The following is a 70514-nucleotide window of genomic DNA, read 5'->3' as shown; positions in this document are numbered from 1 at the left end:
CTGGTCATGTTCTCTGGTCATGTTATCTGGACATGTTCTCTAGTCATGTTCTCTAGTCAAGTTCTCTAGTCAAGTTCTCTGGTCATGTTCTCTGGTCAAGTTCTCTGGTCATGTTCTCTAGTCAAGTTCTCTGGTCATGTTCTCTGGTCAAGTTCTCTGGTCATGTTCTCTAGTCATGTTCTCTAGTCAAGTTCTCTAGTCAAGTTCTCTGGTCATGTTCTCTGGTCATGTTCTCTGGTCAAGTTCTCTGGTCATGTTATCTAGCCATGTTCTCTGGTCATGTTCTCTAGTCAAGTTCTCTAGTCAAGTTCTCTGGTCATGTTCTCTGGTCATGTTCTCTGGTCAAGTTCTCTGGTCATGTTATCTAGCCATGTTCTCTTGTCATGTTCTCTGGTCATGTTATCTAGCCATGTTCTCTGGTCATGTTCTCTGGTCATGTTCTCTGGTCATGTTATCTGGACATGTTCTCTAGTCATGTTCTCTAGTCAAGTTCTCTAGTCAAGTTCTCTGGTCATGTTCTCTGGTCAAGTTCTCTGGTCATGTTCTCTAGTCAAGTTCTCTGGTCATGTTCTCTGGTCAAGTTCTCTGGTCATGTTCTCTAGTCATGTTCTCTAGTCAAGTTCTCTAGTCAAGTTCTCTGGTCATGTTCTCTGGTCATGTTCTCTGGTCAAGTTCTCTGGTCATGTTATCTAGCCATGTTCTCTGGTCATGTTCTCTAGTCAAGTTCTCTGGTCACGTTATCTAGCCATGTTCTCTGGTCATGTTCTCTAGTCAAGTTCTCTGGTCATGTTATCTAGCCATGTTCTCTGGTCATGTTCTCTAGTCAAGTTCTCTGGTCATGTTCTCTAGTCATGTTCTCTAGTCATGTTCTCTAGCCATGTTCTCTAGTCATGTTCTCTGGTCATGTTCTCTAGCCATGTTCTCTAGTCATGTTCTCTGGTCATGTTCTCTAGCCATGTTCTCTAGTCATGTTCTCTAGCCATGTTCTCTGGTCATGTTCTCTAGTCATATGTAAATATATGGAGATAGATGGATAAAGACAGAGATGTAAACATGTTATTTATCTTTTGTAACTCTGCTCTCCTCGCTTTGACACATTTAACCATCTGACTGTAAATGATTGTTTATGATTGTAAAATATAGAACTTAACATCGTTCTGTGTTATTTGATAAACATGAGATCTTATGAGGTCCATGAGGAGAACATAAAACAAAAAGAAAGACACACTACCAATTCAACTGAAGAAAAAAAAAATTTGGAGGCTAAAGAAATACAACAACCTTCGTGGCTTCAGAAAAAGTCAAGATCTTTTTTTTCACGGAGAGACGTCTGTCCGTCCCTCATCGTCTGTCCGTCCCTCATCGTCTGTCCGTCCCTCATCATTTGCCCGTAGATGTGAATTCAAATTAAATCACTTAATTCTGACAATATCGGGTTGCTTACTGCTTATGGTGATTTTACACAGGATTAATAAGAACATTTAAATAAGAAGCCCGGATCCGTGTCTTTGTCCTTCGTACTTGACGAACTTCCGCGACGGAACCAGGCAGCAGCTGCTCTGTCTCTTCTGGTCCTGATACTGATGATAACTGTGTTCCTCTACAGAACCAGGCAGCAGGCTGCTCTGTCTCTTCTGGTCCTGATACTGATGATAACTGTGTTCCTCTACAGAACCAGGCAGCAGGCTGCTCTGTCTCTTCTGGTCCTGATACTGATGATAACTGTGTTCCTCTACAGAACCAGGCAGCAGCTGCTCCGTCTCTTCTGGTCCTGATACTGATGATAACTGACCGCGTTTATGAGCTCCATTCTGTCCTGAAGCATCTTTTCATTACTTCATTAAACCTCCTGATATACATTTTGAGGAAACAGTCACACCGCTGGCATGTGGACTTTTTTTTCCACCTTAAAAAATAAAAATCTCGACTTTGATTTTCGACTTTTTCTGAGGCTACGAAGGTTGTTGTTTTTTTGTAGCCTCCAAATTTTTTTTTTTCTTCAGTGGCCCTAAAACGCTTCCGTAAATAAGTTATTAACACATGTATGATTAAAATATATACATGTAATAATTCAAGCATCAAAAACAATCCTCACTCCTCATCTGGAGGAGTTCCTCTTCTCCACTGGACCAGGCTTCAGGTTCCTCAGTAGTCCTGGATTCAAATAGTGCATGGTGTTAGTTTGAATCCACTGCATCCTCCAGTCGAACCAGTAGAACCTCCAGTAGAACCTCCAGTAGAACCAGTAGAAGACATTTGTACAATTGAGACAAAACAATATGGCCAGTAGAACCTTCACCTCTCAGTCAAGTTAAATAGTTTTAAACATGATGTTTCCCCTCAGCAACAAATATAAATGTACATGAACACTGTTAGATTTACACTAGAACATTTAGATCTCATGTTTAACCACAGTAGAGAACCACAGCCAGCCTCGTTTCAGTCTGGATCCACAATCTCTGAACACCTCAGAACAAATGTTCTAGTCAGCGTGATCTGGAAATATCAACCTCATAACAACATTTTAAACTATATTCTGGAATAAAACACTCTTAGAACTACACTCTGTTAAACAATGACACTAATATAATATAATATTTCAGATTTTTTACACACCGTTGTGTGTTTCTCCTCCAGGATCTCCTCCGGCTTCTCCTGCCAAATGCATTATGGGTAAATTGGCTTCCCAAGACTGCACAGGTCCATGTCGATGCATCCTCGAGAAAGTGGGCGGAGCTAGGATACATCCGGGTATTCCATGTGTACTCGGTGAGAAACGGTGTAGGTACCTGGGGCCTCATTTATAAAACCTTGCGTAGGATTCCTACTAGAAATGTTCATGCGCCCAAAAACTGAAAATGGCGTGCGCCCCAAAAATATGAATCAACAAAACCGTGCGTAAGCACATCTGCACGCACTTTCCTTTTCTAGATCCAGTCCACCTGGAAGGTGACCGTTCAGGCCCCGCCCTCAACACGCCCACTTTCTACCATAAATGGTCCATGCTACGGGCCTCGTCAATATTTTTGGATCGCATTCAGCCTGTTGATCGCCGGCATTTGATGCTAAATCCTGGAAGAAAAGACAAAGAAAAATACTTTTACGGAGAGAGAAAGAGTGATGGAGGAGGTGGAGGTCAGGAGATGATATTATTTGGTGTCACAGTAGCGGAATCACTAATAAAAGGAAAAAAAAACGATCGGCAGCTCGTCATCACTGCTGGGAATAATGTGAGTCTGAGAGAGATCAGAGACTGCAGAGGTGGAGAAGAAGCATTTGATCTGAAGGTGGAGGACAGAGGAGATTGACATCATGGAGGAGAGTGACATCATGCAGGAGAGTGACATCATGGAGGAGAGTGACATCATGAAGGAGAGTGACATCATGTAGGTGAGTGACATCATGGAGGAGAGTGACATCAGGGAGGAGAGTGACATCATGCAGGTGAGTGACATCAGGGAGGAGAGTGACATCATGGGGGAGAGTGACATCATGCAGGAGAGTGACATCATGGGGGAGAGTGACATCATGGAGGAGAGTGACATCACGCAGGAGAGTGACATCATGGGGGAGAGTGACATCATGCAGGAGAGTGACATCATGCAGGAGAGTGACATCATGGAGGAATGTGACATCATGCAGGATGGTGACATCATGCAGGAGAGTGACATCAGGGAGGAGAGTGACATCATGTAGGTGAGTGACATCATGGAGGAGAGTGACATCATGCAGGAGAGTGACATCATGGGGGAGAGTGACATCATGCAGGAGAGTGACATCATGGAGGAGAGTGACATCATGGGGAGAGTGACATCATGGGGAGAGTGACATCATGGAGGAGAGTGACATCATGGGGAGAGTGACATCATGGAGGAGAGTGACATCATGGAGGAGAGTGACATCATGCAGGAGAGTGACATCATGGGGGGCAGCACCAGAGCTCCCTGCTGGACCCCAAATCAACCCCCATGGTTGTGACGCCACCGCGTGTCAGAGTGTCGGAGAGATCACGTGGACCTGTAAGTCTGATATTTAAAGATATTAATTGTGTGAGATGAATCTCACTTCAATTCTCCACCTCACCCTCAGCACCACCAGGTTCCCCGTCTCCAAAATGTACTGCTCCAGGTTCAAAGTTTGCGTACCGGTACGCACATTCTCCCGCAAAGTTTATTTTTTTAAATCACAAACTTTGCGTATCTTTCAGGACCAATTTTGTGCGTAAGCGAGCTTTATAAATGAGGCCCCTGGTACTACCTACAACGGCCCAAGAATTGGAACAGTACTTGGTCTCCGACTGATGACGTTTCACGGGTACACCAGAGCACAAGTATGGACAGTATGGGTACTGGAAAACGGCCTCTGCCTCCACTATTAATACTTCATCTTCGTATGGTTACCGTACTTTCTGGACGATAAGCCACTACTTTTTTTTTCTTTTTTTTTACATGTTTTGAACCCTGCGGAGGACGACTCTGCTTTTTAAGGGTTAACGAGCTTCATGCTGATACTGGGTGATGCGTTCAGGTGCATCACGTAACTCCTACTTTTCTTTTTCTTTTTTTCCTTTTTAAATTTGGTGGGTGCAGCTTATATTCCGGTGCCTCAATAGTCCGGAAATCTCGGTAGAATTTTATGAAAAGGTCAGTGATGATCCAGATGGGAAAAATCATACCTTTTATATAAACTTTGCCCGCCGGGTTTCAAGAAGCAACTCTGTAAAACTAACCTGAGAGGCTCATTGAACCCGGCGGGCCTTTCAAGGTATGTGCCGGTAACTAAAACATTTCTTGAGGGTTTTTCTATTTTAAGTTGTAATTTGTTAGTAGAACCTGCCTGGTATATTTTCCTTTGCACCTTTAGAACTACTGTCCGTTTTGTTTTTTGTTTTAATAATTCCTCATTCATAAAGAACATTGAAGCAGCAGGTTTTTCCTCATGGTTCTGAGACTATCCTGTCGGGGGGGGGGGGGGGGGGGGGGGGCTGCAACTGCTACTAGTGAGGACTGACTGGGTGGTAACAATGGGGAAATACCAGTATTCTGAGGGTAAAAGCTCACAGCAACATAGTGAAAAGAAAAAGAACTATGAACTAGTTCATTTTTGGAACTGTGAATTTAGAACTATGAACTGAACAAGTTCATTTTCAAATTTGTGAACTGAACTTTGAACTAGTTCGTGTAGAAACTGAACTTTCCCAACACTGCCTGCCAGGTCTGTGGATTGTCACCAATCCTGTTTGCCATTAGTGTTGAACCTTTGGCTGAAATTATTAGGGACAACCCATTAATATTAGGTATATCAGACAAAATCAGGACTCACAAGATATCATTGTACGCAGACGACGTCATCCTGTACATTAGAGAGCCGGCTACCTCCATACCTGAATCTTGAGATGTTTGAAAGCCTCCAGCGACGTTTTGGGTTATAAAGTAAATGAATCTAAATCTGAAGCGATGATGATGAAGCTGCTGGCCTTCAGAGCTATCCAACAAAGTTCACTTTAACTGGTCACAGGGGTTTTGATATTTGGGTATAGTGATCATATCTGACATCTCTCAGCTGTATAAAGCAAATTTTTAAAAATGAATTACCCAGATTCGTAAGGACGAATAGATGGGAGATACTGCCGCTCTCACTTTTTGGAAGGGTCGACACTGTTAGAGTGAATACTCTCCCCGGGTTGTTATATTGGTTTTTGTCACTTCCCTTCTGGATCCAAGCAACTATTTTTTAAAAAACTGGCAACAAAAAAACCCCAAGAATTAAGTTTACACAGTTGATCGGAGGCCTCAACCTGCCTAATCTAAAATGATATTATTGGGCAGCACAGCTTCGCGGGGCAGCCGAGTGGCAAAGACAAAACCAAGAAACAACATGGTCGTCGCTAGAGCAGAGTTCATGCCCTGAAATTCCTCTCCAGGCGCTGCTGTGGTACTCCAAGGAGTACAAGAATAAACTCTCAAATGTCTGGATGAAATGTACGCTTAAGATCCTGACTGCCATACGGAAAAAAGTCAGGGCTCCTCGTTCCACATCCCGGGCAATGAAGATTACGGAAATTACAGATTTTAAACCAGGAAAACTCGATTCTAGATTCAGTGAATGGGCAAATAAAGGGCTGTTATTGATAAATGATCTGTTTGAGGGGGGGATTCTATTATCCTTTCACCAGTTACAAGAAAAATCTGGGCTGAATTCAACTGATTTTCATAGTTTCCTGCAGCTGAGAAGTTATTTGACATCACATAAAGAGTGAGTCTTTCCTTAAAATGCAGCCTTCTGAACTGGAAGGTTTTCTAATTAATCTTCATAAGAAACAAGAATTCCAAAGAGTGGTGTCAAACCTATATAAATGTCTGCAGGCAAGTGTGGGGGGGGGGGGGGGGGGGGGGGGGGGCTCTCTGGAGACCAAGGGAAAGTGGGACTGGAGATGAACATTGTGATTGAAGACCACCTTTGGGAACAAGTGTGTGCAAACGAGCACAAATTGACCAGCAGTCCAACCTGGAAGGAATTTGCATGGAAAGTAAATACTAGATATTTTAAAACTCCTTTTATAATTATCAAAATTTGATACAAACACAAGAAGCCAATGCTGGAGACTCTGTGGTCAAGTTGGAGACAAACACACATTTCTGAGGTTGTCCTGAATTAAAAGAAATTCTGGGAGGAAAATTGGGTTGAAATTTCAAAAATCTTACAGCCCGACATTGAAAGTGACCTGCTGCTGAGCAAACCTGTACTTCTTTAGAATCCTGGTGTTGGTGGCTAAGAAGATGATTACAGTGTCTTGGTTGAATCTGCTGCCCCCTACAGTTGGTCAATGGAAGGAGAGACTCATAGAAGTGTACACAATGGAACAAATAACAGCAAGCCTCAATTTCACTAAGGACTTATTCAAGAAAAGGTGGAACCCGGATATTTCCTATTTTGGACTGACATGAATGTTTTGGACCGATAATACCGCTGCGTGATTTTTGTCTAAGTGTTCAGACCATGCTTCATCACTACAAGTATGATTACTTTCTTTTTTTTCTATTACCACAGATTTTGCCGTTGCTTAGATGATACTGCACTACAGCTTTATAAATGTTGTAATATGAGTGATGATCAATTGTAAAGCTTGAAATATGAATAAACACCTTTGTTCCAAAAAAAACAAAAAACTCTGCTCTCTCAGGTCTGCTCTACACCCCGTCCATTGAACCTCTGCTCTCTCAGGTCTGCTCTCTCAGGTATGCTCTCTCGGGTATGCTCTACAGTCTGTCCATTGAACCTCTGCTCTCTCAGGTCTGCTCTCTCAGGTATGCTCTACAGTCTGTCCATTGAACCTCTGCTCTCTCAGGTCTGCTCTCTCAGGTATGCTCTACAGTCTGTCCATTGAACCTCTGCTCTCTCAGGTCTGCTCTCTCAGGTATGCTCTACACCCTGTCCATTGAACCTCTGCTCTCTCAGGTCTGCTCTCTCAGGTCTGCTCTACAGTCTGTCCATTGAACCTCTGCTCTCTCAGGTCTGCTCTCTCGGGTCTGCTACAGTCTGTCCATTGAACCTCTGCTCTCTCAGGTCTGCTCTCTCAGGTCTGCTTTCTCAGGTATGCTCTACCCCTGTCCATTGAACCTCTGCTCTCTCAGGTCTGCTCTCTCAGGTATGCTCTACACCCTGTCCATTGAACCTCTGCTCTCTCAGGTCTGCTCTCTCAGGTCTGCTCTACAGTCTGTCCATTGAACCTCTGCTCTCTCAGGTCTGCTCTCTCGGGTCTGCTACAGTCTGTCCATTGAACCTCTGCTCTCTCAGGTCTGCTTTCTCAGGTATGCTCTACCCCTGTCCATTGAACCTCTGCTCTCTCAGGTCTGCTCTCTCAGGTATGCTCTACACCCTGTCCATTGAACCTCTGCTCTCTCAGGTCTGCTCTCTCAGGTCTGCTCTACAGTCTGTCCATTGAACCTCTGCTCTCTCAGGTCTGCTCTCTCAGGTATGCTCTACACCCTGTCCATTGAACCTCTGCTCCACAATATCCGGTCCACTGTCAGCAGCTTCAGTCCTCCGGGGGTGTACGTGGGAGCGGAAGCTTTGATGGGGACAAACTGGGAGGGACTGAGTGACAAACTCAAAGGAAAACTCAATAAGTAGAGGGGGCTGCTGCCACAGATGTCTTTTAGGGGAGAGCATTGGTAATCAATAACCTGGTGACCTCCACTCTGTGGCACCGTGTCGCCTGTATCGAGCCCGCTCTGCTTTAACGAAAGAGGCACAGAAGATTTTAGTGGACTTTTTGGGGACAAACTGCAGTGGGTGCCACAGTCCATTGTCTTCCTATGAAAAGAGGAAGGAGGACACGGCCTGGTGCAGCTTGAAAGCAGAGTTGCTGCTTTCCGGCTACAACATGTCCAGAAATATTTCTTGACAGGAAGCAGATCCCTGGTGTGGAAGGAGGTGATGAGCACCATTTTAAAAAGAGTCAATGGTTTTGGTCTTGATGCCTCCTTGTTTTTAATGGATTTTAATTTCTTAAACCTGACGAACATGTCTGGTTTTTATAAAAGTGTTTTTAAAGCCTGGGCCCGTTTTAAAAAGACTGTGCTGCACCCTGGTGTGTCTCTATACTGGCTGCTGGAGGAGCCTCTGGTGGGGGGGTCCAGACTGGACCTCCAGGTGAACAAGATGAACCCTGCTGTGTCTGCTTCCTGTCTGTTGTGTGGAGCAGAGAAGACCCTCACTTCCTGTCTGTTGTGTGGAGCAGAGGAGACCCTCACTTCCTGTCTGTTGTGTGGAGCAGAGGAGACCCTCGCTCACTGGTTTCTGAAATGTGTGTTTGGTGTTTTAAAAGTTTTATTCTCTCATTTGAACCCAACCTGGTCAGAGGAAGGTTTTATCTTTGGGGCTGGTTCCAGGAGGAGGGAGGTTTCTCCATCTGAGTCTAGTTCAGCAGGTTTCTCCACCTCTGAGTCTGGTTCTGCAGCTTTCTCTTCCTCTTAGTTTGGTTCCGCAGATTTCTCCTCCTCTTAGTCTGGTTCAACAGGTTTCTCTTCCTGAGTCTGGTTCTTCAGGTTCCTCCTCTGAGTCTGGTTCTACAGGTTTCTCTTCCACATAGTCTGGTTCTGCAGGTTTCTCCACATCCGAGTCTGGTTCTGCAGGTCTGTCTTCCTCTGAATCTGGTTCTGCAGGTTTCTCCACCTCTGAGTCTGGTTCTGCAGGTTTCGCTTCCTCTGAGTCTAGTTCTGCAGGTTTCTCATCCTTTGAGTATGGTTCTACAGGTTTCTCTTCCAGCTAGTCTGGTTCTGCAGGTTTCTCCTCCTCTGAGTCTGGTTCTGCAGGTCTGTCTTCCTCTGAGTCTGGTTCTGCAGGTTTCTCTACCTGAGTCTGGTTCTGCAGGTTTCCTCACCTCTGAGTCTGGTTCTGCAGGTTTCTCATCCTTTGAGTATGGTTTTACAGGTTTCTCTTCCTCTTAGTCTGGTTCTGCAGGTTTCTCTTCCTCTGAGTCTGGTTCTGCAGGTTTCTCCTCATCTTAGTCTGGTTCTGCAGGTTTCTCCTTATCTGAGTCTGGTTCTGCAGATTTCTCCTCCTCTGAGTGTCGTTCTGCAGGTTTCTATTCCTCCGAGTCTGGTTCTGCAGATTTCTCCTCCTCTGAGTCTCATTCTGCCGGTTTCTAGTTCTCCGAGTCTGGTTCTGCAGGTTTATCTTCCTCTGAGTCTGGTTCTACAGATTTCTCCTCCTCTGAGTGTCGTTCTGCAGGTTTCTCCTCATCTGAGTCTGGTTCTGCAGATTTCTCTTCCTCTGAGTCTGGTTCTGCAGATTTCTCCTCCTCTGAGTGTCGTTCTGCAGGTTTCTATTCCTCCGAGTCTGGTTCTGCAGATTTCTCCTCCTCTGAGTCTGGTTCTGTGGGATTTTCCTCCCCTGACTCTGGTTCTGCAAATTTCTCCTCCTCTTTGTCTGGTTCTGCAGGTCTCTCTTCCTCTGAGTCTGGTTCTGCAGATTTCTCCTCCTCTTAGTCTGGTTCAACAGGTTTCTCTCCCTGAGTCTGGTTCTTCAGGTTCCTCCTCTGAGTCTGGTTCTACAGGTTTATCTTCCTTTTAGTCTGGCTCTGCAGGTTTATCCACCTCTGAGTCTGGTTCTGCAGGTTTCTCTTCCTCTGAGTCTGGTTCTACAGGTTTCTCTTCCTGAGTCTGGTTCTTCAGGTTCCTCCTCTGAGTCTGGTTCTACAGGTTTATCTTCCTTTCAGTCTGGCTCTGCAGGTTTCTCCACCTCTGAGTCTGGTTCTGCAGGTTTCTCTTCCTCTGAGTCTGGTTCTACAGGTTTCTCTTCCTCTTAGTCTGGTTCTGCAGGTTTCTCTTCCTGAGTCTGGTTCTTCAGGTTCCTCCTCTGAGTCTGGTTCTGCAGGTTTCTCCTCCTGAGTCTAGTTCTATGGGTTTCTCTTCCTGAGCCTGGTTCTTCAGGTTCCTTCTCTTAGCCTGGTTCTGCAGGTTTCTCCTCCTGAGTCTAGTTCTGCAGGTTTCTCTTCCTGGGCCTGGTTCTTCAGGTTCCTCCTCTAGCCTGGTTCTGCAGGTTTCTTCATATAAAAGTGGACGTTTTTCTGAAATGACTGTGTTTGGTGCTAAATCCATCCATCCATCCATCCATCCATCCATCCATCCATCCATCCATCCATCCTCTATCCTGCTTATCCAGTTCAGGGTCACGGGGTGCTGGAGCCGATGCTGTGCTGTGGGTGAGAGCAGGTTCACCAGGACAGTCTGTCACACGGTGCTATATAAATAAAGTTAATTTGAATTGATTTGGATTGATTTGAATTGAATCGAATTCAATTGGATTGGATTGGATTGAAACGTGCGGTCCAGTTACCTCGGTGTCGGTAAACCAACTCAGTGTTTGTCTTAATGTACTAAATAAAGGCATTTCAGTGGTTGAGTTGGTAAAAGCAGGAGAGGAGCCCGTTACCTCGGTGTATGTAAACCAAGTCATTGTTTCTTTGGCCCATTGGAGTTAACATGGCTCTCCTTCCAGACACAGACAACAACACACCTACCGACCAATCACCACCCTCTGGATCTGCGCCGCGGAAACTAACCACCAATCAGCGGCTCGTCTGCGTCTGCTTTGGAAACGCAACAGCCAATCACTGGCCTGTCTGGACTGCACGGAGGCAGCGTCAGACCAATCAGCGCTCAGTCTGGCTTTTCGGGGGGGGCGACCGTCTGCCGAGGCCCAATCAGCGGTTCAGTGCCGCCTGCCGGTGCCGGGGACTGGTGGTGGAAGCAGGCTGCTGCAGCGCGTCAGGACCGGACCGTGAACCCGGAGACGGTGCACACTGAGGCGAAAGGAGACACAGGTGAGTCCGAGGATGTGCGCCAGGCCCGGCCCCGGGCTGAGGAGTTTCGAGTCGGCGGAGGCTCGACTCGGCTCGGGGCCGGAGTGAGTGTTTGCTCCGCTGGTTTGTGTGCCGATATGCTGTCAGACAATAGAGCTTTGCTTCGCCGCGTCTTGATGCTGGCCGCCGTCCCGACGACCACCACCGCCGCCCTCCGCGCCTCATTTAAAGGTCTGTGGCGGCCGGAGCCCTCCCGGGGATCGGCTCCCGGAGTCCCCGCGATCCGTTCCGGGCTGTCAGGGACTTTTTGTCAAATCTCTGTGAAGTGTTGGCGGAGATGTTGTGATTCGAGCTGGATGAAAAGCTCCGCTCGGAACGGCTTCGGTCCGCCTCGTTGTTCGGTCCGCAGCCTCCGGTTCGGGGGAGCAGCGGGACCGGGGGGACGGTGCTCCGGGCTCCGGGACACGTAGCGCTGGTTCTGGGGAGCATCGGAATGAGACAAAGCCTCAGATGGAAGCGAGACTGCGTGAAGTGGCGGATTAAAATGCGCCAGGAGGCCGGAGCGGAGGAGGGAGGGGGTGATGGCTCTCAGCAATTAGGAAGAAAAATTTCGAAATGCATCAGCCATTTACGTAGAGCCTCAACCAGCTCCATATGCACCTAAATGGCTGCCTGGCCGCCGACAGCAGGCCGGGCCGGGCCGGGCCGCCGAGCCGCTCCGGAGCCCGGGATTAACGGAGGGAGATATGTAGATGACGTTAGACACCAAACTGGAATCAATATTTGATGTGTACCGCTATTATTCTGCGGCACACACACACACACACACACACACACACACACACACACACACACACACACACACACACACACACACACACACACACACACACACACACACACACACACACACACACACACACACGAGCAGAAATGAAGCGGAACCATCTGATAATACACTTTATGTGTTTCCCTTTGTTTTATACAGTCAATGTAAAAAGCTTAACATTTTATTTAACATATTTTTTCATGAAACCAAACGGTGTGAGTCTCGAATCTACACTCATTGTTTTCAGGTGCTCAGTGGAACACATTGCTTTATCAGCCTTTACCAGCAGTCATTATCTATTGATATGACATAGAACAGAATGGAAATGACAATTTTCCTCTTAAGACTTATATCAAGTCATAATGTCATTCTAATGACGTGTCCTGCTGCAAATACAACAAAATGTCTAACAGAATCCCCTATTTGGATGATTTTTGAGCTTTCAGCCTGTTTTTACAAGCTCGTGCTCAGAGTGTGGCTCTGAACTTTATGCTGTTGGCTTATATCTACTACTCATCATCAGTATGTAACTCCAGAAATCAAATGTCTTTTTCCTAACCTTTCCCACTCTTCACAGCCGGTTTTAGAATGCTGGTCCTGTATTTGACAGTTCAATAGCTCACCTGTAGTCCTGATGGTTTCTTATTTTTACCTGTTACAGTTACATAAGGTACTGTCAGGAAAGTGTCGCTTTTAGTTGTCCTGCTTGTAGGAAACCTGCTACAGTGAAATCTGACATTGAAGGAAAAGTTGTCCGCTGTAATGTGGTTCTGGTTCTGTAGCTGTTAAACCTGTAAGACCTGATCCCTGTCCTCTTCAGGACCATGTCCTCTTCAGGACGGTGTCGTCTGTCTTTGGGACGGTGTCATCCCTTGGGGATTGTTTGGTCTCACTTGGGGACTGTGTGGTCTGTCTTGGGGGCGGTGTGGTCTGTCTTGGGGACGGTTTGGTCTCTTGGGGATGATGTCGTCTCTTTGGGACGGTGTGGTCTCTCTTTGAGATGGTGCGGTGTCTCTTGGGGTCTTTGTGGTCTCTTGGGAACTTTGTGGTCTCTCTAGGGGACAGTGTGGTCTGTCCTTGGGACGGTGTCATCCCTTGGGGACTGTGTGGTCTGTCTTGGGGACTGTATAGTCTCTCTTGGGAATGTGTGGTCTCTCTTGGGGACAGTGTGGTCTCTCTTGGGGACGGTGTCATCCCTTGGAGATGGTGTGGTCTCTCTTGGACTGTGTGGTCTGTCTTGGGGCGGTGTGGTCTGTCTTTGGGACGGTGTCATCCCTTGGAGATGGTGTGGTCTCTCTTGGACTGTGTGGTCTGTCTTGGGGCGGTGTGGTCTCTCTTTTGGGGCGGTGTGGTCTCTCTGGGACAGTGTGGTCTCTCTGTTGGGGATGGTGTGGTCTCTCTTGTAGACGGTGTCCTCTCCTTTGGGGATGGTGTCGTCTCTCTTGGGGACGGTGTCGTCTCTCTTGGGGACGGTGTCGTCTCTCTTGGGGACGGTGTCGTCTCTTTTGGGGACGGTGTCGTTTCTTTTGTGGATGGTGTGGTCTCTCTTGGGGACGGTCTCCCCTCAGAGCTGGACGCTCTGTGTGAATGGAAGGTGGCTGCTGTTGAGAGAGTGAATGAATCGTAGCTGCTCTCCCTGTCCAGCTCTCTGTCTCCAGCAGCAGTCAGATGAACAGTTTTCACCCTTGTCTTCACACTGTAGATCATTTTAGCTCCGTGTGGTCTGGACCAGTGAGGAGACAGCAGACGACTTTCTCCCACCTCTGAGTTTTACTTCACATTAGGGATTTGTATTGAACAGAGTTGACATTTGTAAGAGAAATAAATCTTATTGCAACACAACAACATTTTTGTTTTTGAATCCTGATTAAAAAATTTAAATGTCCTAAAACCACCTCCTCCATTCACCGAGCTGCATTCAAAAAGATTCAAGCTGTGAAACCATGAGTGGTTCCACAAAATGTGTTCTGTGGTATTGATTTGATAAGTTAATAATAATGAGCTTATATGCTACATCCTCAATGTGTCTGTCCACTCTTCTTCCTGAAACATCCCCAGAGGACCAATCACCAACAACAGGTCGTCTTCTCAAAGATGAGACTTCCCAGTGGTTCAGGTTGTGGTCTGCCCACCTTATGCTTGACACCCAGTTGTACTTCCTGGTCTCCACATGGTCTTTCTCAATGTTTTGTTCTTCAACAGCAGGGACCTTTCATTTACTGAGAGCCGCGATCAGTGAGAGAGAGAAGGCGTAGAGCATCCGGGTCTGCAAAGAGACGACGGAGACGTAGAGATGAATCGAGAGCTTTTAAACACAATTCAATAGGCCTCATGTTAATTAAAGCAGCGGTGTCAAACCAATGGCCAGGGGACGAGAACCGGCCCACCAGAGGTTCAATCTGGACTCAGAAAGAAGACATCAGCTCAACTTTGACTGATAGTGACTGGCGTTTTTTATTCAGCCACTGGAAATCGCTGTGTCCCTGTAAGACTGGACCAGTAGAAGCTTCCTCACTGCCAGCAGAGAGGCATCACCAATGTTCACGTTTCTCACAAACTCACTCCCAGTATTTGGCGGCTGCACAATGCCTCTATCAGAGGACATGGTTCATGTGTCTTACGCCACAGAGCTTCTAATGACTTTATGTGGGGATGTTTGTTTGGGTTTTTGAAGAATTCCAGACCCTTTTCAAATCAATCTCACCTGAAACTTGTATTCAAGGTTTGTTACTGGACCGTTTCCTCCTGACCTGTATTTAGTTTGCCACTGCTGAGTTCGGCCCGTTTACACAGCAGCGTTCCAGGTGGCAACTCGTTCGTTTCAGAATCATTTCACGTTAACATGGCAAAGATCTCTGTTTACATGGCAACGGCAGAAACCCAGCCCGACTACAAGGTGGCGCTGTTGGCTGTTTTTGTAATGAAATTGCACATGCATGCATGCAGGCAGAGAACAATGCGCCATACACATTAACACAATTGAGTATCCAGCATTCGTATAGACAAATGACAAAGTCAGTCCTATGAGGAGTGACTCAGTCATAAATCTACTAATATCAGCTATAACAGTAGAACTACGGCGCTAGTAACAAACATGGCGGGTGGGATGAAAGGGGCTCCTGTGGCTCGGTTGGTTGAGCCAATTGTATGGTTGCAGGTTTGATTCCCATCTCCACCTGTTCACATGCAAGACGCTGAACTCCAAATTGCTCTCAATGGATGGATTAGGTGACTCCATTGGTGTGTATGTGACGAACGATGTAAAGGGGTTTGGGACCGCTCAAGCAGTTGAAAAGTGAAATTAATTTACCTTGTTTTTTTTTAATCACATAGTTTGCCGAAAGAGGTGTTCGGATGAAATGAAGTCTTCTCTCTGGTCTCGTCTGGAGCTTCGGCAGTCTGACATCTTTGTATTTTCTAATGTTTCTCTGGATATTGATAGCAGCCAGGATAACTTTGGCATAAACCGTGTGGTTGTGAAGCCACACTGTCATTCTGCGCACCATGAGATGATTGATGGAAATAAGCAGGTCTTCTCTGTCCGGCTGTAACTGGACTCACAATTACTCACAATGTATCTCTGGATGTAACAGAGCCTTCATTACAGGGAAAGTCATCTCCTCTTCCTCTACGTGTTTCTTCATTAATGTTCAAATGTTAAATTGAGCTAATGTCACGTTCAAGTTTCCAATTTCTACTTAAGTTGGGTTGTACCTTGATGAAAGAGATTGTTTCAGGACAGTTTAGTTGGTCATTCTGATTAGGTACAGGAGAGACTGAAAGAAACAGACTCTCAGACCTCATGGAGCACCAGCAGCCTCCAATGAGCCTTCGCTTAAGTCATTGTGACAAAGGTATCAACTGAAAACGCTAAATTTTTGGCGTGTTTGTGACGTTCATTTACACGACAACGGAGCTCGTAGCCACGGAAAACTGAAAGTTTTTTCAAAAAGGCTCCCAAGGTGGAACTTTTCAAAAACATTCTCGCTCCGTCTCAGTGGGAACGTCACTTTTCTGAAACTTTTCTGAAACACTGCTACTGCACATGCACATCACGGCCATAGTAAATACTTTTTCTGAACATGCTCAGTCGATGGACCAATGTTTCCTCCAGAGTGACATGTTCTCCTGGGACTTGACTAGTTGACAGTCACTGTAATAACATTCCAACTTGGTTTTCTCTTGGTTTCCTCACTATATCACGTCTTTCTTTCTGCTTCTTTTGATTTGCACTGTATCTTTACTACCCAAAATGCACTGCGCTCTGTCCCGTTCACTTAGAGTCCCAGTTCATGTTGGTCCTGAAAGTCCCTGAAATGGACCAGCTCAAACTGGGCTGGTGTGAATGTGCCCTAACTGTGGACCGAGCTGGGACGAACTGTGGACCGAGCTGGGCCGAACTGTGGACCGAGCTGGGTCTTTGGGCTTGATGTGACACTATGGGGGAGCCGGGGGTGTTCCATTATGTAATGATCCCAGAAATATTTCCACTTCTGGTGGCAAGCGTTCTCCTTTCCTAAAGTGTTTTATATTTCACTTCAGGAGTTCTAAGCCATCTAGTGGCAATTTTCCACCAGTGCCAACTCAGCCCCACCCTACTTGCCTTGCCTCTACTCGACTCTGCCTCGGTTGTTTTCCATTACAATATAGTAGTAGTAGAGTCATCAAAGCTTTTCCTTGTCGTGCACGATTGGAATTCTGCTCAAATAATAAATTAAATAGTATATATTTAGATTTTTTTAGTGACAATATTACAAAAAGTGGATTGCTATGATGGTGCTTCACTGTCTGGTGTTTCGGTTTCACTGGTGCCCCTGTTAACTAGTGACTTCTGCCACCAGCCGTTAGCAGCAGCTGATGTTAAAATAAGACAAACGAACGCTACGATACTATCCGTTGTGGACCTGGCTCATGCATGCACACACACTCTGGTTAGGGAAGCACTGATCCACGTTTTTTCACTTCCGATCCCAATACCTCAATTTGTATATCTGCCGATACCGATGTGATTCTGATAGCAGAGCTCTGTTTGCTTTAATATTATTATTATCATTATTGTTGACTTTATATGAGGCTGTAATAAACTCCTCTCTAAAGTAAAGTATGAAATGTACTAATGTATACATGTACTCTCTCAAAAGACAACTTGAGGTTAGTATCAGGTCAGAACAGGAAGCAGTACAAAGTATTTTTGTTCCATGTGGACAATGTGAGGGTCTGCATGACGTCATCATCTCATAATAAACTAGTTCTATCTTTAAAAGCTCAGAATGACTTTATTAATCCCTGGGGAAATTCTTGAGCAAGGCAGCAGCAACACAATGTTTCCAGCTCTAACGCAGCTCCAACCATTGGGACTATTTTCAGGGAGTTTAGCGTGGAGTAGGACGCAGCTTCACGGAGGTGTGAATCGGCTGCTGACAGCCTGGAGGAGCTGCTGTTCATTGTTTTGATGTCAGTGCTGTTCTCCTCCGAGAGCTGGAGTTTGAAAACGCTGACGTCTGGCTGCAGAGCGCCGCCTCGCTGTGCTACGGCTTAGCTAACATGTTGCTGCGTTGCTTTGCTAACATCCAAGTTGCTGTGTTGCTCTGCCAACATCCATGTTGCTACGTTGCTTTGAAAACATTGCACGTTGCTGTGTTGCTTTGCAAAAATTGCACGTTACTTTTTAAACATCCACGTTGCTGTGTTGCTTTGCTAACATCATGTTGCTGTGTTGCTTTGTGGTGTTTTGAGTGTAAAATCCGTCCAAACAGCAACATGTTGCCATGAAAAGTTGGCTAGCACAGTGCTAGTTCCCTAGCCTGCTCGCTGGCTGCAAACTGTGGAATGGATTTCCTGACTCATTCCTCCTGGTCTCATTGAGACCCGCCTCCCTTCAGGAAATCTAGTCCACAGTTTGCAGCCAGCGAGCAGAGCAGCAGCAGGGAAACACTGTGGATCATTTCAGTAACAGGGAAGCAGATCAGATCAGAAATCTCCGCAGGTTGAATCGGAAATTTCTGATCCATGAATTATGTTGATATCGGAACCCGGATCGGATTGGCTCTATCCCGAAAAACCACGAGCCCGTTCTGGCAAGGTGGGCAGATGATTCACTTGCCCGAGCAAAACTTTTACCAGCCCCGGACGTTCAGACAAGACTCAATGTCGAGCCCTGGATTGTCTTTTTTGTCCTGTTCGTGGTGGGTCTCCTTTCAGTTGTTGCATGGTACCTGTTCACCCTCTGGTTCTGTGGTGTTGGTTCACCCTCTGGTTCTGTGGTGTTGGTTCACCCTCTGGTTCTGTGGTGTTGGTTCATCCTCCGGTTCTGTGGTGTTGGTTCACCCTCTGGTTCTGTGGTGTTGGTTCATCCTCCGGTTCTGTGGTGTTGGTTCACCCTCTGGTTCAGTGGTGTTGGTTCATCCTCCGGTTCTGTGGTGTTGGTTCATCCTCCGGTTCTGTGGTGTTGGTTCACCCTCTGGTTCTGTGGTGTTGGTTCATCCTCCGGTTCTGTGGTGTTGGTTCACCCTCTGGTTCTGTGGTGTTGGTTCACCCTCTGGTTCTGTGGTGTTGGTTCACCCTCTGGTTCTGTGGTGTTGGTTCATCCTCCGGTTCTGTGGTGTTGGTTCATCCTCCGGTTCTGTGGTGTTGGTTCACCCTCTGGTTCTGTGGTGTTGGTTCAGCCTCTGGTTCTGGCTGGGCGTCTGGAGCCACAGCAGCTCTAACCCGAGAAGAATCTCTAAAAAGCTTTTTGAAAAGTCGAAGTTCTAACCTCCATCTCAGAGTCCATTCAAAACTTGTGTTTGGTTGAGAATTGACAGATTTATTAAAGTTTCAGCAGGAGGGTTGGAAAACAGCTTTTCAGATCGGAGGTTAGGAGCTCAGATTAATTATTAGTTTTCAGAGCAGGTCACATTTTCTACATTATTTCTACTTTATGAATCAACATAACTGCATGAATACATTATTTTTGGAATGATGCCTGCACATGATATTATTAAAGATAATATCATTATCACTTTTTTTCATTATTCTATCCTTTTTAAGATGAAACCTGTTTACGTCTTGCCTAGTTTTTCAAGGTTGTAGAGCCCTCAGCTCACTTGACACCAGAACTCCAGACAGGTACGGTTAAAAAAAATGTTGCTTCAGTCATTCAATCTGGAAAAAAATGTATTTCACAAAATGTAAAGAAAAATCAAAGCTGCACTCAAGCTGAGTAATCCATCAAACTAAAGGAAGGAAGTGAGCTCAGGGTCACACACACACACACACACACACACACACACACACACACACACACACACACACACACACACACACACACACACACACACACACACACACACACACACACACACACCGAGGAAGAACATGCAAACACCACACAGAGAGACCCTGTGTGTGTGTGTAACTGGATTTTCAGAAGAGTGTGAAGTGAGTTTCACTCTGAGAGGAAGAAGCTTTTTCTGCTCCGATTTGACTTGTTTATCTGAAGGTTTGTCCGTTTTGAAGGTGCTTTGGATTTTAATTTTATTCCTTCTTTGACTTTAATAATTCAGATGTCCGTAACTTTGGAGCGTGCGTACGTACTTGCATAGTTTTTTGAAATGTGGATCCAAAAAATGTCAACATTGAAAACAAAGAAAAGAAAAATGGTGAGACAGGCGCTGAGATGGTCTGTATGTGTAGAAAACTCAGAGTATTTCACTGAAACCAGAAATATGTGTTTTATTATTTTTTGTCTTTCACTCGTGTACAAGATGCAGGTCAACCTGCTGCTAGCTGCTAAGCTACTAGCTGCTAGCTAGCCAGGCTCAGGCTAGTTGGCCATGTTGAAGGTCAGAGAAGAAACTCGGCTCATCACTACCGCGAGCTCAACCATCTGCTTCACTTCACTGATTGAAGCTTCAAAGGCTTCTGGGAGTTTGTGGAAGGTGTTCAGTCTGAACACATGTGCGGGGACAATGCTAAATGCTAAATGCTGACCTCCAGAGTCCTGCAGGGAGCAAAGAGCCTCCATCTTCAGCAGATCTTAAAATCCGACGTTCGGAGGACTTCTGGGTTACAGAAGGAGTAGACGGGCTTCCCTTAGCTCCAGCTACGTTTTGTGTTCAACTTTACTTTGATGCTTGTTTTTAGCTTCTCGTTAAGTCGAGCCGGCAAATGATCTTCATAATGGCTTTCTGCCAAACAACAAATTAAAGAGCCATTCACACGCTCTGGCCTCCTCTGATGACAACATGGCGGCGCTCACAAAGCTACTCGAGGAGGATAGAAATGCTCTCTCTGCCGAATTCTGAACGCCATGACATCGCTGGAAGCAGAACCGGACTATGTCCAGGCCACTGTTACAGACGATGGACACCGCCTGACCTCACTTGAAGCAAATCCAAACCAACTTAGTGGCAAAATAGAGACACCGAAGGCTAAATATGGGGCTATAGAGCACAGCTACGAGCTAAAAGCAAAAATGATTGACCTTGAGTGCAATAACATCAGGTTAGTCGGCCTACCTGAGTCCATAGAAAGTCCGCTGTCCGCCGTCTTCTCCAAACTGCAGGTGGACATCCTCGACGATGAGACCCTCCCTTCACCCCCAGAGCTCGACCCCCTCAGCCCAACCAGAGCAGATCCAGACGGAGAGCGGTCATTGCCTGCGTCCACAACTACAAAACCAAGGTGGCTGAAGTCCAGGAGGCCCAGAGGATGAGAGGCAAGCTGACCTACAGTGGGAAGCCAGTGGATATCTTTGAGGACTACTGCCGCGAGGTGATGGAACAGCCCCCAGCGTACTGAGAGGTTCTGGCCAGGCCGTACCAGAAAGGATTCAAAACATCACTGCAGTATAGGGCTGAACACTTCTGGAAAATAATCTAATTGCGATTTCTTTCCTAAATATTGCGATTTAATATGCAATAATTTTTTCAAGATTCTCTTCTCATGTATTTTTCAACAAACACAAGCAATAAATCAATGTGTATTCTAATAAACAATATCAGCTTTATTCTACATAAATTGTTCTTTGTTATTGGCGAGGCTTATGTTAAGATAAAGTGAAATGAAGTGGAGTTGGACGCAGCTTCACGGAGGTGTGAATCGGCTGCTGACAGCCTGGAGGAGCTGCTGTTCATTGTTTTGATGTCAGTGCTGTTCTCCTCCGAGAGCTGGAGTTTGAAAACGCTGACGTCTGGCTGCAGAGCGCCGCCCTGCTGGACTACGGCTTTGCTAACATCCATGTTGCTGTGTTGCTTTGTGGTGTTTTGAGTGTAAAATCCGTCCAAACAGCAGCATGTTGTCATGAAAAGTTGGATGGCACAGTGCTACTTCCCTAGCCTGCTCGCTGGCTGCAAACTGTGGAATGGATTTCCTGACTCAGGACTCATTCTCTCTCACGGCTGCTGGCTGCAGACAGAACACAGACACACACACACACACTTGTGTTGAAATACTGCCCTCTTGGGGCGAGTTGGAAAACATGCAATTGTGACGAAGGAGAGAGGTGTGTTCATGGAAGAATCTATTCTGTGTAGCTCTATGACGTAGTTCTGTGTCCATAGCTCTATGTCTAAAGTTCCGTCTGTTGCTGTTAGCGACCCGGTTGTTGTTAGCATTGGAAGCTCCTGCCTTGTACTGCCACCACCACCACCACCACCACCACCACCACCCTGCCGAGCGGGTGTTCCAGAGCGCTCGGTGGCGGGTGGATGGGGGGGGGTTGATGGAGAACTCGCCCACAGAACTGCAGCCTCGTCCGCAGTGTATATTTCTAGGTTATTATAGCAATGGAGGAGGAAAACAGAGCAAGAGGAGGAGCAGGAGGTGGTGGAGGAGCAGGAGGAGGAGAACAAAGGAGGGAGAGGAAGAGGAGGAGGAGAAGGAGTAGGAGGGGGAGAACAAAGGAGGGGTAGGTGGAGCAGGGGGAGGGGGGATCAGGAGTAAGAGGAGCAGGAGGAGGAGAAGGAGTAGGAGGGGGAGAACAAATGAGGGGGAGGAGGAGCAGGAGGAGGGGGGATCAGGAGGAAGAAGAGTAGGAGGGGGAGGAGGAGCAGGAGGAGGAGAACAAAGGAGGAGGGGGGATCAGGAGGAAGAGGAATAGGAGGGGGAGAACAAAGGAGGGGGAGGAGGAGCAGGGGGAGCGGGGATCAGGAGGAAGAGGGGGAGGAGGAGGAGCAGGAGATGGCATGCTTTTTAATGCTAATGCTAAGCTAGTTAGCATAGCAGGTTTAGCTTGTGAGATAAGACCAGATTCCAGGTCAGGGACAACAGGGGAGGAACCTGTGTGATTTTCAGGTCGATCACATTTAAAGGGGTCGGAGGCCGTGACTGGGCCGACCCCAACGGGCCGGGGGGCGAGGTCCCGTCCAACGCTGCGTACAGCTCTAATTTTTACTTGTATTGTATTTGAGATGTTTATTGTTATCTTTGTGTATTTCTTTTTATTCTTATTTAATTTTCTTCTATGTGAATTTTGGGACTGAGGCTAAATAGAGTGGAAGTATTTGTGCAGAATAGTTGGAAGTGGATTTGTTCATTGGAGTTTCTGTCTGGGATGTATTTGGGGGAGAAGTTGGTGTACTGTGTTGGGTTGTTTTCTTCAAAATCTTTTTGGTGATTGGGCTTTTTGGGCACCCAAATGCGATGCCCCTTCCTCTCAGTAATGATGCGGCGGGCAGCAGTACTCAGAGACGTACCTTGTAGTTACTCACTACAGCATTTGATGAGTGGACGCCTCAGTATGATGAGCTGGAACGTCAAGGGCCTAAATCATCCAGTTTAAAGGAACAAAGTCTTTACTCGTCTTAAGGGTCTCAATACAGTCGTTTCCTTCTTACCGGAGACCACGTGTGTGGTTCTGATCACTCTAGACCAGAGGTCTTCCGCTCCGGGCCTGGAGGGCCGGGGTCCTGCAGGTTCAGGTCTCTCCCAGTTACATCACACCTGAATGCAATAAGGGCTTGTTATTGGTCTTTTTTACGAGCTTGGTGAGGACATCACCATTAGATTGAGGTGTGCTGAAGCTGGAGAGCTGAAACATGCAGGATGACGGCCCTCCAGGCCTGGAACTGAAGAGCCTGATCTAGACTGACGGCAGGCTGGGCAGCCCACCATTCCCAGTCTACATTCCAGGCCAAGGTGAGGAGGCTCGCCATTCTGGTGAGCAAGCATATCAATTTCAAACCAAACAAAATGATTGCCAGTAAAAAAGGAAGGTTTAATTGTTTCAGGTTCACTATTTGACACAGAAGTATTCTGGCAAACATATAGGCTCCACAGTTTTTTTGAGTTTTTTTCTCTCTCCTTCATGATTTGGACACTCACGACTCAGTGGGAGGCGACTTTAAGTGCTGGTTGGACCAAACTCTTCATCGTTCTTTGAGCAGGTCTGCTTCTGTTTTCCAGTCTTTTCTGTCTGAATTCAGAGTTCTGTACATTTTCTTCATCCAAGCATGAAACAGTACTCTTTCTTTTTCAGTTTTCACTCTACATTCACAAGAATAGATTATTATATCCTTGATGAAAGACTGATCCCCCAAGTTCCCTGCTGTACATACCGTAGTATTATATCTGACCACGCCCCCATTGGGATGTGACTGCCACTTCCTGACGCTCCACAGTTCAGGAGACTCTGGTGTTTCAACTCAATCCTGCTCTCAAACAATAAGTTTGTGAAACATGTTGAAAACAAACAACCTTTTCTCTCGACACCAACTGTGTGGCAGACGTCTCTCCTCTTGTGGTTTGTGATCTATCAAGCCCTACCTGAGAGGCCAAATGATCACATTCACTGCTAAGAAAAAAAAAAAAAGGTGATCCCAGAAGGAGCAATTGGATCAATAAAACGCACTGACCCAAACTCCAGAACTATATAATAAATGTCTCGAACTTAAAACTACATTTTAACTCCTGACCAGTTGTCAAACGGACTGTGGGGTGGGCGGAGCCACAACAGTGTTAGGACATTAACTCACAGCGAGGGCTTTGTGCAACAGGCGTGCACACACACACACACACACACACACACACACACACACACACACACACACACACAGTTGCCTGTAAAAATGCCAAATGAGTTTCTAAACCAGAAAACCACGGTCCATAAGGGTGTATATTGATATTGAAATGAAAGGTTCGCTATTTTACCGAGAACTGTTGCATCCCTAGTAAATGCTGAACTATAAACTGTGTTGGATGTTTATTAGAACAGTTTTGCTCCAGTGGACAGATGGATGGTGACGGTAACATGCAGAGACCGGCTGGTTAGTGACTGATATGTGGAGGAAGCAGCATCATCCTCATCACTGCTGCACTGCTGTGTTGCATTAAGTTTCCAAGGTCACCCCAGTCCACTCCTGTGAGAGGAGTCTTCCTCACACACCGGAGGCCACTGGAGTAGGACCGTATGCAGAGCTGCACATGACTCTCTGAAGAGCGTATGTACTCGGCTCTGGGGGACTCTTTGTGGACGTGGTTTTGATTGACCCCGTGAGAAAAGACATTCGCTGGTCTCCTCTGTTGAGGCTGAAGGAGACCTCTCACCACACAGTGTTTAACATGCTGCTGCCTCCTATTAGTTCTGTTCCTGGACAGGAGCACTGTGTTTCAGCCTTTAGTATACGCTCACTGTCATCTTCATGAAGTCCACATGTGCTATAATTCTTTGAGTTTGAGTTCAGGTTGTCAGAAGTTTACATTTTAAGGTTTGCATTGAGATTGTTGGTGTAGATCAGAGATTTGCAGCCTATGGCTCAAGAGCCCCTCTGCAGGGGGTCATCTGGAAATAAGCCTTGTTGTGGTGTTTATGATTGTGTTGCACTGCAGACAGTCTTTTAAAGTGACGTGACACGTTTCTCATCCCACCACTATCCAACCCGACGTCTCGCTAAGCTAACCACTGTGGAGGTATTATTGGAGAAAAAGGTTGGAGCACTTGTAAAAGTGGAATTTGTAGTTGTGAACCATGAATTTGTAGTTGTGTACAGTGAGTTGTGTACCTATAGAATAATTTTTTTCTCTCCAGAAATACACCACCACACTCACACATTCACAAATTCTTAATTACAGGAGCACAAATCCTGTTTTAAAAGTCACAGATTAAAAAACTGACACGCTCATATTTGTCCTACAATTGTTGCAGTAAATTTGGTGCAAGACATATTTGTGCGCCTGAATCAATGTGAAGTTCGCAAGTCACAGATTCTGTTTTCCTCATCTACAAATCAAACATGGCAGCTCTCCGCTGAAATATCTGGTGAAAAAATACCTGTGCGTTCGGTCAATGAAGAAAAGGGCGGAGCTTATCTGAGATTGACTGATTTCACAGCCAATCAGGAGAGAGGATTTTGTCAAATTCCACTTTGATAAGTGCTCAAACCTTTTTCACCAGTAATACCTCCATTAACCACCGGTGATGCTGTTTTACAGGCATGTTTAATATACAATTTCCATAAGTTCAATAATTACAACTCAGTGAATTTCCAACATGTTTCCACCTGGTTTTGGTTCATTACAGAGAGCAGAACTCATGATCCAGGGTGATTTATACTATAAAACATGCCTTTAACAATAAACTCCTTTAGTACAACAGGAACAGTACTGTGGTGTAGAGTTGATAGTGTTAAACCTTCTCCACATGTTCCCCAGGATATACGGTATTACCGTCACTAAATAAGTGTGGAGCTAAATTCAAACATAAGTCTCTCATTAGAACAGTGTAAGTCATCATGTTATAAGGTCAGATATTTCACTTTATAACAATAAATAGTATGTTGTTGTGGTATTATATGAAGCCTTCACCACATAAAATAATATTATAGCTTTGGTTTAAGAATAGATAAGACCAAGCCTGTCCTCCCTCCTCAGTGTGTGAATTGACCTGACATGACGCCTCCGTAGAGCCAAATAATATAACGGTCTACAGCACTAGGATGAGAAAATAATTAACTAACCAATTGATAAATCAGTGTGGGCAGTGCGTGGACTTATTGTTGTGTGTAGGGAAAGCACTGCTCCATTCATGACACTCTAGCTTTTCAGTTGTTTGTAAGTTGATGTCAGCTCACCGTGATTAGACTCTACTCTGATAGTACCCAATTCAGCTTTTTGTACTGTTCACTCTTCCACTGCCAGCTGTGTGAAAACGCTCCGACCATGTCACAGTACAGTCCTACAATATCGCGGTACGGTCCTACAATATCGCGGCACAGTCCTACAATATCGAGGTACATGGTACAATCCTACAATATTGCGGTACAGTCCTACATCATCACGGTACAGTCCTACAATATCGCGGCACAGTCCTACAATATCGCGGTACAGTCTTACAATTCCACGGTACAGTCCTACAATATCGCGGTACAGTCCTACATCATCACAGTACAGTCCTACAATTCCACGGTACAGTCCTACAATATCGCGGTACAGTCCTATAATATCACGGTCCAGTCCGAGGGCGCTCCAGTTTCTGTCTCTGGTCCTGAAATGCATTAGTAAAAGTTTATTCTGTCAGTCCTGAATCATCTCTGAGAGCAGCAGCGAGATAGTCCACTGTATGGCTTTCAGGAAAATAAGTGGTCTGGAGGTTTAGATTGAAGTTTTCTTTCAGTTGTTATGGTGTGGACAGTCGGCAACATAAAGTGGGGCAAATAAGTATTTAGTCGGCCACCAATTGTGCAAGTTCTCCCACTTAAAAAGATGAGAGGCCTGTAATTTTCATCATAGGGACACTTCAACTATGAGAGACAAAATGAGAAAAGAAATCCAGAAAATCACATTGTAGGATTTTTAAAGAATTTATTTGCAAACTATGGGGGACAATAAGTATTTAGTCAATCACCAAATCTCAGTACTTTGTTATATACCCTTTGTGGGCAATGACGGAGGTCAAACGTTTTCTGTAGTTCTTCACAAGGTTTCCACAGTGTTGCTGGTATTTTGGTCCATTCCTCCAGGCAGAGCTCCTCTAGAGCAGTGATGTTTTGGGGCTGACGCTGGGCAATACACACTTTTAACTCTCTCCAAAGATTTTCTATGGGGTAGAGATCTGGAGACTGGCTGGTCCACTCCAGGACCTTGAAATTCTTCTTCTGAAGCCGCTCCTTCGTTGCCCCGGCGGTGTGTTTGGGATCATTGTCATGCTGAAAGACCCAGCCACATTTCATCTTCATTGCCTTCCTGATGGAAGGAGGTTTTCACTCAGAATCTCACGATACATGGCCCCATTCGTTCTTTCCTTTCCATGGTTCAGTCGTCCTGGTCCTTTTGCAGGAAAAACAGCCCCAAAGCATGATGTTTCCACCGCCATGCTTCACAGTAGGTATGGTGTTCTTTGGATGCACCTCAGCATTCTTTCTCCTCCAAATACGACCAGTTGAGTTTTTACCAAAAAGTTCTATTTTGGTTTCATCTGACCAGATGACATTCTCCCAATCCTCTTCTGGATCATCCAAATGTTCTCTAGCAAACTTCAGACGGGCCTGGACATGTCCTGGCTCGGGTTAGTGGGACTCGTCTGGCACTGCAGGATGTGAGTCCCTGGTGACGTAGTGTGTTACTGATAGTAGCCTTTGTGATTTTGGTCCCAGCTCTCTGCAGGTCGTTCACTAGGTCCCCCCGTGTGGTTCTGGGACTTTTGCTCACCGTTCTTGTGATCATTTTGACCCCACGGGGTGAGATCTTGCGTCGAGCCCCAGATCGAGGGAGATTATCAGTGGTCTTGTATGTCTTCCATTTTCTAATAATTGCTCCCACAGTTGATTTCTTCACACCAAGCTGCTTACCTTTTGCAGATTCAGGATCCCAGCCTGGTGCAGGGCTACAATTTTGTTTCTGGTGTCCTTTGACGGCTCTTTGGTCTTGGCCATAGTGGCGTTTGGAGTGTGACTGTTTGAGGTTGTGGACAGGTGTCTTTTATACTGATAACCAGTTCAATCAGGCGCCATTAATACAGGTAATGAGTGGAGGACAAAGGAGCCTCTTAAAGAAGAAGTTCCAGGTCTGTGAGAGCCAGAAATCCTGCTTGTTTGTCGGTGACCAAATACTTATTTTACCATGTAATTTACCAATTAATTCATTAAAAATCCTACAATGTGATTTCCTGGATTCTTTCCCCCCATTCTGTCTTTCATAGTTAAAGTGTCCCTATAATGAAAATGACAGGCCTCTCATCTTTTTAAGTGGGAGAACTTGCACAATGGGGGGCTGACTAAATACTTTTTTGCCCCACTGTATATGGTGTCATGATAGCTGACGGCCAAGTGCAGCTGTTGGTGATTCTCTCACAACCAATATGTGGAACTCTTTTCTAACTTTGTGTTAAGTAGGGATGCACCGATACCACTTTTTTCCAAAACGAGTAGTGTGTGAGTACTTGCATTTGAGTACTCACCGATACCGATACAGGGTACTGAGGCCAATACACACATTTATTTTTTTGCCACAGATGTTATTTGAACAACATTCCTACATTGTGATGTATCGACATTCAAATTAGTTTTTTATGGCACTGTCACATTTACTGTTAGAAAACATTGTGTGTATGGCCCCTTTAAGAGGGGCACTGCTCACTTGACCAGTGTGCATGAGAGAGCGAGCGTGCTTATGCACAGCAGGTCTAGGACGAAGCTGTACATAAAAGTAAGAGGCCAATAAATACAACAAGTGTTCATCTCAGAAACTGAGTTCCATGTCCTGCTTCCCTCCGGCTGAGAGGTGATGGAGTTCACCCTGAAGCTGAGGACGACTTCGCCCCGCTGTAGAAGTTGGTCTCCCCTGCGTCTTCTGACCACGGTCTGGAGACCGGAGCGGGAAGGGTTAACACTTTGTCATAAACTTGAGGGGGGGGGGCGGGGGGGGGTTTGCAAGCAGGAGCCTCAAATCGTCATTTCGACGGTCAGTTTTCTAAAAAGATGGTTGACAAAATAGCGCCGTGCCTCCTCACCGTGCCTTGCAGCCATGTGCCTCCTCACCGCACCTTACAGCCATGTGCCTCCTCACCGCACCTTACAGCCATGTGCCTCCTCACCGCACCTTACAGCCATGTGCCTCCTCACCGCACCTTACAGCCATGTGCCGTAAACCGCACTGTTATGTCTTCAGTGTATCCTCCTACATAACAAGGATACGGACTCCAGGAGCCGATTAACCTTTTATTTATGTCCACACTGAACATACACGGAGGAGCAGCGGCCCGCTGCAGGAGAACTCGACACACACACACTACAATACCCACAATGCCCTGCGTCCATCTCAACTACGGCAGCCCCAGTAGGTCTAAATACTACAACACGCGCGCTGCCGTAAAGCGGTATCGGGTGTCGTGGTATCGGTGGCAGGTTTATGAGTACAAGTATGAGTACTCATGTCTGGTATCGAACCAACACCTGATACTGGTATCGATATCGGTGCATCCCTACTATTAAGTATACTAAGTATTTCCGTCCAGGCAGCTCGGAGGGCATCTGGGCTCTTCTTTGAGACCAAGTGGCTCGGTGTGCTGCTTCCTGTCTTGCCTTCTGTTTCACTTTCACTTCTGGGCGTCACGTGGCAACGTCACATCCAAAACCTTCATTAACTGTCATCTCCCCAAACAACAGTTTAGAGAAACATTTGAACCTATTAATAGTTTTACTTGTATTAAATTGAAAAGTCAACCACACATACATAAATGCTGGACAAACCCTCGTTATTTAGGTATTGAAGTCGGCAGGTGCTGCAGATTTTTTTTTAAATGACTGTAATGAAAGTGATACCATAGCTATTTTTAGATACTGCCGGATACCTTATTACTGTATTATCGCCCAATACTGCTGTGGCGTGAGCTTCAGGTCTCAGCGCAGATCATTAACAGATACTTTTCTTATTATTATTTCAACTGTGTGAAGGAGAACTTACACATCCAAGATGGCAGCCACATTAATATTTTTTATTCATTGCAAACATGTAAAAAAGAAACAAAACAAACAGAATATAAATAAATAAATGGAACGAAAAAATCTAAATAAATTAAACAATTGTAGAAAAGATAATCTATCTCCAATATGTGCTAATCTGTATTAACATGGTCAATAAAGTGTAGGAAGAAGTATAAACTTATTTTATCCTACCCACTTTCATCTTTGTCAGTAGCTTAGTTCTTTAAACCTGTAAAAAAAAAAATCGTAATTTTACATCAACTGTCAACAGTGCTTCCCGTGGGCTCTCCACCTGCAGGAAGGTTCCTAATGGGAGCAATGTGATCTGGGTGACGGTGCTCAGACTGACACCCCCACCACCCGGAAACAGATAAAAGGGAGAAGATGGATGGATGGATGGATGGATGGATGGACTGTCAACAGTGTCATTACATTCAGACAATAACATCAATAATTACAAATTTTCTCCAAAAGTTGCAGTATTTTTATCAATGCGTTATCCACAAGCTGTGTGTGTGTGTGTGTGTGTGTGTGTGTGTGTGTGTGTGTGTGTGTGTGTGTGTGTGTGTGTGTGTGTGTGTGTGTGTGTGTGTGTGTGTGTGTGTGTGTGTGTGTGTGTGTGTGTGTGTGTGTGTGTGTGTGTGTGTGTGTGTGTGTGTGTGTGTGTGTGTGTGTGTGTGTGTGTGTGTGTGTGTGTGTGTGTGTGTGTGTGTGTGTGTGTGTGTGTGTGTGTGTGTGTGTGTGTTGGAAGTGGACAGACTGAACCTGGTCCTGCCTTCTCCTCTCTGCTGAGCGGCTGGATCTCTGTCTGCCCCACCCTGTGGTCTGAAGTTCTGCACTGTTTTCTGTCAACATGCCAGCTCTGAAAGAAGAGATTTTCCTCCTTCTGCTGAGAAAATACTTCTGCTGGCAGCTCCTCCCTCTGCTGCTCCTCCTCCTTCTCCGCCTGACTTGCTGTGTGACGTTTTCACCACTAACGGCCACATATTAAGAGTGAATTTCCTAGCCTGAGGTTACCAACCGGCTCAGACCAGCTCAGTGTGCCTGACTGGCTGAAAGACAGAGTAGAAAGAGAGGTGTCAGCCCCACAGTCTTCCTCACACATCTGGATTGACAGTACAAAAGTGTAAAAATGTTTATACCTCCTGGAGTGAACTGTAGTGGATCGTTCTCTGCTGGTGGCTTTTAGAAAGCTTTCCGAGCCTCTGTGATCCACGCTGCTTTATAAGCAGATCAAATCACCACCTTGGTTCCTCCTTTTTTTAGGCTCTTTCTCACTCTGTATATAGATCACATTCTTAGGCCCAGTTTACATGACAACCTTTTCTAAACGGTAAATGTTTTGCTGCCTTTTCATTTACTCCACAGCAGTTTAAGTCCCTGAAAAAGACCAACCAGTTTGAGCACAGTACAGAAGTTAAGAAGTCCTGATCCAGTCCAATGTGAGCTCAGTGTGGCTGGTCTACAATGATCAACTTAAATATAGAATACAATTTTTATATATATATATATATATATATATATATATATATATATATATATATATATATATATATATATATATTTATCGAATACTTAAACATTTCCCACTAGTTAATGCAAAAAAGGCAAATATATCCTGAAAGAGTTAAGAAAGACCTAAAGAGTTTCTTGAATGTGAATAATTCTTCTTTGCACTGAATTGTAGGTTTGTTGTTGTTTGTAGGCTATCAGGGTCAAACTTAAGCCGTTTGTCTGCAGCTCCAATAGTTCTGACATCCCTGGATTAGACTGGAGCGGCTCACTAACCCACCATGTGAAGCAGAACGTAACGCTAGCCAACAGAAGGCCAGAGTGGCTTCAGTGAAACTGAGGCATAATGCATACACCGTGTTGTTTCCTGTTTGTCAGTTGGAATTGCTGGAGCCAGCAGGTGGCGATAGTGCAACTTCACAAATGCCAACTGCCTTTTAACCCAAGTGAAGAAGAGGAAGACGGGGAAACAGTCATTAGGGACAAAAAAACTGCTAAGACAGAGATAGAGGGAAACAGTCATCAGGGACAAGAAACTGCTAAGAGAGAGGGGGAAACAGTCATCAGGGACAAGAAACTGCTGATAAGAGAGGGGAACAGTCATCAGGAACAAAAAACTGCTGATAAGAGAGAGAGGGAAACAGTCATCAAGGACGATGAGAGCGGTGAGAAACTATGTAGATAGATAGAACCAACAGATTGCGGTAATGCAACTTTATGCATGCAAACTGCCGTTAAACCCAAAAGAAGAAGACATTTGGTCTGACAAGTATATTACGTAGCCACGCCCTCAAAGGACGTGATTGGCTCTCTGCTCCATCTCAACCAATCAGCAGCCAGTGCTGCTGCAGAGCCCACCCCTCCCGTTTAATTAGATTCAGGGCTAATGAACAATGGGCGTTCATGTGCACTGAAGTCAATGTGTTAATGAGAATCCGCAGTGAACTGCCCCTTCCGAGGGTAGAATTCAGTAAGTCCTGAGTTTTAAATCGACCAGTTCATGAGGAGATGAAGTGGTGATGTTTGAAAGGCTGCAGGTTTGATGTGGTGACTGGATGAATTGACCTCTGCTCTGAGCAGAGTGTCAGTATGAGGAAGATCCTCCTCTCACTTCCTCTGCTCTTTGTCTCCAAGTGCCCCCCCGCCCCCTGCCACCCCCCCCACCTCCATCAGTAACCTCCATGCTCACACCCCCCACCCCTTAGGCGACAGCAGAACAGGAATTGATTAGTGGTACAGCTTAAAAATAGACGACCAGTTGTCATAGCAACGCCCACAATGAGCTGTTGTCTTGTTTAATAAAGAGCAGTGTCTGTGCATTATCTGCAAGGTGTGTGTGTGTGTGTGTGTGTGTGTGTGTGTGTGTGTGTGTGTGTGTGTGTGTGTGTGTGTGTGTGTGTGTGTGTGTGTGTGTGTGTGTGTGTGTGTGTGTGTGTGTGTGTGTGTGTGTGTGTGTGCGTGCGTGCGTGCGTGCGTGCGTGCGTGCGTGCGTGCGTGCGTGCGTGCGTGCGTGCGTGCGTGCGTGCGTGCGTGCGTGCGTGCGTGCGTGCGTGCGTGCGTGCGTGCGTGCGTGCGTGCGTGCGTGCGTGCGTTTCTTTACTTCATCCATTTTGTAAAGCAACAGCAATTTCCTTTGATTATCTTTGTGTCTGTTGAGGAGCCGTTAACCCAGAACAACATTATTGATATGAATTATTCAGGTAGTTTATAGTTCACTCAGCCTCCACATAATTCAGTGACTTCGAATTCAGTCTGGTTTCAAATAATCTCCAGAAGATGTGATCCCAAGAAAATATTTTTGGCAGATGGGTCGACCTTACTGGATGTGACCTTGTTTCTAATATTTACATTGTAGTGTTACCACCGTGGAGAACTGAAGTAATTCACTGGGAAGAAGAGTGAATGAAACTAACGGAGTCAGAGCGCTGAGTTTACTTCTCTGAACTTGGTGTGACTCTGGTTTGTTCAGCAGTGAGCAGGAAGGAAGCCTGCAGCAGTGGGACCTCAGCCATGTTGGTCCTTTTCAGTCCGTCTCTCTACTGGTGAGTCTTTTTAAACTGATGTTGACTCACGGGGGAGAGGAAGTCAATATCACATGACTGCTGCTTCAGTCCACTGCTTCTCTGTGTACCCTGGAGTACTGAGTTACCTGGAGTAGTGAGGTACCTGGAGTAATAGAAGGAAAGCTTGAGTCACCACTTCACCCACTGTCATGCTGACACCAGGGGGAGCTGTGCTGCGTGTCAGTCAGTGTTTTTCCTCTAGGGCAGGGGTCTCAAACTCGCGCCCGCTGGACGATACTTTGTGGCCCCCACCTCGACATGAAAGTATAATATTAATGTGGCCTGCGAGGGGAGTGGACCTCTGATGTGTCCACTAAGCCAGCTCACAGGAAGAAAGACGACTGCTACTGGTAGCAGCAAATGCCTGAAGTTTGACGATGTATATCTGTTATGAACTGCACCAAAACCAAATCACATGCAGGGGCTTACGGCACATGAGGTTCTGTTCTATTGTGGAGATTAGAAATAAACTCACAATCGCTGTAAAATTGAAGTGAGCCAAGTATTGAAGAATTCAAGAAGTTGAGCTTGAAACTTATGCTTGATGCAAGTGGCATAGGCTTTTATTTTGACATGACCAACAGGATCACAATGGCACGACGACGCTACACACAAAACCCTCTTCACTCCCGGTTGCCAGCTTACAACTAATAAACTAAACTAAACTAAACGAACTTAACTAACTACATGAACGAAGCTACAGAAAGTAGTTGGGGACAAGAGAACCCACGTTCAGAAGAACCGTTCATGATCTTCACTCAACGTTCCATTCATGTTCAGGACTAACATGTTGAGAAGAAAGCATTGAAACTGTTAATAACGACACTTAAGGATTTGTTGTAGAACTTGTTTTGAGGAACCCCTGATGCGGCCCAGCCTCTGCCTCCAGCGGCCCCCCGGGTCAGTTGAGTTTGAGACCCCTGGTCTAGAGTCGATAGTGTGTGAATGCTGATCGTGAGGAACCGCCAGGACCTCTGTGAACGATACTGTTCCTTCTGCTCTGTGGAGAACATCACTGATGAATTCCCTCTGTGGGCCACTAACACTGAGGAAGATGAGGAGAGGACGTTGTGAATGCTGATGCAGTCCACAAACCGCCTGATGTCTGCTAACGGAGGACATGAAGAGCTAGAGGGCGCTGCAGCCCAGTGCGCCCAGACACTGACGCTTTAATTCTGAGGAGGACGACATTTTAGCTGCAGCCATCTGATCGACAGCCCTGCGCATAAAGAACATGGTGTGTGTGTGTGTGTGTGTGTGTGTGTGTGTGTGTGTGTGTGTGTGTGTGTGTGTGTGTGTGTGTGTGTGTGTGTGTGTGTGTGTGTGTGTGTGTGTGTGTGTGTGTGTGTGTGTGTGTGTGTGTGTGTGTGTGTGTGTGTGTGTGTGTGTGTGTGTGTGTGTGTGTGTGTGTGTTGGGGGATGGGAGGAGGGAATTAAGAGTTGGCATTATGTCAAGACACAGCTTCTATCCCTGCCTACTTCTAGCCTTGTGCAGACACACACACACACACACACACACAGACTTGAAAAAATAAAAATCCCTCCTCTCTTACTGTATCTTGGCAGTGTCACTCCTTTCACTTACGCCTCCCCCACTATAACCCGGACACACACACACACACACACACACACACACACACACACACACACACACGTGTCCATACCTGATTGGACGGAGTAATATGAACAAATGAAGGGCCCCTGGAAGTAAGCATGTGTTTATTTTTACAGTAGGCGGGTGGAGATGAATTGGGGGAGGGTAGAGGAGCAGGGAGGGGCTTCTTTGTGGTGAAGTGGAGGAGCTGGAGCAGCAGAGCAGGTTACAAAAATCTGCTGTGCTCTGCGTGGTGGATGTCTGGACTGTGTCTGTAAAGCCAGACTGCTTCTTTGTGCTCTGTGTCTCTAACCAGTGGCTCTGATGGAAATCACTTCAGGTCCACGCTACAGCACACCGAGCTGCTGCTGAAGGCGTCATTCTTCTCTTTATGTCTTCATAACCATCACTGCACACGGGAACACGGGGAACCTTAACAACGCTGTCGATCACATGTCAGGACACTAGTTGGAGCTGTTCTTTTGTAAGTGTGACACACAGAACAGCAGGAAGTGAAGCTGTCGGCTCCTCTCCTCTGTCCTCCTCCACCGTGTTGGTCCACTCAGTGTCTGGATGAGGAAGTGTTCTCCACGTAGGTAGGAAATGTTCACTTTGTTCAGTTCTAACTAACACCGGGAATCCTTCTAACCGAGCAGAACACACATCAACAAAAGCCAGGAAAACACTTCACCTCAGTTTCAACGAGGAACATGGTAAAAAACCTCTCAGCATTATCAGGCGTTACTATTTCATTTGTGTTATTGACTTTTACATTATTGTAAACAATTAAAAAAAAAAAAAAAAAGTACTTATGTGATCAGAGGTCTTCATTCAGTGCTACTGTTAGCATCCCGTAGAAGTGATGTTAGCCCAAAAGGCTGTGATTGGTCCACTCCTTACATCATTTACATGGTACCTGCTACAGTCGTGCTACCAACAGCAGCTACACCGGATGGAAAGGAGCCTTGTGCTAAATCCTGCTTGTTTACAGCAGCCTGGTGAAACGTCATGCTGTTATGTACATGAATATGTACTGTCTCGTCCAGATCAGCAAATACACGAAAACAAAGAGGAATCAGTCGTTGGACCTTTTTCCTTAATGTTTCAACATCGCTGATATTTGAGGGGACTTGAGTCATTATAACATCAGACCATGATGGACATATGAGACGGACCCAGCTTCAGGACCTTCCGGGCTTTCGTGGCCTTCGTGGCCTTCAGGACCTCCAGGATATTCAGGGCCTTCGGGACTTTCAAGGCCTTTGGGGACTTCAGGGTCTTTAGGACCTTCTGGACCTTCAGGGCCTTCGGGACTTTCAAGGCCTTTGGGGACTTCAGGGTCTTTGGGGCCTTCGGGACCTTCAGGGCCTCTAAAATCTCCTCTGTGCACAATCAGCTGCAGGGGAAAGAAAAAGGTTCCTCCATTTCTGTGTTACAGGCCATAATACGTGATCCACACCTGAATCTAATCACCGAGGACCACAATGTGTGGAACTTCAAACACCCAGTGATCATGTTTCAGGTCGTGTTCATTCAGTGGTTGTGATCGAAAGTAAGAGACTCTGGATGAAATGCAGTTAGACGTAAAAAAGGCTGGATTATTCTTCCTCCAGATTAAGATTTGTGGTTGATTGTCTCTGCAGGATTCAGCTCTGCTCCCATTGGGTCAGATTTCTTCCTCATGAAGAACTTCTGGAGATTTCAGGCCGGTTCCTCCTCCATAAGAACAAGAAGAAAGTTTTTCACTCCGGGGTCCAGCTCCTTCTGGCTGAAGAAATTTGGATCGGCTGTGCCGAACGTCCGGGCCGAAGTATGTCTGTGCCGCACTGCCATGTGCTGCGTGTTCCAGCTCGCTAATGACGGTATCAGTCATATTTTAATCATATCTAGCTTGTAGCCTTGCTACTGTGTGAGCCCCGCCGCTCGTTAACATGTTGGAGGGCGGAGTCACATGATGCACCTGAAGGCATCACTGGGCTCCTGCAGTTAGAACCAGACCAACATGGCGGCTCGGACACATACTTTCTCTTTTATTACTGAAACAGTTCAGAGAAATGTGTTCCTGAAAACATTGAAGTGAGAAAGAAGCTGCAGTTGAAAAGATAAAATGCTGCTTCACAGACGTGTGGCTGCTGTGAGGGGGCGTGGCCTACCACTTCCAAGGGCTGCTTCTCGGAGTATGAACTGTCTTGTCCAACAAGCATTTTTTTCCGGCAGCTGGCTGACATCACTGCCAACTTTTCTTCTAGTTCTTATGGGTTCTTATGGGAGCTGCAGGGGCGTTAAGCGTCGTCCAAACCCCAGCGAGTGAACCAACACCCTGAAAGGATCCTGATAAAAGCTTCAGACTACACCATATTTCTACTCTGGGACGTTTAAAAAGTTGTTCTCGATGTTTTGTTTTGGGTTTTTTTAGAGGTTGACTTTGTCTGAAATCCGACCTGTTGAAAAGCACAGATACTTTCAGATACAGAATGATGCTGAGAAAACACCTTCTTTATGAAGAAAACTTGAAAATATTCAAAAAGATGAAATACGTATAAAAAGAATTACAGACAGTCTGAGGATAATCCATGTCTGTAGGTTGAGATAATAACAGTCAGAATAAGTACAAAATTACCCCTGTGTGTGTGACGGTTAGACACACAGGATGACTGGAACAGTTATTATATTATGTAAAGGTTGGGGGGGGTTGGTTGTTAGCGACTGACGCGCGCCGTCCACAGTGAATCCTGATTGGCTGACAGAGCTCCATGGCTTCATTATAGGTGCAGGCTCAGTGAGGACTCGCTCTGTTGTCTCTGCAAATGGAAGTGACGAGTCAACTGCGTCACAGAATAATCGGAGGAAGAGGAGGAGGAGGAAGAGGAGGAGGAAGAGGAGGAGGAGGAGGAGGAGGAGGAGTGTCCCAGGCATCATTAAGACTCCCCCTCTCCTGTTAATGAGGTTGCTGGAGATGTGAGGAGCAGATTAAAGCAGTGGAGCCACAGCGCCATGTTAGAACAGCTGAAGGGAGAAGAGAGACACCATCTGGTTTTATCTGCTAATGGACAGACGATTAAACTGTGAAGCTACCGCTGAAAATCAAAGGGTGCTCGTTGTTCAGCTGATCTTCTCGCTTTTCCTTGATTATAAGAAATCATCTATAATAAATGGTTTATTTTACAGCTCTCACTTTATCAGGTGTTTTTTCTCTTACTTAGAAAAAAGGACACTTAAAGCGCCTGAGAAGGTTCTGTTCATCTGATCATCTTGTATTGACGAGGGCTGCCACAAACTAATATTTTGTTCGTCGACTAATCACCAATTATTTTTTCCATTAGTCGACTAATAGGATCATACGTAAATTGATTGTAAAACATGCACCAGCATGAAGCTGCTCTTACATAACATTACTTTTCAGCTTGAAGTGTTGAAGGTATATACTAACTAAAAATGAAGACAGTTAAGATGATAGTTCATTAAACCTTTTAATGAAATATGCTTGGAGCAACAAACATTTGTTTAACTGTGCAGCATAAAGTGCAAACAGCTGAGTGAAATAAGGAAAAGGCTTTACCTAAACAACACAAAAATAAATACTTCAGGTTTATTCTTTCCTTAATTTGCTTTTGGCATCAAACAGCAACAAAGAGGGAGGCACCTGCAACTAAGGAATTCTTCAAGTTTTGGTCTCACTGACTCAAATAGAACAAAGGTGCATTTTGTGCTCAGTGCTCACAACTGTATTCAACTTTACTACACTCTGACGCTATATAATCCCAAACTGCACAAGGCTCTTGTTCCTAGCCAGGGGAGTTAGCATTTCTACTTGTCCTGGAGAAAGGCTTGCTCTCTGGAGCTCCACCCCGCTCCGATGGGGTGGAGAAAAGATTTAGCTCGCTGTGACAGTGTGGGGAAACGCCCTCATTTAACTGTTTGCATCTCTTTCCACCCTTCATCGTCCACCATGGACAGGGGTCTCATGTCCGTCACCAACATGTTCAGTATGGACTCAGTCAGGACATTTGCTTGCTTGCTGACGGACTTCCTTAGCACTGTAGCGTAACGTTAGAAAACATTAGCGTTACCACATGTCCTGTTCAGACACGTCACCGTTGTAACGTTACAGAAAACGCATGAAGCATGTGTGCCAACGGCGGCTAATGAATCAAATCGTCATCGCTAATGTCAACGTTTACAGCTTTATGAGTAAGTAGTAAGTTAGCTCTCTTTACGCCAATATTAGCAGCTAACTAGCCAGTTAACCTACCGAGACGATGGTCCCTCTTCATCGTTGTCACGAGCCACAACGTGCTTCCTGTTCAGGTGCTCGTGCTGCCGTGGAAGGCAAGTTCTGTCTTGCAGATAGTGCATTGCACAGTTTTCTGTTTTGTTCTCTTAAAATGCTCCACACTTTGAGCTGCGTTAGAGAGATAAACAAAGATAACAAAAAAAGATGACTAGTTGACATCATCGTGATGAGTCCACTAGTTGTGGCAGTCCTAGTATTGACTAATGTTTCCAATGTGTTCACAGTCCTGTTATTGAATGAAATGGTGAATGCAGCTTCCATTGATTTACTAGAGGGTCAGTGGTGTCAAACACAGGGGCCACATACGGCCCAATTTCCTCTCCAGCGGGCCGGACCAGTAAAACAGTGCCATAGTAACCTTTCTTTGCAGTGGCAGAGAATACGTCATGAAAATGTCTGTACTTTCACAAAACCAAACAATATCTACAATCTCAGCAAGCATAAAGCATATTTTAATGAAACCTACTGCTGCAAAATCCAGTGAAATGTCCTGAAAGCTTCTCCTGTAGCTGTTGCATTCTGGGTGTTTTTCCAGACCCCCCCCCCCCCCCCCCGACCTCACAGCTCTGAGGCTAGTTTGGTAGCAACCAGGGCGCTGCTTTCATGGCAGCATCAGGAGACCTCAGCTTGAGTCTCAGTGATGTGTTGTGTCCAAAACGCGTAAGGAATTTCTTAAAATATGATTTTTCTGTACATTTTCCCAATTTGCTGCTTGGGGGGGGTTTGTCAGCTGAGTTGGAGCTTCTGGCAGGGCCGACAGGCCTTAACGTCTGACACCCCTGGTCTGGAGAAAGTCTCCTCTTCTGAACCTGGTTCTGCAGGTTCCTCCTCTTCTGAGCCTGGTTCTGTAGGTTCCTCCTCCTCTGTACCTGGTTCTGCAGGTTCCTCCTCCTCTGAGCCTGGTTCTGCAGGTTTCTTTTTAAAAATGAGATTTTCATTTCTATCATCGTCTCTACTTGCTCATGTGGAATTGTTGGTAACGTTGCGAGGCGAGCAGTGATAGAACTGTGTCATGGGAAAGCGCTGTTACATTCATTCTGCTTTTAGTTTGCATTTTATTTTCTTCTGTTCAGACAAGTAGGTTTATTTCAACATACCTTTTTGACATCAGGTGCTGGTTCTATCAGGAGCTGGTCCCAAACTGGTTCCATGAGGAACTTAGGTATCTGGTAATTTGATATTTTAACATGGTATTCTATTCATCCATTTCTACTCTGTGTGGAGCATCTACTGTGTGGAGCATCACTGTAAAATAATTTAATGAAATGTTTTTTATTCCACCATGATCCAGTATATGATCAAAGTACCAACCGTCCTCAGTCACGTCACTTCATTAGTCACTTTGCTCACCTGTCTGCCCCGTCTCCCCCTCTCCCGCTCTGTCTCCCCCTCTCCTGCCCCGTCTCCCCCTCTCCTGCCCCGTCTCCCCCTCTCCTGCCCCTTCTCCCCCTCTCCTGCCCCTTCTCCTCCTCTCCTGCCCCGTCCACAGGATGGAGCGGATGTCAGAGGAGGCGCTGAGGCTCAACCTGCTGAAGCGAGGTCTGGAGTCGCCCAGCGAGCGAGAGGAGGCGCTGGCCAAGCGGTTGAAGATGGAGGGCCACGAGGCCATGGAGCGCCTCAAGATGCTGGCGCTGCTCAAGCGCAAAGACCTGGCTGACCTGGCGGCCCTGGAGGTGGCGGGCAGCCTGGGGGACGTGAAAGGCCCCGGGGCCAGCAGTCTGCACCACCAGAGCCTGATGGGGACGGCGTATGAGGAGAAGCTGAACGGCAGTCTGAGGCTGGGAGGCCACAGCGGACATGTTGGACCCAGCAAGAACGGGAAGGAGAACATCCTGGATGAGCCGGTGGACATGAGCGCTGGGAGGAGATGGTGAGAGTCACATCTGCCCTGAGAAGTGTTCAGAGATAAAAACGTCTTTGTAAGACATCTACTGAACACCGCTTGTTTCACTGCTTTAACAGCAACATGTTTTCCTAAAGCAAATGTTCTCAAGTAATAAAACAACAGCAGGACTTGATTAGTAACTACATGGAAGCGTTATTACAAAAACTACATAAATGAAGATGATGGAGCAGGATCTTCTTCTGTAGCTGCAAGATGTTCTAACACGGGTCGGCAACCTTCAACACTCAAAGAGCCATTTGGACCCGTTTCGTCTGATGACTGGTAGTGACTATCGTCACTCTCAACAAGTCCACAATATTAAAATATCTCATCTGGCCTAAACACTCCCGTTAATGTTCACATACGCTGCTTCGCACACACTGGTGGTTTTGTTGACTGGGTTTACTGAAACGTCGTTGCTCCACAGCACCGTGGTCTCCTGACGAGGTTCAGACGCTCCTCTCAGTAGCGGGAGAGGAGACCCAGCAGCAGATGGACGCTGCAGTCCAGATTGAGAAGGTTTTCACTGTGTCACAGATAAAGAAGCTCACAGCTTCAGACGACCGCTCAGCTGCAGCTGCAACTTCCTCATTCTTCGCTCCACTATTGTTGAATGATGACGTCACATCCCTGCCTCGTTAACAACCCCGCCTACATTTGACCGTACTCTCTGTAGTGGGACGGAGCAACACAGTTGGTCCATACCGCCTTACCGTACTGCCTTACCGCCCCGCTCAGGGAGGTACTGCAGTGGGACTGAGGCTCAAGGAGCCGCAGCAGAGGAACCAAAGAGCCGCGGGTTGCCGACCCCTGGACTAGCGTGAATACAGCTGACAAGCGTTTTAATCAGGATGATCCCAAGTTAACAGAAACCTCCGGACTGCCTTCCGAATCCATAGAAAAGGTTTCTCCAACTCTGACCAGCCTGAACATACAGCAAGATCATTATCTTATTGCCAAATCACAAACGTTTTTCTTCCCAATGTGATATTTAAATGATTTTCACGTCAAGTTTACTATCTGAATGATATTTCTATTTCTATTTTTTGTCACTATTTGTTTCTGAAGGGCAAAGCACATGGAGCAGCATGAAGATGTGAGCTATAGACAAACTGATACAGGAAGGAAACATCAGATACACCTCAAAAAAAGGTGACAGAGACTGCCCATTACTTAGACAGGTTATTCCTCCATGTTCCATTAGAGGGAGCTCATGTACCAGAGGAACTGTGCGCTCAGGTCAATGAGCTTAACAAGTGTTCATATATTAAAAAAACGGATTGTTTCTGTTCATGTAGAAGGTTCCAAAGAACTGAATGGTTCAGCCTCAGTGATCATGTAAAATGAATCTTGGGAAGAATCTCCAGAAGTTTCTAATACTGCAGCTCCTTCACTCGTCACAACGTGTTAGTGTCGTGTCCTCATTGTCGTGTCAAACTCGCATGCAGCCCAGCTTGATCTCCACTGGGCCTTAAAATACCCTTCAACTTATAGTGCATTCTCAAAAACTCTGTTCACAAGCTGCATGTCTCAATAATAGTAACTCATGTTTAATGATTCCAGTGTGAAATCAAGAGATTGTTATCCTCTAGGATGACTTTAAGTTTTTTGTAATTTCGCGATCTGAATGTAGGAAAAGATGAGAAACTTTAATCAGCTTTCTTCAGGATCTCTGCAGCCAAACTCCCAGTCACAGGACAGCAGTGATGCTAATGCTAATGTTAGCATCAGTGCAGGTTAAACTTTGTTAGGTCACCCTGCAGGCCTGAATGGACGCACACCTCATGTAACTCGTCCTCAGACAGCATGGAGGTGTTGTAGAGGACCTGAGAGAGTTGTTAGTCCACCCAGTTCCTGTACGTCCATCTGAAGACAGTGTGTGTTCAGTGTGTCTCACAGTCGTCCATCTTTTCCTCCTCTGAAGTGACTCGGAGCGCAGCAGACGAACTCCGTCCCCAGACGTCATCATCTTGTCAGACAACGAGGCGTCCAGTCCCAGAACGACACCTCGACCCGACGAGCGTCTGCACCAGGCCAACCTGGATATGTTCAAGGTAAAAAACACACACACACACACACACACACACACACACACACACACACACACACACACACACACACACACACACACACACACACACACACACACACACACACACACACACACACACACACCTGTGGTCACTGCTGGACCAACAAGAGCAGAGATGGACTCAGAGCATCAGGATTCAAATACCTATGTTAATGTCTCCTTGTGTGTTCAAACACTTCATAGGACAGAGCTTCAGTCGACGCTCTGCTGTCACATTTAAACTCCAAGAGAAACATCAACAACTCTGGACTCCAGCAGACAATAAATAAACTACAAACTTTATTAGATAAAGGGATTAAGGCTCTGTTCACACGACAATGAAGACTTGTGTAACTGCAGAACTTTCTTAATATTTGAGGGGTTGTGTCCTCGAGCGCAGAGCTCCCAGTCCCTGTAACTGAGATCCATCGGCGGCAGAGTTCACCACAACCCGACCCGCTGCAGGACTCTGCTGTGCAGGCGGCAGTGTGTTTGTGACCATTTAAAGAGAAAAAAAAAAGAAATTAAATTTGGAATGGCGGCCTGCCACTCTTAAATTAACGGAGAGGAAACACTGAATTATGATGATTTTTACCTTTGAGCTCTCGCGGGAGGGAAGGGTGCAGGTGAATCAGTCTTTAACTCCGTACCTAACGCCGTTACACTGGACTGAAGGGAGTGTGTCAGCAGGGAGTTTGATCCACGGGTCAGGAGGTCGGAATCAAAGCTTCTTCACCTCGTATCTTCTGACCCTGGATCACTGGGGAAACCTCTTCCTGAGGACCTCAGAGTTCTGGATCTTGTGATTTTTGCAGTGTTTGTTATTGTAGATAGTGTTCCTGTGTTAATGTCCTGAAACGTGTGGAGTCCTGCTGAGTCGGCTGTGTGTTTCAGGGGAAGACGGGTGAGGAGAGGCAGCAGATGATCAAAGCTCTGAGGGAGGAGCTGCGTCTGGAGGAGGCTCGTCTGGTTCTCCTCAAGAAGCTGCGGCAGAGCCAGATGCAGAAGGAGAACGTGGTGCAGAAGGTCAGACATGTTTCCCTGTGTCTCTCTCTGTCTCTCTCCGTCTCCATGTGTGTCCAACAGTGGCGTTTCTACATGTAAATACTTGGTGGGGCAAGATTTAATTTCAGGTCTAGTGACTCCACTGAATTTCAAAGTAAAGTGTGTGCACCACCTTTTAGCCACAACATTATAACCACCATATAGGGGCCGATCCCATAAAAATGTTGAGCCGTGGAGATAGTCAATCAGAACCAGGCCATGCTGTTTACCAGACGGAAGCTCAACCACCGGTAAACCTGCAAACTTAAAAGATTCCTAGAAACTGTTCCTCACGTGTCACTCATGTACTCCTGTAAATAAACGACCTAATTAATTTGAATTCTTAACTGTTTGTTAGCTTTAGCTGCTAACAAGCTGGTATTTGTTCGACTCGCTCCAGTTCTGTGAAGCTCCGCCTCAATCAGCGACAGTCAATCAGCTCTGAGCGTCTAAATGACGTTAGTGGGCGGGGCTTCAGGTTTCAAGCCCCATGAGGCATCAAATCACCTGATCTGAATGAACGGAGCCTGAGCATGAACACTTTACTGCATGCAATACACACTGCATGGTGAGAGAGGGGCGAGCTACACTAACGCAATACACACTGCGTGGTGAGAGAGGGGCGAGCTACACTAATGCAATACACACTGCATGGTGAGAGAGGGGCGAGCTACACTAATGTAATACACACTGCATGGTGAGAGAGGGGCGAGCTACACTAATGCAATACACACTGCATGGTGAGAGAGGGGCGAGCTACACTAATGCAATACACACTGCATGGTGAGAGAGGGGCGAGCTACACTAATGCACCATCAGTGTGGATCAGGAGGAAACAACCTGAAGCAGCAAGAGGAGACCAGTAACCAGGGAGGACAGTCCTCACAGTAACTATGTACTCTATAAGAGGAAGTTTTATTCACACACAAGAAAATATTGTAGATAATCTTAAAGAATTAATAACATACTTTGCATGCAGTCCTTTCTGATGACACCAGGTGGCGCTCAGCCCACTTTCTGCTGATGGCCAGTCGCCCCTGGTCTCCATGTGTCTCATGCGTCTGTCTCCATGTGTCTCCGTCTCCATGTGTTTCATGTGTCTTGATCTGCCACATTAGCTCAACTTTCCATTAGATGTAAGGAACCAACTTTATCTTTTCCCCATCAGAGCTCTTTTTTGGAGAATGTTTTTCCAGATAACGGTGCTCTTTCTCCTGCCCTCGGCTCCCAGTTGAGTCTTCAAGGAAGGTGCTGGGAGTTATAAGGAAGAATTGACTTCCTAAAGGTTCTCCAGCAGTACTACTCGTCCCCATACCCGGACTGACGCCCCAGAAGTGAAGACATTCTGTCCTCTCTCTCCCTGGCTTGTTTCAGGTTTTAAAAAGTGTGTTGTTCCAAGCAGCCAATCAGAAATCAAACCTTATATAGTGTCATCGGGGGTTTAGCCAATCCCAATCAAGGTAGGCCCTCCTTTTGACTCCTCCCACAATTAGGCAGCTCTGCTCTGGCACATGGCACCACGAGATGAAGTACTTACTCCTCTTCCCAAGATGGGCTTGTGTGGGCGGAGCCAGTCCAGCTCACACAGACACAGCAGATTCTGAATGCAGCTCCTATGATCCAATATTCAAATGAGGAAAATCAAGGAAGAGCTAGAAACTTAGAATACTGAAGGTTTCTGGACCAACGAGACCAGGAGGAGGAGGTGAACATCTGAAGGATAGGAGAGTTTAAAAACCATCTCTGCCCCCCACCCCCGGTCCCTGCAGGTCCCCGTGGTGCAGAATACAGCCTCCTCGGTGCAGCCTCCTCCAATCCACAGCTCTCCAGGCCTCGGGAAGCTTCCAGTGAGACCAGGTCTCCACAACCCTGAGCCCCAGAACCTCCGCACGGCACAGGTCAGTGAGACCCCGACGTCCTGGGACATGAGACCAGAAAGAGCGCTGGTCCATTCATTTTGTGTATTTATACTAAGATTAGTCAGCTGAGGCCACGGCGAGCCGGCCTGCTGCCTCTGGTCTCCCACATGGTCGTTTCCAGGGAAGTTTCCAGAACAAAAGACCAGATGTGATTCAGTGTTCGGACAGAGGATTGAATTATTCTGAGTGACCAGGTTAAAGACTGAAAAGAAAGTCTACCTGGTGTAGCAGACATAGTACTCACTGTACTGGCCTCTGCTTGGAGACGCTGTCTCACGAGGGGGTTAGACATCGTTCTTAACCCTTTCAGCTCCTTAAGGTGTTCGGAGGTCGTGCTACAGGGGGAAGTGGTCCTACACGTTGGATCAGCACAGGTCTATTAATTGAACTGGAAGTTTTGTAATTGAGGTTTTTTTCAAGAGTTTCCTCCAGTCCTGGGAATGATTGATAATTTATTTCAACATGAAACCTTTACGTTGGCTAGTGCTCGGCTCTCCATCTCTCAAGTCATGCAGAAACTACCAAGTCCAAAAGGAGTTGACAGTTTGTCTCCACAGTGTATTTCCCTCAATAGACTGGCTTAAAGGTTTGAAGAACCCTGCTGAGATCACGAAGTTCAACACACCCAGTAATGTTCACTGTTTTCCTCCTGGTGGCGCTACAGGGACACACAGTCATCCGGTCAGCAGCTAATGCCAACATGTCCCCCATGCTGATGTCCCAGCGAGTCATCGCCCCCAACCCCGCTCAGCTGGGCCACAGGGTCTCCTCCAAGCCCGGGATGTCTCGCTCCAGCTCCAGCAGCATGGCCAATGCTGTCAGCTACCAGCAGGTACTGGTCTACCAGCAGGTACTGGTCTACCAGCAGGTCCTGGTCTACTAGCAGGTACTGGTTTACCAGCAGGTACTGGTCTACCAGCAGGTCCACTTCTACCACATGGGTTATGAAGAACTTAGCTGAACATTCCATAAATGGTTATTGGTTTAATCTGTAATCCCGATCAGAACTAAAACAGTAGATCAGAAATAGAGCTACACCATCTAGAAAAACTTGTCACTGCAGCCTCATCATCTGCAGATTGAAGTGTGAAACGGATGCTTCCATGAACTGCAGCTACTGACCAGTCAGTGCTGCTCTGGATCATTGTTTCCACTGAGACGCTGTAATTCCTAATCCTGATTGAGTGAGCTCTACTGCTAATTCCTCTGCACCCAAAATGTCTTCATACCTGAAAGCGCTTCATGACACAGCTCAGTCAATCTACAACCAATCACTGGCTTTCTGAGCTTTTTCAACATGTGTTTATAAGTTTATCAACTTCTGCAAAATATGGAGCTCATTGGTAGAGAAAGCTTCTGACATGTTTGTCTGTAAAAAGAATAAAGTCTTGTTGTTTCCCAGTGATGACGATGATGATGATGATCAGTGATGAGCATGTCTGTGTGTGCAGGCCAGCCAGCAGGTGGCAGCATCGCAGCGTTCGGGCTCCAGCGCCATGTACATGAACCTGGCACACATGCAGGCAGCGGCAGTGGCGGGGGCCGGGGGTGTGGCCAGCAGTCTGGGCGGGGCCTCGGCCGTCAGCCCCTCGGGCATGTCGGGCTCCAGCGGCGGAGGGGTGGGCTCCATGGCTGACCAGGCCAGCAGCCAGGCCGCCGCCAAGCTGGCCCTGAGGAAGCAGCTGGAGAAGACCCTGCTGGAGATCCCCCCGCCCAAACCCCCCGCCCCGCTCCTCCACTTCCTGCCCTCCGCCGCTAACAGTGAATTCATCTACATGGTGGGTCTGGAGGAGGTGGTGCAGAGCGTGCTGGACAGCCAGGGTGAGTACGGCCGGTCAGCCCCCCCCCCCACCTTCAGAAGATCAGCACTAAACAGACCTCACTGTCCTGTTGCAGGGAAACTCAGAGGGACTCTGGCCCGAATGGAGCCCTTCTTCTGTGCCCAGTGCAGAACTGACTTCACCCCCCACTGGAAGCAGGAGAAGAGTGGGCGGATCCTCTGCGAGCAGTGTATGACGTCCAATCAGAAGAAGGCTCTGAAGGCCGAGCACACCAACCGGCTGAAAAACGCCTTCGTGAAGGCTCTGCAGCAGGAGCAGGTCGGCCTCCACGCTGCAGCGCCACACTCCAACAGGCATCTTGTCAGGATGTTCATGCTGTGATCATATTGACCTCTGACCTCCAGACTCTAAAGCAGGGGTGTCCAACCTCCGTCCTCGAGGGCCCCTGTGCTGCATGGTTTAGCTCCTCCTAGTTTCAACACACCCGATTGCAATGAGGGGCTCGTTATTGGGCTTTTTCACAACCTTGGCGATGACATCGTCATTAGGTTCAGGTATGCTGAAGCAGGGAGGAACTACAACATGCAGGACAGGGGTCCTCCAGGACCAGAGATGGACACCCCTGATCTCGATGCACAGCTAACCCTATTGAATACAGTAAAACATGCTGCATGTCAAACACATGACTCAGGGACCAGAGGGTCCAGTCCGGCTGCATTATTGCTAATGAAGTAGCATTAGCATCACAGCCACACTGAGGGTGAATCTGTAACAACAGGCCTCTGAAGGAGGCAGTCTATCAATATACTGAGTCACAACCAGAGCGTTTTAGTTGAATCGGGTCTGACTGTCCAACACAGGCTCTGACATCAACACTCTGAATGTGTCTCAATGACTTTCCAGGAGATCGAGCAGAGGCTCCAGCAGCAGGCAGCACTCTCTCCAAGCCCCGCCTCCACAGGCTCCAACGCATCCAAGACTGACTCCATGATCCGGCACCATGCTCTGCGCCAGGTACACCGCCGCTCTACTCCGGCTGTAGCTCCTGCTGAAACTCTGCCGACTTTAGCTCCAGCTGTAGCTCTGCCGACTTTAGCTCTGACTGTAGTTCCAGCTGAAACACTGGCACAGACTGTAGCTCCGATTGTTACTCTGTCTGTAGCTCTAACTGTTGCTCTGACTGTAGCCCCGACTGGAGCTCTGATTGTTACTGACTGTAGCTCCGACTGTGGCTCTGACTGTATCCCCGACTGTTGCTCTGATTGTTGCACCGACCGTAGCTCAGATTGTTGCTCTGTTGCCCCAACTGTTGCTCCGATTGTAGCTCTGACTGTAGCTCCGATTGTTGCTCTGTAGCTTTGACTGTTGCTCCAACTGTTGCCCCGAATGTTGCTCGGTTCTCCGACTGTAGCTCCGACTGTAGCTCTGACTGTAGCTCTGATTGTAGCTCCGATTGTTGCTCTGTAGCTTTGACTGTTGCCCCGAATGTTGCTCTGACTGTTGCTCCGATTGTTGCTCTGACTGAAGCCCCGATTGTTGCTCTGGATATGGTTCTGAGCATCCTCACATTGTAAAGTGTTTTTGACCTGTGGTGTTGAAGCTCCATGGAGCTGTTACAGAGAAGCTAGAGAGCCGCGTGGTGTTGACGTGTTCCCCTGGTTCCTCTGGTTCCTCTGGTTCCTCTGGTTCCCCTGGTTTTCTCTGGTTACTCTGGTTCCTCTGGTTCTCCTAGTCACTCTGGTTCCCCTAGTTACCCTGGCTCCTCTGGTTCCTTTGGTTCCCCCTGGTTACTCTGGTTCTCCTAGTCACTCGTTCCTCTCGTTCCCCTGGCTCCTCTGGTTCCTCCAGTTCCCCTGGTTACTCTGATTCCCCTAGTCACTCTGGTTTCCCTGGTTCCTCTGGTTCCCCTTGTTCCTCTGCTTCCCCTGGCTCCTTTGGTTCCTCTGGCTCCTTTGGTTCCCCTTGTTCCTCTGGTTCCCCTGGCTCCTCTGCTTCCTCTGCTTCCCCTGGTTCCTCTGGTTCCCCTTGTTCCTCTGCTTCCCCTGGCTCCTTTGGTTATTCTGTTTCCCCTGGCTCCTCTGGTTCCTCTGGTTCCCCTGGCTCCTCTGCTTCCCCTGGCTCCTTTGGTTCCTCTGGCTTCTTTGGTTCCTCGGGTTCCCCTTGTTCCTCTGCTTTCCCTGGCTCCTTTGGTTCTTCTGTTTTCCCCTGGCTCCTCTGGTTCCCCTGGCTCCTGTGGTTCCCCTGGCTCGTCTGGTTCCCCTGGCTCCTCTGGTTCATCTGCTTCCCCTGGCTCCTTTGGTTCCCCTTTTTCCTCTGGTTACTCTGATTCCCCTAGTCACTCTGGTTTCCCTGGTTCCTCTCGTTCCCCTGGCTCCTCTGGTTCCTCCAGTTCCCCTGGTTACTCTGATTCCCCTAGTCACTCTGGTTCCCCTGGCTCCTCTGGTTACTCTGGTTCCTGTGGTTCCCCTGGCTCCCGTGGTTCCCCTGGTACCCCTTGTTCCTCTGCTTCCCCTGGTTCCCCTGGCTCCTCTGGTTACTCTGGTTCCTCTGGTTCTTCAGGCTCCTCAGCCCCAGGCCTCCATGCAGCGAGGGTTGTCCAACTCTGCCCGAGGCGTCCTGTCTAACTTCGCCCAGGCCTCCCAGCTGTCGGTGGCCAGCAGCCTCATGGGGATGACCAGCGCCAAGCACTGCGGCGGCGGCGGCAACAGGCTGCAGCACGACAGCCGCCGGCAGATCTACAACATCCCAGGTACCTGGCACACGTTCCTCCTCCAGACTCAAACCTCCTTCTGGTCTGAGAGCAGCTTTCAGATGAAACCGTGGTTCACCAGTTAGTGTTTTCACCTGGTCACCTCTCCAGAACACAACCTGATCCAGAGGTCAGCAGCAGAACGTCAGATTCCAGATTCAAAATACTTTAGTTCTCCCCGAGCCCAGTCAGAGCAGTTCCACCTCCATCACATGTTCTCATGATGCTTCTACTGGTCTGTCAGAACCAACTGGTGACCTCAGAGCTGACTTCCACAATGTGTGTGTGTGTGTGTGTGTGTGTGTGTGTGTGTGTGTGTGTGTGTGTGTGTGTGTGTGTGTGTGTGTGTGTGTGTGTGTGTGTGTGTGTGTGTGTGTGTGTGTGTGTGTGTGTGTGTGTGTGTGTGTGTGTGTGTGTGTGTGTGTGTGTGTGTGTGTGTGTGTGTGTGTGTGTGTGTGTGTGTGTGTGTGTGTGTGTGTGTCCCCTGCAGGCCTGAACATTGCCTACCTGAACCCGGCGGCGGTCGGAGGTCATAAGAGTTCCAGCCTGGCGGACCGTCAGAGAGAGTACCTGTTGGACATGATCCCTCCTCGATCCATATCGCAGTCCATCACCGGACAGAAATGAGACCCCCACCCCACCCCACCCCACCCCCGCCATAGTGAAGCACTCCCTCATCTGCCCCCTCTCGCATGCAGTGCCTGTCCGTGTGCCTACCTGCCCCCCCCCCTCCCCCATGCCCCGGCGAGCTGGAGACACTCAGTGTGTCCTGTAGTGAACTTCCTGTCTTCTGCTTCAGTTCCTTTAGTTCCTGAGCGTCTCCTTCTTCTCCGGCTGTGATCCACAGGGTTCTGGTTGCTATGCAACCTGAAGCTGAACAACTTTAACGCTTTGAGGAGTGGGAGGAGCTCTCGGAGAGGAGGAGGAGTTAGAGGGCAAGGTGGCGGGTTGCCTGCAGTATTACCTGATCTCCATCCCCTGGGAGCCCCCTCCCCACCCACCCACCCCTCCCCTCCCCTCCCTCCCCAGTCCTCTGCTTCTTCAGTATGCACAGACTGAACCTTTTTATCCAACGGCTCTTTGTGGAACCACGTCTGAAGCCAGAAGCACACTTTGTGCGTCCGAGCCGGATTCTGCACCATCAACTCCTTTTTTTATATTGATTGTTCTCTGATAGCCCCCGCCCTCCCCCCTCCCCCCCCCCCCCCCCCCCCACTCCCCCAGTTCTTTTGGGTTCTCCTTGGTTGGGTTTTTCTTTCTTTGCGGCGTCTCCTGTTAAACTGGCGGCGTACCTGAGAGGTATCGGCCCAGGGAGACGATAATAATCAGCTGAACTCTGACAGTATCCAGATGTGTAAGGATTATGTATAGATACCGAGCGTCAGAGAAAACCTGGCGTGGACTTTTTCTTTTATGGGAGAGACACGGATCAATCATGGTGGCAACGCTCTGCACACGTCGCCTCACTCCAGAGGAGCACTTTCATGTTTCCAAGTGGAAATAGTTTTGAAAAGAAGGAAAGAGCGTGAGGACGGCTGCAGGTCTGGAGGGTCTGGAGAGAAGAAGCTGCTGCTTCTCCGCGTTGACTGAAGCTGCACGTTTCACCAGAGACGTTACACGTCTGCTTCCGTTGCTCACTTTTTAACATTCAATAACAAGTTCTGACGGAATTCTGATAAAACTAAGTGCAGCAACTTGGAATCCCAATATCCAACTTAAAATCTTGAAAAGGGTTTTTAACCCTTGATGGTTTCTAGTAACTGACTCGTGGAGCACTTCTTAGAGAAACATGTTGAAATCCCAAAAGCAGCGTTGTGACGCTTTAAAATGAACGTCCAGAGATGATAATGGGGTGGAAACAGTTTAATATGCACATTAACCATTGAAACCATTTGAAGCAGCGAAGGCTGAACGACGTACAGCAGTCTTCAGCAGTCGCTTCAAGAAACCTTGAAATCTCTCACTGAAACTGAATGACTGTCCTCCAGATGCTGGCAGTGAGTCTGTAGTGTCCAGTCTGGACCCTCTGCTCACTCTGTCTGGCTAGTCTCAGTCTGGTCAGTCTCTGGTCGATCTCAGTCTGGTCAGTCTCTGGTCGATCTCAGTCTGGTCAGTCTCTGGCTGATCAGTCTGGTCAGTCTCTGGCTGTTCAGTCTCTGTCTGGTCAGTCTTTTGCTGGTCAGTCTGGCTGGTCAGTCTCTGGCTGGTCAGTCTGTCTGGTCAGTCTGTCTGGTCAGTCTGGCTGGTCAGTCTCTGGCTGGTCAGTCTCTGGCTGGTCAGTCTCTGGCTGCTCAGTCTCTGGCTGGTCAGTCTCTGGCTGGTCAGTCTGGTCAGTCTCTGGCTGCTCAGTCTCAGTCTGCTCAGTCTCTGGCTGGTCAGTCTCTGGCTGGTCAGTCTGGTCAGTCTCTGGCTGCTCAGTCTCAGTCTGCTCAGTCTCTGGCTGCTCAGTCTCAGTCTGCTCAGTCTCTGGCTGGTCAGTCTGGTCAGTCTCTGGCTGCTCAGTCTCAGTCTGGTCAGTCTCAGTCTGGTCAGTCCCGTTCAGTCTCCTCAGTGACCCTCCAGACCTGGACCTCCGTCCTCTCGGCTCGGGACAAACTGGGAACCTAAACTTCTTTCCAGAATCGGTTGTTTCTGATGCCCAACATTTAAAATGAGTTGAAATTGTGTGTAACTCCTGAAGAGCCGGAGGTTTTACTGCTCTTCCAATCTAATTTAGCAATATTTGTCTTTAGTTCTGCAGCCGAGCTGAATTCTGAATGAAAGCATCTCCTGTCTCTTTCCCAGTCTGTCGTTCTGTTCCACCATTTTTAGATTTCAAACGTCTCGACTGACTTTTTTTCTTTCTGTGGCAGTTTTAAAAAAACAAATAAATGTATTGACTATGAGATAAATGACACAATATTTGCTAGGTTTGAAGTAATAATGACTTATTGTACAGAAGCATTTTTCCTCCCTTGTACTGAAAAAAAGGAATTAAATGGTTGTACATTGTGTAGAAAAGCAAACAAAAAGCCATGAATATTGTGAAGCTTGTCATTTCGTTTTGTGATCACTGTGTATGATTATTGTGTAACTAATGTGCAAAATGTTTGGGATTCTTTTATAGATCCTCTGATCGAGGACGGACTCGCTTTGAGTTTACAGACGAGCGCTCACTGGTTCAGAGAGACACACACACACACACACACACACACACACACACACACACACACACACACACACACACACACCAAAGGGTGTCAAACATCCGTCTCGCAGGACTTCCTGTCTGAAAATGACAAAAACTTTCAATTTAAGTAGCTGTTGTTCTGAGTGTGTCCAGCGTGGGGCGCCATTACTACACCAGGGTAGAAGCCAGTGTAACTGCCTCCCTGCCCCCGCAATGCGCCCGCTCTTCTGCTCACTGAAGTCCAATAAACTTTATTTGAAAAGTGCATTAACAGTGAACATTGTGAAGAATTCAGTTCTCTGCACTAAGAAGTGAAACATTTTTATATTAAGATTCAGATGAATTCAAACTCACACTGTTAAAAATAAAACTGACTTTTATTTCCTGTTTTCCATTGTGGCTCCAATTTAAGTTTTTAAAGTCAAACTGATTTTTATTCAAACTGAGTTAAATTTCAGCTCCAAAAGACGAAACTGAATTGTTTTCATCATCAGTTTCATTTAACTTTTAGTTTCTTGATCAGAAATAAATCCTTCAGCGGCTGGAGGAGCTTCGAGGTGTGTGTGGGCGTGTTCAGGTGTGTGCTGCAGCATGTTGAGGTGTGTGTGTGTTGATGTGTGTGTTGCAGCGTGTTGAGATGTGTGATTTGGGGGTGTGTGTTGAAGCGTGTGTGTTAAGGTGTGTGTGTTGAGCCGTTTGTGTTGAGGTGTGTGTGATTCAGGCGTGTGTTGAGGTGTGTGTGATTCAGACGTGCGTTGAGGCATGTGTTGAGGTGTGTGTGATTCAGACGTGCGTTGAGCTGTGTGTGTTGAGCTGTGTGTGATTCAGGCGTGTGTTGAGGTGTGTGTGATTCAGACGTGCGTTGAGGCATGTGTTGAGCTGTGTGTCTTGAGGTGTGTGTGATTCAGGCGTGTGTTGAGCTGTGTGTGTTGAGGCATGTGTTGAGCTGTGTGTGATTCAGGCGTGTGTTGAGGTGTGTGTGATTCAGGCGTGTGTTGAGGTTCGTTGAGGTGTGTGTTGAGGTGTGATTCAGGCATGTGTTGAGGTGTGTGTGTTGAGGCATGTCTTGAGGTGTGTGTGATTCAGACGTGCGATGAGCTGTGTGTGTTGAGCTGTGTGTGATTCAGGCGTGTGTTGAGCTGTGTGTGATTCAGGCGTGTGTTGAGCTGTGTGTGATTCAGGCGTGTGTTGAGCTGTGTGTGATTCAGGCGTGTGTTGACGCGTGTGTTGTGCTGTGTGTGTAGAGCTGTGTGTGTTGAGGTGTGTGTGATTCAGGCGTGTGTTGAGGCGTCCACCTGTCCCTCCGCCTCCTCTGAACCAGTGAACACTTCCTGCTGAACACCAGCACACGACATGTTCGCTCCTTTCAGCTTTTTTACTCAGTTGTTGCTCAAGCGGAGATTTAAGAATTTAATCACGTTTCAATTCACATGTAGAAAGTTCTTTTGTTTGTTTTTTTTGCAAAGTGTTGACAATGTTGAAAGAAAAAGAAAAAAGGTGATGAAATCAAGCCGAGGCGAGTTGAAGTCATTTTTGTTTTGCTGACATCAATCCTGACCTTTTGCACATTCTTGATATTTTACGGTCTTCAAAAAAAAGTAAAGAAAATACTGTTGTTTGAATACTGCCAGTTGATTGACAATTATGCATTGATTGAAAAAATAAGCTAATTTTGGAGGAAATAACTTTGTAATATTTATCTCTTGCAAGCTATGTTTAATAAAGGTTGAAACAATTTGCTTCCACGTCTGACTTCCTGTTTGAGCTCGTTTCATTAAAGCCTGTTGTTCTCTGATGTGTTTCACCTGAGTGTGTGATTGTTGTTCTCTGATGTGTTTCACCTGAGTGTCTGATTGTTGTTCTCTGATGTGTTTCACCTGAGTGTGTGATTGTTGTTCTCTGATGTGTTTCACCTGAGTGTGTGATTGTTGTTCTCTGATGTGTTTCACCTGAGTGTGTGATTGTTGTTCTCTGATGTGTTTCACCTGAGTGTGTGATTGTTGTTCTCTGATGTGTTTCACCTGAGTGTGTGATTGTTGTTCTCTGATGTGTTTCACCTGAGTGTGTGATCGTTGTTCTCTGATGTGTTTCACCTGAGTGTGTGATCGTTGTTCTCTGATGTGTTTCACCTGAGTGTGTGATTGTTGTTCTCTGATGTGTTTCACCTGAGTGTGTGATCGTTGTTCTCTGATGTGTTTCACCTGAGTGTGTGATCGTTGTTCTCTGATGTGTTTCACCTGAGTGTGTGATTGTTGTTCTCTGATGTGTTTCACCTGAGTAGCTGCAGAATGGAATGTGTTCTGTTTGATGTTTCTTCTGGTTGTTGGTTCCTCGTGTTGTTGGTTCTTCTGGTTGTTGGTTCCTCTGGTTGTTGGTTCCTCTGGTTGTTGCTGGTACAGTCAGTCTGGTCCAACCCTGCTGATGCCCCACATGTTTTCTCCAAGGGGGAACCAGACCGTCTGACCTCCTCCTGGACCTCTTCCTCCTCCTCCTCCTCCTCCTCCTGTAGTTCCTGCGTACAGAGGTGCAGAACGAGTCTTGTGTGATTCTGAAAGAAACATTCCACAACACAAAGCCGGTCATGTGACCTCAGATCATCTGAGGTTTTACTCAAGTACACCAAGTGTGAGTGGGCGGGGCCTCCAGGAACGCGCTGTTCTGTTTCTCCACCGCCTGGAGGAAGAGGAGGAGGAGGAGGAGGACCCTGTTTCCTCTCTGGTTCTGTAGGAAGGTGATTTGTACCTGATATTTTAAATGAAGATCTAAACTTCAGAACATTATTGTAAAATAGTACCTTTTCTGTCACATACAGGCTGTGTATATTACAGTGTATTGTACCGTGTATAGTACAATGTACAGTACTGTATATAGTACAGAGTGTTGGGCTCAAGACTCCATCGAACTCCTCCAGCAGGTTCTCCCCCCCAGAGGAGAAACACCAGGAACAATGAAAAGGCTATACAACAGCAGGGAGCAAGGCAGCGACCCCAGTAGGGCCACACACCACATGTAGGGAACCAATAGGAACTCAGCAGTGAATGCAGAGCCCCAGCTGCCGGCCACTCATTGGTCGAACCGACCCGGACACCACAGGGGTCCGAAATTCAAACTTGGTGAAACTCCCTTCCAACGAACTGCTCCTGGCTTCTCAACCCGACCGCTGAGAGAGACGGACGTCTCTGCTGCATCGGGACGCAAAGACAGAACCAAGTAGAACCACAGAACCAGACCCAGGTTCAGCCCGCTGGACGAGCAGGACACAATTTGGACGACTTCTTCTCTTTTCCTTTTTCTTTTATGGATCTCTGGAGCACACGCCCGGTTCCTCTCCCCTCCAGCTGCAGAGCTCCCCGTGCCTGCCAACCTGAAGCGCCAGGTCTCCAAATATAGAACGCCGAATTCTGACCCGGTAATAACCAGTTACCGCTGCCTCACAGAACCGCACAGCACCACCCGGTGCTGAACCACACGGCTCAACCACAGTAAGAGAGTTTTGTCTGGGCAGCGTTGTTAGATTAGCCTGACATGCAATGTGTTGCTGGGGCGGTAGAGCTCGTTGGTAGAGTGGTTGTTTCCCAATCGGAAGGTTGACGGTTCTATTCCCATCTCTGCTTGCCAACATGCCACAGTGTCCTTGGGCAAGACAGTGAACCCCAAACTGCCCCCATTGGAGTGACGGTGCCTTGCACGGCTGCAGCCTCCAGTGGTGTGTGAATGTGATGGGCTACATACGTCAGTCCTTCTATTTTCACGTGCCACTGATAAGGCCGCAGCTCTGCACGTTCACTGGTTGTGAACGCGACGTTCACGTGCACCATCGCAGTACGGACTCGGGTTCCCCACCGCAGAAACCAGAGAATCAAGTGAGCTTCCAGAAGCTACTTCAATCTCTGCGTGGAGGAACCAGGGTTCAGAACCGAACCTCGCCAGAACTCTCTGTTCTTCTCTTCTCATCTCTTCACGAACCCGACTTCACGCGCGCCCCGCTCGTCCGCCGCCGTTCATGTTATCTGATTGAGATTAGCTCACACACACGGCCACATTTAGATCGCGAACCTAGCTTGTGCAGCTAAACCACCTCCGCACGATCACCAGAGTTCTGGCTGCATGTTCCGACATCCAGTTAGAACTCCGGCGCTCAGAACCGGGCCGACAAAGCCGCCCGGTATTTACGGGAGTCGGTGAGACCGCGTCATTCCGAGACCCCCTCGCGAATGCGTGCACTACAGACGTCTTATTTATCTGGTCGCTAAGCAACCGCACGTCCCCAGAAAGAACAAGTCAAACGCCTCTAGTGGTCGCGAGGGTCATCGCAATCCCTCTTGACGTCCACCTGGTGGACGCATCAGGTCATTGCGCTCTCCCTCTGTGCGCCCCTAGTGGTCGTCACGGTTACCACACTGAACACGACGTTCGCCTCCACCTGGTGGACGTTCAAGGTCATTACACCCACTCACTCCAGGCCACACACACACACACACACACACACACACACACACTCACACTCTTTGTACATAGTGTTGCTGTTTAATAGATTAGATCTCCGTGTTAGACGTCGTTTGCTACTTGAATGTGTTGATTTATTAGATGATTCCAGAATTATTTATGAATTAATACATTTTATTAATAAACGCCTGTTAGCTAAATTGAACGATTCTTATTGATATTTTGACACAGAAATTGTAACTAACTTAAATAAATCTTTTAATTATTTATTTAATTATTTTTGATAATTTATTAACTTTTAAGTAAATAATCAATTACTTTAGGAGTTGTTAATGAGTAAATGATGTCAACTTCCATTAATAATTAAACTTTTTCATAAATTACTTCCAGTGATTTTTTACTTTCAGTACTCTATTACTTACAGTAATTTAATGCTAATAACCAACCATAAATCCCAAGTGTTACGTCACTGATTTCACTAATGTAGTGCTGCCAGCGCTCAACCAGGAGACGGACTGTAACAGTGGTTTAGTCCGGGTCGCTCCATCTAGTCTGACCTGAACCTCAGATGCACCAAAGAGAAAGAAAACATTACGTCTCTTCTTGTCTCTATTGGTGTTTTTTCACGTCCATCTTGTTTTAGTCCAGAGTCCCAGAGTGGACATAGAGGGGAAAATAATAACGTGTGAATGAGTTTGGGTCTTATTTTTCACCATTCCAACATTCCATAGTGACTTTCTGCTCCTTTCACTTTATTTCTGGACGTGTCTGAATCAAAAGCTTCAACATGGAGGAATGGAGGTGTAGAATGATAGAACGCTGCTCTACAGCCGTTTCCATGGTAACCTAGGTAAACACTCTGATTAAAGTTCTCTTTCACATGAAGCCATTAAAAGGCTCATTTTAGGTCTAAAAACTCCAAGTTTTCATTTACAGTAGTTTGTAGTTTGTTTAGTAGTTCCTGAGGAACCAGAAGTCTGGCTTCATTATAAAGAAGTTCAGTGGTTATAAAATAATATTGGAGCGTCTCAGAGCGGAGCGGAGCGCCCCCTGCTGCCTCACACTGCCTTGCTCAGCGGCTGCAGCTCCTCAGCCGGCGGTCAGAACGTGAAACAAGACCTGGACGTGACGTAGTAATAATAATGTCACCATGAAAAGTGTGAAAAATAAATGACAATGGAAAACTGCTTCTAAATTCTATCTGACGTAGCTGACTGACAGGAGGAGCTCTGCAGCATCTCCAGAGCTGCGGCTCCACGAACGCGGAGTTCGCATGTTCGCTGTAGTTTTCAGAAAGATGGTACAACCTCACTTCCGCCTCATAGGTAGCGATAACTCCAGAGATAACTCCAGCGATGACTCCAGAGATAACTCAGAGATAACTCCAGAGATAACTCCAGCGATAACTCCAGAGATAGCTCCAGAGATACCTCCAGAAATAACTCCAGAGATAGCTCCAGAGACACCTCCAGAGATAACTCCAGAGATAACTCAAGAGATACCTCCAGAGATAGCTCCAGAGACACCTCCAGAGATAACTCCAGAGATAACTCAAGAGATACCTCCAGAGATAGCTCCAGAGATACCTCCAGAAATAACTCCAGAGATAGCTCCAGAGACACCTCCAGAGATAACTCCAGAGATAACTCCAGAGATACCTCCAGAGATAGCTCCAGAGACACCTCCAGAGATAACTCCAGAGATACCTCCAGAGATAGCTCCAGAGATACCTCCAGAGATAACTCCGGAGATAACTCCAGAGATTACTCAGAGATAACTCCAGAGATTACTCAGAGATAACTCCAGAGATAACTCCGCCCCCAGCTGATGATGCGTCAGGCCCCAGTCTGGCTCCGCTCTGGTCCAGCAATGAAGTGGGGCCAGCGTAGCACCAGTTTAGTCCCAGTTTGACCGGGGCTTTGGAGGTGGAAAGACAAAGAACTGGTGCTAAGTCTGGCCCTGAACCAGAACTAGAACCTGGTTCTTTCTGGTGGAAAAGCCCCACTGGAGGTGTCGTGACTCCAGCTTCAGGGTTTCCAGGAGCATCGTTATGTTGATACTGATGCTCCTGCTGGTCATCAGGTATTCTGCTGTACTGCTGGTTGATGGTGTCACCTTCTAATTCTTCCTCCTGCTGGGGCCTCCTCCTCCTCCTCCACCTCCTCCTCCTCCTCACAGTGATTTCTCCTCCCCCTCCTCCTGCTCCACCTACTCCTCCCCCACCTTCTGCTCACAGTGATGCCTCCTCCTCCTCCTCAGTTATGCCTTTTCCTCCTCCCTCGCCTCCTCAGTAATTTCTCCTCCTCCTCTTCATAGTGATGCCTCCTCCTCGTCCTCCACCTCCTCCCCCACCTTCTCCAACCTACTCCAACATGGCTAGTGTTCGAAGCCAAGTCTGCCTCTCCTGTGTCATTGAAGGCTTCAGTACATTCAGCCATTCATTCGTCCATTTCACCTTAAACAAACAACCTGATAGGAACACTTGTAAGATCTGGGTTCAGTTTAAACAATACTTTGGTCTCCAGTCGATATCTGTTCATGCTCCACTTGTTGCAAACCATATTTTTCCACCATCCCAAACAGACGATGCTTTCCTGATTTGGTCCAGTTTGGGAATTAAACATTTTAAAGACCTATATATTAATATATTTGCATCTTTTCAACAGCTCTCAGACTCTTTTTCACTTCCTAAACACCAGTTTTTTAGGTATTTACAGTTTTGTTCGCAGCACATTTCCAGAGTTTCCCAACCTGCCCAGTAGTACTCCTTTAGATAATTTTCTGAAGCCTATGTCAAGTAGTACTATTTCACTTATTTATAACCAAATTCACTCATTGCGCCCGCAGTCTCTTAATTCTATAAGATCCCTTTGGAGTGAGGATCTGGGGATGGAGATACCGGACCGGCTGTGGGCAGAGATACTGAACAGGGTACATAAATCTTCAATTTGTGCAAGACATGGTGTTATTCAATGTAGGCTGATACATCGTGTGTATTTTACGAAAGCATGATTAGCAAAAATGTATAAGAACGTGTCCCCACTATGCGATCGTTGTCAGCAGTCACCAGCGAATCTGAGTCACTCTTTTTGGCTCTGTCCTTCTCTCTGTAAATACTGGACAGATATTTTTGATACTCTGTCGGTGGTTGTGGGGAGGCCAATTAAACCAAATGCACTTTGTGCTGTTTGGTGTCTCCCCTTCAGCGTCACTCCACAAGACCCAACGAGAGGTTATAGCGTTCACAACTCTCTTGGCTAGACGGCTCATACTGATCACCTGGAAATCGAGTCGACCTTCCTCTCATACTCGCTGGAGAAGAGATATTCTCTATTTTTTTGGAAAAAATCCGTCTCTCAACCATTGGCTTATCCGTTAAATTTGGCAGTATCTGGAGTCCTTTCCTTCAATATATCCAAAGGATCAAGTTCCCTCAGAGTGACCTAGATGTCTGAAAATGTAGGATGTGTGTCTCGGGTGGAGGTTATAGCAGGTCCCAACTTAAACTTTAAACAATTTTAAATTGTGTAATGACTGATGTGTTTCTGTTTTTTCTTTCTGAGTAGTATGTGTGAGTGTTTCTCAACTCAACTGTGTGATTATAATTGACTGACTATGTTAATATTTGCCAGATATCCATGTGATTAAAAAATGGTCTATTAAAAAAAAAAAAAAAAAGAGTTTTGCAGATAAACACTTATCTTTAGCGTCCAGCAGTTTCCACACGTCAGAGATCAAGTTTACAAACTTCTCGTCTCCGTCGAACAAAAGAAGGAAAAACTGAGGAGCTCCAGAAGATTTCCAGCACGTCACACACACACAGCTGAAGTAACACACACACACACACACACACAGGTGGAATGAAACCTTGAGGAGGTGAAGTGACCCCCTGCGGTGAAACATTCATCTATAGCAGATGAAGTTTCTTAAAGCTGCTGCTGTAACCGACTGTGGGACGTCTTGTTGCAGGAACTTGTTTAAAATGCACCAATTCAAGGCTTTGGATCGGTTTCCTTAATAATGATGTTCAAACTTCATTCTGGAGGTAAATAATATACCGACTCTTTCATCAACAGGCTTTGATCTGATAATAATGTGCTGGAAGCAGTGGATCTATATCCTGCACACATGAAGAGTCACTTTTCTTTTTACCAAACGTCCTTAAAACCTGAATGAGCCGGACTTCAAAATAAAACAGAAGCACTGAGGTGGTTTTTAATGCGTTTATTAGAAAAAAATAACCCACAGGGTTTCATACAAAAATACTTATAATAGTATGAAAGATTTTCTCACAAATCAGTCCTGAACAGTGATTCTGAACAAACGCTGATGGAAGCCGGCGGCTCCTCGGCGATCAGCTGCTCGGCGATCAGCTGCTCTGCAGAGCGACGAGCAGCAGCAGTTTGTCAAACAAACTTCGGAGGCAGAATCAAAGCAAAAGTGCAAAAAGGAATCGACATGAAGGAAAGTGTCCTGCAGGCTCCAGTGTTGCTCACTGGCTCTTCTGCCGGCGCTTCGGAATGACTCGGCGTCATGGAGGAGAGCTGGCCACGCCCACCTCCACCAGCACAGAAGCAAAGATGTGAAGGCCCGACCCGGTCTGGTCCCAGAACCAGGAGGAAGGGGGGCCGACGAGACCTGACAGTCTCTGGAAGGAACAGCCGATTCAGCAATGTAGCGCCACCAACTCCACAACGCCCCCTGGAGAGCTCCAGGAGGAACCAGGCAGCTGCAGACCTCCACCACGTGGCCACGCCTCCAGCGGAGGAGGACTTCCTGTCTCAAGTGCTTCGCAAGAAAGTTCTGGTTCCACCGGAGCTTCAACACACCGGCAGCATGCGAGTGTTCCCGTTGTTCTCCTCCGCCTGCAGACAGAAGTCACAGTTAGGAACTAGCAGACACCCTGGACCCACCTCAACCCAGACCTGCCTGGGACCAGACCCTGGAACCCCCCTTAACCAGACCCGCTCCACCCAAGACCTGCCCGGGACCCTGGAACCACCCCGGACCCACACCGTACCCCAGACCCAATCCAGGTCACGCCTGAGGTCTTGAAGGCTCACCTCAGAGTACGCTGGAGGAGGGAACTGGAAGGACGGCGCCGTCATGAAGATGGGACTGTCTTCGCCGTCGAAGTCGTCCAGCAGCGGGGTGAGGGGCTGGTCCAGCAGGCAGTCCCGGGCCACCTCGCAGTAGCTGGGGGGCTCCGACGGGACCCGGAGAGAAACCCAGCTCTGGGAGGCGTTGCTGACCGAACCCTCCTGGCTGCTCACGCTGTTGCTCCGGCTGCCCAGACCGGCGGTCCCGATGACCAGGGGCAGCTCCAGGATCAGCTTCTCGCTGCCGGGGATGTGGACGTAAATCTGACGGGAGACAGAACAAGCCGTGAGCCGACCACAGGCCCGCCGACGAACGAGCCAGAGCGTCTCACGGTGCTCACCATCAGAGCGTACTCCACACGGATCATGTTGCAGCCCAGCATGGATGGTTTGATCTTGGGCACCCTGATGGTCTTGCCCTGCCAGGCGTCACACATGCCAGAGATGATGTGGTTTCCTCGCACCGACGACAGCTTCTGCCTGAAGAGCTTGGTGCGCCCGTTGGCCTGGTAGGTGTGCTTGGCGATGATGGCCGCTTTGGGCACCACGATGCGCGAGCAGGTGTTCTCGAACTTGGCATTGATGCAGATGTCTTCGCCTTCACAGAACCCGCGCCGGTCGATCTTTGCGTTCAGGGACACTTGGCCATCGGGTATGAACATACAGGTGACTTTCTTCTCCTTCATGCCGCCTGTGGGAGACTGAAGACACAGAAACATGAGGGCGACAGTCTGAGCAGCCGGGACCGCGGCGCTCCGTGTGGAGGACCTACCAGCAGATCGGGGGTGTTCACATCCAGGGGCTCCTCCACCTCGAAGGACTTCTTGCACTCCAGAGTGGGATGATGAGGCCTCTCCATCTGAGCCTTCACGTAGTAGTGGACGTATCCAAACTTCCCCTTGTATGACGACACCAGCTGCCTGTGGGAACACGCATCAGGCCACATGTAACCCAGAGCGCCCTTCATCACGCCTCTGATGCAAGAGCTCGGCGGCGGCCTTACCCTTGCTGAGGCAGCTCGAATCCAAACGTGTACTCGTATCTGTTGCCAGGCCTCAGGATGACCGACCCGTCCGAATCTACAGACCAAACACCAAAGTTAAAGACGTTCCATCGCATCGGTTTTAACATGAAAAGGCTTTGGGTCCGATGGAGGAATATTGGTTAACACGCCAGAGGATCAAGTTTTGTTCAGAGAGTTCAGCCTTAGTTCAGAGAGCAGGCGTGGCGTCAAACTCTGATCTTCATCTCGAACAAAGTGCTACACAGAAAAGTCCATGAGTGGTTTGATGGACCCAGATGTTTAAAAAAGCTTCATTATACTTAAATCTATTAAACTAAAGTGTCTGAATTGTAAAGATCTTTGTTAAATTTGAATTAATCCAACTGGAGCTCGAAGGCCGTCTACCTACTTTCCATAATAGTTTTAGAAATAAAGAACATTTTTTTCCATTTGAAAGAGAAACTTGGTCAAAGTGAAAGAGACAAACATTGAAGAATGAAAGTTTGAGTCTAAAGTTGTTTCGGTTTCCCGGGAGGAATGACGATCTATCGTCCAGAGTCCTGGCAGTGCAGGTGAAGTAATGAGGCAGAAGGCAGGTGAGTCAGCACCTACCTGCGGGCTGGTCCCGGAGCTGCAGCACCTCGTCTATCCGGAGGTACTCGGCCTCCTGGCGGCAGCGCTGCTTCCCTTTAGCGTACTCCACCTTGGCGCAGCCGCGGCCGAGCAGCCGCAGTGCCGACACCCGGGTCACCTCGTTCACCTCCACCTCCACGCGGCCCGACACCACGTCCCCGCCGCAGTAGAACGTCTTGCTGGGGTCGGCCAGCACCACCTGGAACGTCTTCAGCCTCTTCATGGCCACCATGTTGAAGCAGCGCTGCTCCGCTCGATCTCTGCTGTAAACAAAGGCAGAGGGCGGGTTTTATATGGGCGGCGCGCGCTGGGCATGAGGAGCCCTGATGGACGGCTCCGCTCGGTGCGTGCACACCGCTCTGATTGGTGGAAATCCTTTGTTTGTGTCGGCTTCAGCCAATCAGCGCACAGATCCGACGCGTGGACACGGCGTGGCGGCGGGAGAGGAGCGCGTGCTCAGCAGATGTGAGCAGGAAATCGCGGGTCTGAGAAAAAGGCTCGTCTGTTGTAAACAGCAGCTCCAGAGTCATGGCGTCTCACTGTGGAACACAGAACCTGGAGAAAACCCTGAAAACACCGCAGCCACACTGTTATTCACCCATTCTCCTGCAGCTTGGGCCAAACACTGTCCCTTTAACCAACTTTATGAACACAATTTACTACTTCAAGTACATCAGTACTATACAACTGCTGTTACTCAAATGATCTTTAGTAAGCTGTCATTTCAAAAACACTCCTAATTCATTACGGGATTGTTTGGGCTGGCTTCATCACTCATAATTATGTTAAAACTGGTCGTGTGAAACCTGATCAACTCCTTTCTGATCCAATACAGAGGAAAGCCAAAGCTGGTCTCACCATGCTCATATGATAGATCGTTTGTACAAGAGCCTGATGTTTGAGGGTAACTGAGCGTATGTAACAAGAGAACAGAGCTAAACGTTATTTTATTCCAACTATAACTATTAAAAACAGGCTTGGATAAACGGTGTTCCTCCTTCTTCTGTATCTGAGCTCCAAACAAGACTGTTAATGTTCATCTATCACCTGAAAACCTCATCTGAGCTCTGACAGGATGGTCTGAGCTCCAGCATATCACATAGAATAGAATAGAATAGAATAGAATAGGAGAAGATATACCAACCAGTTAGAAATGTCACGGTCTGCAAAACCTTGTGTCCTTTTTATCTGATTGTAATTAATAGACATTTATACTCAAAGCACATTCATCAAGTAAAAGATAGTTAGAGAAGGTTATGTATGTATGATTTTATCTATCTATCTATCTGTCTGTCTGTCCGTCCGTCCGTCCGTCTGTCCACCTATCTACCTATCTATCCATGTATTTTACCAGCTTTTTGCAAAATCTACTCACCCAAAATGCATGAAATTTTCAGGGATGATTTTTCATCATTCAAGGACCAATCGATAAGAATTTGGGATGTTAATGCCAATGATGCTCACCGTTTCCGATTCATTCTTAAAAATACTGAATACTAAAAAAGTCCCATACAGAGCGGATGGGCGAGGCCATCGTTTTCTTTCTTTTTAAATTATTTTTTACCATTCTTTCTGAGCAGTGAGAGCGGTATTGACCAGCTGGAACCAGCAGATGGTGGTAGTGAAACTTCACGGATGCCAATTGCCGTTGAACCCGAGTGAAGAAGAGGAAGTAGGGAAAACCCAGACCATTTTCCAATTCTTAGAACGCCAGTGTGTACTCGCATACGTCATGAGTAACTACTTGCAGAGCGTCTTCGGAAGTGCGGATCTCCTCGCCATCTATTGCCAAATGCATTATGGGTAATTTGTCTTCCCAAGCCTACACAGGTCCGTGTCGATGCATCCTCAATAAAGTGGGCGGAGCAAGAATACATCCGTAGAAGAAGAAGAAGAAGAAGAAGAAGAAGAAGAAGAGGCCCCTCATGGAGGAGGTCAAAGGAGATGAAAGGAAATCAAAGTCTGTTGCCATGGAGACGTTCTGGAGCTCGCAGCTAATATCGAGGTAGGCAAGTGTCCAGAAACACTGGTGTGATTGCAGTGACTCGTCAGTGACTCGGGCAGTGAGTCGGCAGTGACTCGGGCAGTGACTCGACAGTGACTCGGGCAGTGAGTCGGGCAGTGAGTTGGCAGTGACTCGGGCAGTGAGTCGGGCAGTGAGTCGGTAGTGCCTCGGGCAGTGAGTCAGGCAGTGAGTCGGCAGTGACTCGGGCAGTGAGTCGGGCAGTGAGTCGGCAGTGACTCGGGCAGTGAGTCAGGCAGTGAGTCGGCAGTGACTCAGGCAGTGAGTCAAGTAGTGAGTCGGCAGTGACTCGGACAGTGAGTCGGCAGTGACTCGAGCAGTGACTCGGGCAGTGAGTCGGCAGTGACTCGAGCAGTGACTCGGGCAGTGAGTCTGCAGAGTTTTGGGCAGTGACTCGGGCAGTGAGTCGACAGTGACTCGGCAGTGACTCGGCAGTGAGTCGGGCAGTGATTCGGCAGTGACTCTGCAGTGAGTCGGGCAGTGATTCGGCAGTGAGTCGGGCAGTGAGTCGGGCAGTGATTCGGCAGTGAGTCGACAGGGACTCAGCAGTAAGTCTGGCAGTGAGTCGACACTGAGTCGGGCAGTGAGTCGGGTAGTAATTTGGCAGTGAGTCGACAGTGAGTCGGGCAGTGAGTCGAGCAGTGAGTCGAGCAGTGAGTCGGGTAGTAATTTGGCAGTGATTCGGGAGTGAGTCGACAGTGAGTCGACAGTGACTCAGCAGTGAGTCGGGCAGTGAGTCGACAGTGAGTCGACAGTGACTCAGCAGTGAGTCGGGCAGTGAGTCGATAGTGAGTTGGGCAGTAGGTCGAGCAGTGAGTCGACAGTGAGTCGGGCAGTGAGTCGAGCAGTGAGTCTGGCAGTGAGTCGGCAGTGAGTCGGCAGTGAGTCGAGCAGTGAGTCGGCAGTGACTCGAGCAGTGAGTCGAGCAGTGAGTTGGGCAGTAATTTGGCAGTGAGTCGAGCAGTGAGTCGAGCAGTGAGTCGGGCAGTAATTTGGCAGTGAGTCGAGCAGTAATTTGGCAGTGAGTCGGGCAGTGGTTTATCTGTGGCCCTGCCCAGTGTGAGGCTGGGTTGTGCAATCCGACAGGTTGTTAGCATCCGTGTGGCGTTGGCGAAGGTCTGCGTTCTACCAGGTGCACACGTCGTGGTTTCTTCGGAGAACACTTCAGCTACGGCTCTTTCAGGCCAATTTTATCCAGAAACCCGTGACTGTGACTGTTGAAAGCACTGGAGAACAAGTGTCGCATGAAGCGGAGGCATGAAGTTCTAGTGAGTGATGACGATCCCCCATTTAAATCATTTTAATGTGTTTCATGAAAACGAGCTTGGGCCTCGGTGATGTTCAAACTTGCCCTTCGTTTCATCTGACCTGATTTTGAAGCGCAAACACAGACAAGCATGATCAGACTCCTGAAGGGAAGGACTGCAGAAAACAAGAGGCAGGAAGTAAACGTGCTGGTTGAAGAAAGTCTTCAGCTCGTTGCTTTATGAAACAGTTTGTGTGCAGGGAGGTCTTGTCTGGAAAGTTTTTGGAAGAGCAGGTTGTCCTCAAAACACTTGTGTGTTAAACATACAAGACATATGATGATATAAAATACATAAAGGGAATTCATGTTCTCTCCTGAGAGAGAGTCCTGAGATTGTTCTCTCGGCCTGTTGTTTTGTTTTGTTTTTCTCCAGGCCAATACTTTACCTGCTGTTCCTCCTTGGTCGTAGAATACTTCTTTAGTTCACAAGAAACTTTTTGCCACTTTATCTGTCGTCATGTTATCATATGTAGCTCTCATGAGAGGTCATTTATCTAGTTTTTCAGGATCATTGTTATGATAGAATTTCTTTTCTTGGGTCATAATTTGTTGTTCTAATGGCGGTACTTTTTGGTTAAATTTCTAATTTTGAGTACTAGTATAACTAATATAAGCTTTAAAAGCTTCCTATCTTTTACTGGCTTAGGTTTCTTCCTTATTGTTTTCAGAATAATCTTCTATATATTTTTCTACTCGTATACTACATGTTTTAGTGCTGTGGTTTCCTCCCATTGTGTAAACACCTGTCTGTCCTGCCAGTGTCCGCCCTGCCAGTGTCCGTCCTGCCAGTGTCCGTCCTGCCAGTGTCCGTCCAGCCAGTGTCCGTCCTGCCAGTGTCTGTCCTGCCAGTGTCCGTCCTGCCAGTGTCCGTCCTGCCAGTGTCTGTCCTGCCAGTGTCCGTCCAGCCAGTGTCCGTCCAGCCAGTGTCCGTCCTGCCAGTGTCCGTCCTGCCAGTGTCCGTCCAGCCAGTGTCCGTCCTGCCAGTGTCCGCCCTGCCAGTGTCCGTCCTGCCAGTGTCCGTCCAGCTTTTACAGTTATACTCGTGTTTGTTTCTGTGTCATGGGACCTGAGTCTCTGAGCTGGATAAAGTGGTGCAGAAGGTACTTTATGTTTGCTCTGCAACATTTGATTTTAATTCAGTGTTAAATTTTTAAAAAAAAAAGTGTCATGAGCTTGTCCCAGAGTGGCTCTGCGGCGCCCCCAGCAGGGTCCCGCCCCACACCTTCACAACCCTCAATCCCAGCTGCAAGGTCAACCATGTTTTCCAAAGCAGCGGATGTGAAGAGATTCATCAGCTTTATTTATGACCGACTGTGTCGTGATCTCATGGTAACACAGTCCAATAATAATAGTTATAGTATTGTATAGTATCTAAATGGAATGCAGTGGTTGGCGCTCTCGGCTCAGAGAACAGATCCCTGGTCTGTCAGAGCATGTTTCCTCGGTGGGTAGGTAATTTGGATTAAACTGTATTTTGAATTAAATGAATCTTATAAATTGTGGTTTTATCTTCTGTTTTGGTAGAAATGTGAGGCTTTGAGGAATCGTGCTCGTGGAGCTGCTGAACAATAATGAAGATTGTGTTTTATTCCAGCAGCTGCCTGGTCCTGTAATGTGAGCGCGGCGTCATGTGATCTGCTGTTGTTGCTGCAGGACTGCAGCTTGTTGTGGATCCGACTGGATCACTTTGTTCCACTCGCTGAACTTTACCCCACTTTATTATTCTTTAGCAACAGTCATACGCCGAGGAACATTTCCAGAGTATAACCTTCGCAGGAATGCATCGTCCTCATTGCCACAACACGCACACGCACACACACACACACACACACACACACACACACACACACACACACACACACACACACACACACACACACACACAGGGA

General features: G+C 47.2%; 2 protein-coding genes and 1 long non-coding RNA gene across 5 annotated transcripts; 2 read left to right on the top strand and 1 right to left on the bottom strand.

The window, feature by feature from the left end:
* The first annotated feature begins 11229 nt into the window (after positions 1-11229).
* gatad2b (GATA zinc finger domain containing 2B) lies at positions 11230-52119 on the top strand. Of its 3 annotated transcripts, none has more exons than XM_080485516.1 (11): positions 11230-11329; positions 40987-41367; positions 43307-43436; positions 44348-44479; positions 46267-46395; positions 47081-47266; positions 47868-48237; positions 48313-48515; positions 49101-49211; positions 50757-50946; positions 51437-52119. In XM_080485516.1, the coding sequence occupies exons 2-11, from the start codon at positions 40988-40990 to the stop codon at positions 51571-51573; spliced, it is 1968 nt and encodes a 655-aa protein (XP_080341642.1). In that variant the 5' UTR covers positions 11230-11329; position 40987; the 3' UTR covers positions 51574-52119. The 3 variants fall into 3 exon arrangements, with proteins under 3 accessions (XP_080341642.1, XP_080341640.1, XP_080341641.1); XM_080485514.1 differs by lacking the exon at positions 11230-11329 and adding an exon at positions 35462-35799; XM_080485515.1 differs by lacking the exon at positions 11230-11329 and adding an exon at positions 35463-35799 and having other exon boundaries at positions 47081-47248.
* Positions 52120-54794: 2675 nt separating this feature from the next.
* On the top strand, positions 54795-55855 carry LOC308122839. The gene is made up of 2 exons (XR_013936175.1): positions 54795-54848; positions 54944-55855. It is a non-coding gene; the product is annotated as an uncharacterized lncRNA (long non-coding RNA).
* Positions 55856-62770: 6915 nt separating this feature from the next.
* Positions 62771-65661, bottom strand: txnipa (thioredoxin interacting protein a). Its single transcript, XM_080485392.1, has 6 exons — positions 65276-65661; positions 64664-64739; positions 64433-64580; positions 64002-64361; positions 63625-63924; positions 62771-63426 (listed from the first exon to the last, which is right to left on the bottom strand). Exons 1-6 carry the CDS (start codon positions 65526-65528, stop codon positions 63382-63384), a joined length of 1182 nt encoding a protein of 393 aa, XP_080341518.1. The 5' UTR covers positions 65529-65661; the 3' UTR covers positions 62771-63381.
* Positions 65662-70514: the final 4853 nt, after the last annotated feature.

This window comes from Lipophrys pholis (assembly GCF_963383615.2).
Source record: "Lipophrys pholis genome assembly, chromosome: 17".
Classification (NCBI taxonomy): domain Eukaryota; kingdom Metazoa; phylum Chordata; class Actinopteri; order Blenniiformes; family Blenniidae; genus Lipophrys; species Lipophrys pholis.
This window is presented reverse-complemented; position numbering and strand designations above follow the sequence as displayed.

Bases quoted from the DNA above. Each gene is read 5' to 3' on its own strand.
- gatad2b (XM_080485514.1), top strand. From the start codon at position 35,777: ATGAGGAAGTGTTCTCCACGTAG. The intron at 41,368-43,306 runs GTGAGAGTCACA...CCTCCTCTGAAG, and splicing joins ATGAGCGCTGGGAGGAGATG to TGACTCGGAGCGCAGCAGAC. The intron at 50,947-51,436 runs GTACCTGGCACA...TGTCCCCTGCAG, and splicing joins GCAGATCTACAACATCCCAG to GCCTGAACATTGCCTACCTG.
- txnipa (XM_080485392.1), bottom strand. From the start codon at position 65,528: ATGGTGGCCATGAAGAGGCTGAAGACGTTCCAGGTGGTGCTGGCCGAC. The intron at 63,925-64,001 runs GTGAGCACCGTG...GTCTCCCGTCAG, and splicing joins GTGTGGAGTACGCTCTGATG to ATTTACGTCCACATCCCCGG. The intron at 63,427-63,624 runs GTGAGCCTTCAA...TTCTGTCTGCAG, and splicing joins CTCCTCCAGCGTACTCTGAG to GCGGAGGAGAACAACGGGAA.